This window comes from Oncorhynchus nerka, linkage group LG9a, assembly GCF_034236695.1.
Source record: "Oncorhynchus nerka isolate Pitt River linkage group LG9a, Oner_Uvic_2.0, whole genome shotgun sequence".
Lineage (NCBI taxonomy): Eukaryota > Metazoa > Chordata > Actinopteri > Salmoniformes > Salmonidae > Oncorhynchus > Oncorhynchus nerka.
The window spans coordinates 33,587,070-33,657,009 of NC_088404.1; the positions used below are offsets into that span (position 1 = coordinate 33,587,070).

Sequence of the window (69,940 nt, forward strand, 5' to 3'; positions counted from 1 at the left end):
AATATTGACTGTTGATATGAAGTTCCTATAATGGTAGTTCAAAAGAAACCTCTCTGGATTTGAGAGATCTGAGCTTTCTGAGCGATAATTGATAGTTCCATTATTCCATTATTACAATGTTAAATGGTGTGAGGGGTAAATTAATGTACAGTATGTAGCTTTTCTATGGTCGACTCAGTCTCCCCTGAGACTGCCTCTGTTCTGACGAACCATACTCACTGAGAGTTACTGACGTTATACTGATGACAACTTCTATGTTGTGTTATACTGATGAAAACTTTAGATGTTGTGTGCACTTAACTCTCACACACTCTAACCACTTTTCTCTCGCTCTCTTTCTCATCTCTCCTCTTTTTGATCTCTAAATGTAATAATATTACTGTAGTAACAGTAATAACTATGATAATATCGAATGCTTTAAAACACAACCCAAAGACAATAACACTGTAACCATCGATGCATAAATCCCACAAAAAACAACTTCAAAAGTTGACTTGATAATGTAACATTGATTGTTGGGAAGAAAGAGTGACTGTATCAGAACTGCTGTATCTGTCTTCACCAGGCCACTGGTGAGTGTATACTGTAACCACCAGATAAACCAAAACCTGTTATTATACTAGGATGGAGGAGCACTTCTCAAAGCCCCCCCCCCAGCTACTAGTGCACTCAGTAGGCGTGTACTCAGTAGGGAACCAAACCCCAGCCCCTAGTGTACCATACTCAGTAGGGAACTACTTCAGAGCCATTGCAGTGTGTAGAGTGGTTGAAATGTTTTCCTCCTCAATGTCAATGTCTTTTTAACCAGATGGAAGAATCCATCTCAGTCTTTGAGGATGTCCAGTTGGCTGCTAACGTATTTTTAAAATACTTGAATAACAACAAACTGTTATAACACACATGACGCTGTTCATAACCTGACCTTTTATTCTGATGTTAACAAAGAGATACTTGGGGCGGCAGTATTTACTCAGTAATGTATTACTATGTGGACAGTGGTTTCTGAACAAAGATACAAAGAAGTTACAATGACACTATAAAGATAAGATACTTCTATACTTAAGATCCTGCATAGCTATTCTATGGCAGGTTGGATTGTATCTAGCCCAAACCTTCCACAGGTCTGTGTACCAGTATGTTTCTGATCTTGTGTCGCTGGCTTGTTTAGCCATGTTTGTTTCTGCTTTAGGCCAACAATGTAGCCTTGTAGCCATGCTTGTCTCTGCTATAGGCCAGGCAACAATGTAGCCATGTAGCTATGTAGCCATGCTTGTCTCTGCTATAGGCCAGGCAACAATGTAGCCATGCTTGTCTCTGCTATAGGCCAGGCAACAATGTAGCCATGTAGCTATGTAGCCATGCTTGTCTCTGCTATAGGCCAGGCAACAATGTAGCCATGTAGCTATGTAGCCATGCTTGTCTCTGCTATAGGCCAGGCAACAATGTAGCCATGTAGTGACATAGACACGTATCCCATGTACCTGGGTAGTCATGTAGCCACACAGATTGTAGCCATGCAGTGATACTGAACACAGAAACAGTCTGTCATCCAGGCTAACCTTCCAAAGGATTCTAACTCTGTTTACCCATAGCTCTATATCTGACCAATGTTTACCACAATACCAATGATCTTTCTTCTGTACTGAAATTCCAAATACTGTACCACTTGGCAGTTGTTATGTACATATTGTTGTTCTATTCCTTTTGCTTATTTTCTGAATAACTGTAAGATGTAAATATTGTGTCGTTCCTGGAAGCTGTTGCCGTAGTGATAACCAAAAGATACCTGTGTTGTGCACCTGTCCCAGTCTCTTGCTCCAGTGGTTAACTTTGTTCCTTCTCCCCAGTTTTCGAATGGATGTGTGTTTTCTCCCCCTCCCCTTTCCATAGCCACTGAGGTAAATAAAGTCTGGTTTGGTGGACATATTTGCCCAATGTCTTGTGTGTGTGTGTTGTGGGTCGATCCCTGGACCCAGAGGTCAGTTCATTAATTACGTCAGTGACATCCAGCCAGATTACTTTCCTTTGTGACAAAATGATATGATGAATATTAATAACCTGGCATGAATTATACTGCTGCTGCTGTTGATGATGCTGGAAGTGGGGCTGGGGGAGGGGGGTTGAAGGAAGGGGAGGGTGTATGTGTGAGTAGGGGATATAATGCTATTGCCTACTCGTGTACATATTTTTAATGCTGTTGGGGGGACAGGGGTACAGGGGAGGTTACTTTAAGGAGGGATAGTGGGTTGTAATGTCATACACTAGAGCATCAGTGGGGGGGGGGGGGGCGGCAGAAGGGTTATAATGTCATTGGTATTGGTGTGTATGTAGGCTCATTTAGATTTAGATTGGTTCTGTGTGAGCAGAGGAACAAGTTAATGTTTATTCATGAGTCCTTCAGCGCAGCCACCAGTTAAAGAGACAGGACTCTGTTTTCACTGATAACACCCCCACCCCAGCCTCAACCCCTCCTCTGGCAGATGCTTTTCCATGATTTCTCTCAGTGTGTGTCTGTTTCACATTATCAGTGTATGTTTTTATTCACTACTAGTAATCCCAGTACAGACACAGTCCTGATGTGAAACTGATTGCTGGAATACTATACTGCAATAGTCATATCACTAATGGAGTACAGTATTAATAGTACACACACACACACACACACACTGTAGGGCAGTAATCAGTGAATGTCATTGAGGAGTTTGTTCAGTGGTTCATCAGGTATAGAGCGGTTTTTATTAGAAGATGTGCTCTCTATCCATCTTCTTAATGATTTTATAATGGTCGCCAGGCTGTTCTAATCAATCATATGGGAGAGAGAGCCTGGTAAAAGTCTATTTACAATGTGAATGTTCTAGAACACATTCTCCCCGCAGTATCTGAAGGCTCTATATTGCCAGAATTGTCTGCTTTTAGGAGCATCTTAAATGGGTTAGTTCACTCATAGTTCACACAAATATGTAATTTTAGACTTTTTTCTTATGTCTACATTTGATCTATCTATGCCTTTTATCAATGTTATGCCCCACCCCCAACACACATACCCGTCTCCTAGGTAGCTAGCTACTTTACATCCATTATGAGATTTGAATGCTCAACAGCAGGACAGTGAGTTCAGCACGCGTCACCGTGGCTGTTACACAGACTCACCCCGCATTATGCTAATCCTTATACACTCTGCCCACAGACAACACCACATGCTGCCCATGATAGGGGGTGGGTCATGGGGGTGTGTGTGTGTGTGTCAGGTTTGAGCAATTGTCATGCTGTCAAACTGATCTGCATGCAAAAAGATCAGCAGTCTAATTACATCGCTTATGGTAAAGAGTGTTTTACGCATAAACATACACGCACGCACACACTCACGCACGCATGCACACAAACACAGACACACTCACACACAGTGCTAACTACATTGTGGCATCATTGAGATATGACATCTGACTTCATCTGACTCTTTATGTGTGTTTCACCTCTTTCCACAGTTCAGAGAAGGGAAACTGGAAAGGCAATCGTAATGTAAACCACATACCACAGGAGGCTGCTGAGGGGAGGGCGGCTCATATTAATGGCTGGAACGGCCTTAATGGAATGGCATCAAACACATGAAAATATGTGTTTGATGTATTTGATACCATTCCACCTATTCCGCTCCTCTCATTAATACGAGCCTGTTCTCCCCAATTAAGGTGCCACCAACTTCCTGTGCCACATACAGTATACTGGATGTGTTATGGGGGAATATACTTTTATGCTCCATACACAGGTTCCTTTCCAGTATCAAATGTTCTTCCAGATTGAGATGCTGGTAATATCCTTGTTAGAATGATTGATTGTCTCTGACACATTTTGATTACAGCCAAATTAAATGGATTGGCTGGCGGACTATAAAACATTGATGTTTAATAACGAGATGCTTTTTTTCTTCATCCAACCCCATTCCTGCTGGCCGCTCCAAATGAGTCTCACCGTTTAATGATATGCAAATGAAATTCGCATGAACCCTATGATCCTGTGTGATGATTAAACTAAGATGGCGTTGGCTGCTGAGCTTCTGCAAGTATTACATATATTCCTTGTGTGCTTGAAGCAGAATAGGCCAACAGTCTGGGGAGAGCAGGTGCTTGATGGAGAGATGACACTATAGTCTTGTGTTCTGCTATAAACATGTACCAATCCTTTATCAGAACATGTTCAATGGTATTGGTGAGATCATACTGTAGGTAAAACCAGATTTGCATCCCCTCTCCATCTCTCCCTCCCCCACCTCTCCCTCCATTAGACTGTGTCTAGCTCCTCCTCTCCTGTCGTTTATTGCACTGTATTTGCATAATGAAGGCTGCGATTAATTAAGATCCCACAGGAGTCTGGAGGGAGGGAGAGATGGCGGGAGTAAAATGAGTGGTAGGGAGGGGATAGAAGGAGGGAGGAGATGAAGAGAGGGAAGAGGTTGATCCACTGCTCGTTAGTCTCCAGATAATCTCTGTGCACCCATAAATAAAATCTCAGGTAATTGGGTCAGCTGCAATGCGATTCACTTCTGTGCACATACATGTTAGAAATTAAGTTCTGGCAAAAAAAAAGTCTCCACCCTCTCAAAACGAAACTCTCAGCCAAAGCCCCCCACCCCCCCACACACACACACACGCAAACTAGCTAAGGTGAAGCAGTTTAAGCCCATCTTCAACCAATCATGATTAATCCAAATAACCAGTGAAGAAAAACCAAAAACGGAACTACTGCTGCGTGATCTCACACTGTCACACATCCCTTTTAGTCCTGGCAGATTCTCTCTGTCTACACGCACAATCTCCAGACATTAGCATATCCAGTCACGTCCAACCATGTGGCACGGTTTAGGGGTGTGAGTTGGGGTGAGGTGGTGGGAAGCAGGGTGAGGAAAATGTTGCAGAGCGATTAAATCACTAATTATGATTGGCTGTTGAAATTAGTCCGTCACTGTTCATTATCAACAGAGGAGATAACCACACACATACAGCAGCGCCTACTGCCTGGTTCTGCTTGTGTCTGTGATCTGGACTTTGGACTGCAGCAATCTGGCTGGTACGGAAATAACACACATGGTGAATCCCAAAATCCATCTTCTCATTGATTCCTCCATCCTTGTTTTCTCTGTGAACTTGAAATCCATAACAGGCCACCATATTTAAGACGATCTCATTATTCTTCTGTTGTAAATGTTCCCTCAGTCTGATGCACCATACACTCTTAGAACCTAAAAGGAAGCCTTGAACCTAAAAGGTGTCTTTGGCTGTCCCCATAGGAGAACCCTTTGAAGAATCTTATTGGTTCCAGGTAGAACCCTTTTGGTTGCAGGTGTAACCCTTTTGCGTTTCATGTAGAACCCTCTGTAGAAAGGAACTAAAAAGGATTCTCCGATGGAGACAGCCGAAGAACCCTTATGGAACCCTTTTTCTAAGAGTGTAGGAGATGCCATTTCCAACACAGGGGTTCAGTGTTTGCTGATCCCGTCTGAAGAGTTGCATTGACTTAGCGGACTAAAACGTTTGCATCCCGTCTGAAGAGTTGCATTGACTTAGCGGACTAAAACGTTTGCATCCCGTCTGAAGAGTTGCATTGACTTAGCGGACTAAAACGTTTGATCTCGTCTGAAGAGTTGCATTGACTTAGCGGACTAAAACGTTTGCATCCCGTCTGAAGAGTTGCATTGACTTAGCGGACTAAAACGTTTGCATCCCGTCTGAAGAGTTGCATTGACTTAGCGGACTAAAACGTTTGATCCCGTCTGAAGAGTTGCATTGACTTAGCGGACTAAAACGTTTGCATCCCGTCTGAAGAGTTGCATTGACTTAGCGGACTAAAACGTTTGATCTCGTCTGAAGAGTTGCATTGACTTAGCGGACTAAAACGTTTGCATCCCGTCTGAAGAGTTGCATTGACTTAGCGGACTAAAACGTTTGATCCCGTCTGAAGAGTTGCATTGACTTAGCGGACTAAAACGTTTGCATCCCGTCTGAAGAGTTGCATTGACTTAGCGGACTAAAACGTTTGCATCCCGTCTGAAGAGTTGCATTGACTTAGCGGACTAAAACGTTTGATCTCGTCTGAAGAGTTGCATTGACTTAGCGGACTAAAACGTTTGCAAAACGTTTGCATCCCGTCTGAAGAGTTGCATTGACTTAGCGGACTAAAACGTTTGATCCCGTCTGAAGAGTTGCATTGACTTAGCGGACTAAAACGTTTGAATCCCGTCTGAAGAGTTGCATTGACTTAGCGGACTAAAACGTTTGCATCCCGTCTGAAGAGTTGCATTGACTTAGCGGACTAAAACGTTTGCATCCCGTCTGAAGAGTTGCATTGACTTAGCGGACTAAAACGTTTGAATCCCGTCTGAAGAGTTGCATTGACTTAGCGGACTAAAACGTTTGAATCCCGTCTGAAGAGTTGCATTGACTTAGCGGACTAAAACGTTTGATCCCGTCTGAAGAGTTGCATTGACTTAGCGGACTAAAACGTTTGATCCCGTCTGAAGAGTTGCATTGACTTAGCGGACTAAAACGTTTGATCCCTAGGTTCGAACCCGGCGGTCACATAAGCTCTTTCTTTAGTATTTAACCAGCCTGTTAGCGGCCGTAAGCATCTGTTGTGTTGTGTTGTGTTTGGTGCAGTGCCAACGCTCTGTCTTTCTCCCTTGGTGTAGTGCCAACTCTTGGTCTGCCTCCCCCGCTGAAAGATGCCATCGCTGGGAAGCTGTCAACCATTGCCCTGGCACTCCTGGCCAGATTTGTCCAAACAATCCAACAAACAAACAAACATTGAATAGCGATGAATCCTCTCTAGTGAATCTCCTCTCTCCGAACGAGACATTTTTCTGCTGCTAGCTCCGTTGTTTTCGAGCGTGTCACAGCAGCTGGCTGGCATGTCATCCACTAGCTGGCACAGGGAGGAGAGAGCAATGGATGCAGAGAAAGAGAGGAGGATGGAGGGAGTGGAGACTGTTGATGGTATGGTGCCTGTCCTCTGAATGCCAGCTGCCATTGATGTGCCTCTCAAATCGCCCGGCAGAGTCCATGTTCTTCATCGTCCTCCTTTTCCTCCCTCCGTCCTCACCCTAATTTCTCTACTTCCTCTCCTCATCCTCCTGGATCTAGTCGTCTTGTTTCGGCTACCCTCCAGGGGTCTCAAGGGCTCTTCCTTATGTCCTCCTTCATCCTCTGCATCTCCTCTTTATCTTTTTTTAACCTTCATTTACACAGGTATGTCAATTGCGAACAATTTCTTTGCAATGACGACCTCTACATCTGAGTATCTTGTCTGTCTTTGGGCATTGGTGTAGCAATGTGAAAGAGTCTCTCTGTTCCTTATCCTGGCCCCTCTACACCACCCTCCCCATGCCAGTGTGTGGGAACCAGCCCTGAGTGGATGGCACCGTGCCAACCTCATTCGCAGCTCCTCTATCCACCGCCCTCTTTCCCTCCCTCCCTCAATATCTCCCTGCCTCTTTCTCTGTCTCTCCCTCTATATATATATATATCTGTCTCTCTGTGTCTGTCTCTCTGTCTGCCTCTCTGTTTTTCTGTCTCCATCTGTCTCTATGTCTCTCTCTTCCCAGCTCCCTGTGTGTTGAGTTCAGCTGAAGCCCTGAAGGTAGTTTGATTACCCCCTCCCTCTGGGGTATATATAACGCACAGCACACAATAAACACATGCACCAGGAATCCAGGAATGGAATCCCAGATCACACACACAGACACACACGCGCACATGCAGACACACACACACACGCGCACCCGCGCACAAAGATACCCCCACACACATACGCATGCACACACACACACACTTCCTCGTGTTGTTCCCTTCCTCATATTGTTTTTCCTTTAAACTATCCTTTATCGTCAAACAAAGCTTACTATAATAGATGGTTATTATGCTAATGAATATCATGTATGTAGTCATGTAGTGAAAGTAGTGAATATGCAAATGAAATGTGTAATTTATGCAAGGCTGGAGGGGGAGGAATTCTATCTTCTGTTCTATCCTCCAGTATTCCACACCTACATTCTCTCTCTCCTTTCCTTCAGCCTCTCTCTTTTCCAACCTCCATCCTCTCTCTCCTTTCCTTCACCCTCCATCCTCTCCCTCCTTTCCTTCATCCTCTCTCTCTTCTAATTTATCTTCTTTTCTCTCCCCTCCATTTTATCACACACACCTCCTTTACCATTCTCCTTTTCTCAAGCCTCTGTATTATCTTCATAGCCGCAGGAAGTAGTGGTGCTGAGGGTGCTGCAGCACCCCCTGACAAATTGAAAATAATAATAATAATAATGGAAAAAAATAGATGAGTCTTGTGTGAACTAGGGCTTTATTAATCCTGTTAATCCCCCCCTCCCTATCTTCCTGCAGCTATGACTATCTTCCTTTATTCTCTCTTTCTCTAATGTCCTCTTTCTCTTCCTGTCCCCTCCACCCCTTCCTTCTCTCAAAGCATCCAGAAGGGGATGGTCTCTCATATCCAACCTCTGTTCTCCTCACCTCTCCTCTATTTTAATTTCCTCTCCCTCCTCTCTTCCTCTCTCTATTTCTGCTCTCTAAACATCCCTACAGTGATCCACAAAACCAACAGCTGAGTGTTTGATCAGGCTCTGGAATATGAACCAAACCTCCACTGTGTGTTTCTGTGTGTGTACAGTATGTTAATGTTTCTGCTACTGACAGTGTGTGTACAGTATGTTAATGTTTCTGCTACTGACAGTGTGTGTACAGTATGTTAATGTTTCTGCTACTGACAGTGTGTGTACAGTATGTTAATGTTTCTGCTACTGACAGTGTGTGTACAGTATGTTAATCTTTCTGCTACTGACGGTGTGTGTACAGTATGTTAATGTTTCTGCTACTGACGGTGTGTGTACAGTATGTTAATGTTTCTGCTTCTGACGGTGTGTGTACAGTATGTTAATGTTTCTGCTACTGACGGTGTGTGTACAGTATGTTAATGTTTCTGCTACTGACAGTGTGTGTACAGTATGTTAATGTTTCTGCTTCTGACAGTGTGTGTACAGTATGTTAATGTTTCTGCTTCTGACAGTGTGTGTACAGTATGTTAATATTTCTGCTACTGACAGTGTGTGTACAGTATGTTAATGTTTCTGCTACTGACGGTGTGTGTACAGTATGTTAATGTTTCTGCTACTGACAGTGTGTGTACAGTATGTTAATGTTTCTGCTACTGACGGTGTGTGTACAGTATGTTAATGTTTCTGCTACTGACAGTGTGTGTACAGTATGTTAATGTTTCTGCTACTGACGGTGTGTGTACAGTATGTTAATGTTTCTGCTTCTGACGGTGTGTGTGTATTCCTGTAATCTTATTATGCTGTTCACGTAGATGGCAGAGTGTGTTGCTATGGCGGTTGCTATAGGGCTAGGTGGTCCCGTCGAGCATACATCACAGCTAGACTTCTTCTCTGATACCTGGCAATGAAGTGATGTGTTCTCCCCGTTTTATAGCTAGACTCCAGCTCTGATACCTGGCAATGAAGTGATGTGTTCTCCCCGTTTTATAGCTAGACTTCAGCTCTGATACCTGGCAATGAAGTGATGTGTTCTCCCCGTTTTATAGCTAGACTCCAGCTCTGATACCTGGCAATGAAGTGATGTGTTCTCCCCGTTTTATAGCTAGACTCCAGCTCTGATACCTGGCAATGAAGTGATGTGTTCTCCCCGTTTTATAGCTAGACTTCAGCTCTGATACCTGGCAATGAAGTGATGTGTTCTCCCCGTTTTATAGCTAGACTTCAGCTCTGATACCTGGCAATGAAGTGATGTGTTCTCCCCGTTTTATAGCTAGACTCCAGCTATGATACCTGGCAATGAAGTGATGTGTTCTCCCCGTTTTATAGCTAGACTCCAGCTCTGATACCTGGCAATGAAGTGATGTGTTCTCCCCGTTTTATAGCTAGACTTCAGCTATGATACCTGGCAGTGAAGTGATGTGTTCTCCCCGTTTTATAGCTAGACTTCAGCTCTGATACCTGGCAATGAAGTGATGTGTTCTCCCCGTTTTATAGCTAGACTCCAGCTATGATACCTGGCAGTGAAGTGATGTGTTCTCCCCATTTTATAGCTAGACTTCAGCTCTGATACCTGGCAATGACGATATGTGTTCTCCCTGTTTTATAGCTAGACTTCAGCTCTGATACCTGGCAATGAAGTGATGTGTTCTCCCCGTTTTATAGCTAGACTTCAGCTCTGATACCTGGCAATGAAGTGATGTGTTCTTCATGTTTCTCTTCACCTCCATTAACCCGTCAGCCTCTCTCTGTCCTCCTGCTTACCTACATTAACCCCTCAGCATCTCTCTGCCCTCCTGCTTACCTACATTAACCCCTCAGCCTCTCTCTGTTCTCCTGCTTACCTACATTAACCCCTCATCCTCTCTCTGTCCTCCTGCTTACCTACATTAACCCCTCAGCATCTCTCTGTCCTCCTGTTCTCCACCAGCTGATTCACTCAATGCTTCTAAAGAGCTATCGACCACTGTGGGAAAACAGAGGAGAGACGGAGCGATAGAGAGAGGAGAAAGGGTGAGAGAGAACAAGAGAGAGGATAGGTGAAATGGGAAAGTCTTTGCTATCATGGACCAAGTGCCGAATTGGGATGTCATGGTTCAGGTTATGTGTTTATGTACTGTAACCATGGTTATGGTTATGGTGAAGAAATACAAATATTCCTCCTGCTGTGGGAGGAGGATGCAATCGTGTGTATCTGTATGTGTGTTTGGTCCCCTCCCCTCCCCCTCGTGTTTCTACATGGCAGACCTCCCTAATGTGATAACTGTGTCTGCATGTCTGATTTACACCAAGAGAGAGTACATAGCCAGTGTTTAATTACTGTGTGTGTGTGTGTGTGTGCGCGTGCGTGCGCGCGCCTGTGTGTCAGAATGATTTATGAGTTGCAAATAGCTATTCCAGTGGCCCGTTTCTCCTCACTTAGTTTTTAATCTGTCTTTACATGAATTGTCCTGGAGATGTTATGGTGATTTTATAGGGGCGTGCACGTGTGTACCTGTGTGTTAAGGAGTCAGAGCTGTGGACATGTGCCTTGTTGGCAGGACAAAGACTTGGAGGTACAGCGCAACACTATTGTCTGCTCATTTACTCGTTATCTCTCTCCCTTCCCTCTCTCTTGCGCTCCTCTCATCTCCCGTCCTCACCTCCTCTCTTCTCCTTTCACCTTTCTCTCTGTCTCTCTCTTTGATCTCTTAGGTATGCATTCAAAACAGATCTTTATTGATAGCACGAGACAGAAGACTGAAACAGCAGGTCAATGTGTTTAGCCTGAGGGCAGATTGGTCCATTCACTGATCTGTCTGTTAGTGGGAAACTGAGAGAGAAGCCAGCTAATCTCCCCCTGTTCTCTATTGATCACACACTTAGAGACTACATACCCTGTCTAAACACTATTGATCTCTCTCTCCCACTCCCTCTCCCTCTCTCTCTCCTGCATCCTTTCAGTATAGTATGAGGATCAAGAGAATAAATGAAGGTTATGAAAGTTGGTGGGAGAGGTTGTAGGATGGCTAGACTGGACGATGATGATAATTATGATGATTTGATTTGTCTTTAGTGTGAAGAGGGGAGCTGAGGGGTGCTCCGGAGCACCATGAGCGTAGAAAATGACTCATGGCTGTCATATTTTAGACTTGTGTGCTCTCTACTGGTCAAAATATTGCATTGCATCGCATCAGATTACAAAATAGTGTTGGACTGTGTTTGTTTACCCTCCTGTTGTGTTCATTTCATGTTAATTAATTCTGTGTTCCCGGTTCAAAATGACCACCCCATTATAGCTGATTGAAAATCCACAATAATACATATATTATCACCTAATGTTGTGTTCGATTTTTATATCAACTTAAGTTTTTGTGAACATTACACGTTTTGAACTTCTATTTGCTATTTATGGCCTGTAGGCCTCATTGACCTGAGCTCATACAACTAGTTTTTGAGTAAAAAAAGCATAATGTATGGATTATTTTGACTATAACAAATATTCAGAGGAAACATATTGTGCTATTTATCACAGACTACGTTTTGTCAAAGTTTAACAAGGACTCTCTCCTCCTCACCAGTGTCATGATCAAAGATATGATCAAGAGCCTCACATACAGTATACTGTTTAGTCATTGTGCTGCCACAGAATGAATTGTGAGCAAGGCCTCAAAAAAGCTTTATATCCCAGAGCTGAGAGAAAAGTTCTATATATTAGTGGAAACAATGTTGCGATTGTTTGTGAGAATGCCAACAGGTGTGGTTCCCGTGGGGGAAAGATTCTATTGGGGAAAGTTTCCCGTGGGGGTTGCGATGGAAACCAAGAAGGGGAATGAGGTGTGTGTGTGTGTGTGTGTGTGTGTGTGTGCTCAAACACACATTTATACACTAATTGTAGTCTCACCCATTCATTTCTAATGACCAAAAGTTAAATAAAGCAACCTACATTTTATGAAAATCATCCAAATGTATTTTGTGTGTTCAGATGCCCTGTGTGGACAAAGTCATGGAACCTTATGACAATCAGATTAAATAAACTACATTTTTTCCAGAGAGAAAACTTGTAAATCGGTCCAATTAGACCGGAACACAGCAGGAGGGTTAACTAGAGATCAGCTGTTGAGTCAATCATTTATGTTTCACTAGATAGCACAGCCACAAAGTCAAATGGTCTATATCATAAAAATGAATTAAAATAGCTTTTAGATCATAATTTACGGCTGGACATAAGGTTAGTAGTGTGGTTAAGTTTATGTTTAAAATCAAATTTTAAGAAAATAAATGCAGAAATAGGCGGGGTTAGGTCTTTGTGGCTGTGGTAACTAGTGACGACCCAGCCTACTCGCTTCTCTCCTACTATCACCAGAATTGATAACTGAAAAACGTATGAAAAATTCAAAGAAATGTACATTTAAATATGTCTTTTCATGGATGATTATGACTCATTCTAGATATACACTTTGGATATTTAAAATATTATGGCAGTGACAGTTACAGTAGTTTTTTCGCTGTGGCACGTGAAAGGGGTACGCTGCCGACCCCCCAAGTTCATATGAAAACTGTCCTGGAGGGACCTGGCCTACTGGCAGCCAACACTGTTCCCTGACCTTCCTTGGGAACCACTGAGACAAGGTCAGGGCAGGGTTAACACTGATCCTCTTCCTGGTTTGTATCCAATGAAAGCAGAACACTCACTCGCTTCCTGGTTTCTGTCCAATCAGGCCCTTCGGTGGAGTTGTGAGCAGGATCATCTGAAGGCACGGCAGAGAGGCAGGACAGGTTGGGGTGGGCAACTCCAGTCCTCGTGGGCCTGATTGATTTTTCTGCATCCCTAGCAAACACAGCTGATTAATCAAATTGCATTCTAAACTGAAGCTCATGATTAGGTGATTATTGGAGTCAGGCGTGTTATTTGGGGCTGGGGAAAAACTGTGACACCAATCAGGCCCTTGATGACTGGAACTGCCCACCCCTGCGTATAGTAGACAGCTGTGGCTGATTGAATGGATGAACAACTATATGAGATGATGAACAACTATCTTTCCTCATAGTTTACCTCCATCTACCATGGCAGGAGGGATACTGCTGGTTCCAGGTGAACACACACACCAGAATATAGAGCTGTAGAGCTTTGTCTGTTTAATTCACATTTTACTGTGTGTGTAGGACACCCCGGTAGATGCTGACATGGCCAAAAATGCCGTGATGTGGCAGAATGGAGGCATGTGTGGTCTGGACCACTGGAACTTTGTCATGCATCCTGTTGACGCGGCCATGACCTGTGACCCTAACGGAAGTTACGCCAGGACGTGGTGCCCTGAGCTGGCTGCTGTGCCTGATGACTTCATACACAAACCCTGTAAGTGTCCAGCCTCCATGCTGCGCCGCACCGGTAAGACAAGAGCAATAGCCTTATCATAGCCTTATCCTAACCTATACCCTTATCTTACCAGATTTATCCTAACCTCATTGTAATAACCTGAACCTAACCTTACTGTAGTTACCATAACCCTACCATAGCCTTGCTCCTAAGTTAACTCAACTCTCATGTGTTTCTCTGTATAGAATTGTGAGTGTTACACTTCCCTTATTGCTCTACACTGACAGATCTGGAGGAAAGGAGCCTCTCTCTGCAAGACGTGAAGTTGGTGAGGAGGCATTTTGGGGAGTACGTGGACCTGGTCCCCCCCCCCCTGGTCTTGGAGGCCATGGGTGTGCATCAACTCACTGCTTCTATTATATTGTGTCTCATGAGTGGTCCTCAGTACTATTTTTCCTGTATGATTTTTTTTTTTTAATGCCTTTAGTCATTTTATAATAGTGTATTTTATGTACAAATGTCACACTGGGAATTTTGCTAAATTGATTGAGTGACAACTTCTCTCTCAGGGATTCGTAGTCAACACAGATAGGCAGTTCCTCCTGCCTGTCATCACCCGCATGGAGTTCAAACACCAATCAGACGATCCAGACCCGGACGCTGCCTCTAACCCCCATGTGAGTCGCAGGCAGGATGAGACCATCACCTTCCTGAACCAGACAGACTTCATAACCAGCGTGATGAAAGAGGGGAGGGAGAGACAGGAGAGACCAGAGAAAGATGGGGACTGGCACACCCCCATATGGCCCGGGGAAGGGTTAGGAGGACCCCTGCTGCTAAGGCCAGGTTATCCTCTGTGCCTGGGGGAGTGGCTACGTTTCACAGATGACCAAGAGGGCAGGGGTTAAAGGTCAGCCTACACTGATAGAACTGTTGCAAAACTAGGTACCACATCATGGGTTAGAGTTTAAGGGTACACCTAGTTGTACAACTACATCAGTTGTACAACTGAATGCATTCAACTGCAATGTAAAACAAACTCCTCTGAATCAGAGGTGTGGGGGGGCTGCCTTAATCGACATCCATGTCATCGGTGCGGGAACAGTGTGGTTAGTCTGTGTAACAAGGACAAACTGCTGTTTAAATGAATTGGTTTACATTTTAGTCCTTTACCAGTCATAATTCAGTAATGCAGGCTGAATCAACTGCAAGCACTGCTACTAGGTGTCATTGTGTTAAAGTGCTATATTTGTACTAAGGAATTCAAGCAAATTTAAACATGAATGAAAAATACAATCTTTAAGTGCAGTCTTTCCAAACTAGTATCAGAGGCTACACAGACATTTCAGTAAAAGTACTCAGGGGGGATGACGTGGACAGGACATGCACTAAGTAAACACACAAGGAAGTGCAAGTCAAGAGTTTTATTTTTACGTAATCTTCAGTGCCAGTACATGCTGTGCATACAGACGCACAACAACATACAGTAGAAACCAGCCTGCTCCAGATCCAAAGTGCTTTATTATTAGCCCTTCCCCCTCCCCTACCAGATGGACTGATCCAGACAGCTGTATTTGATAGTCCTCAGAATTGCACTATTTTTCCCAGTAGTGTTCAGTCTTGATGCTGCATTCATAACCAAGTGGGAAGGTGGTATTTACCACACACAACTGGGAAAAATCCACTTAAACCCCCCTACAACTCATAATCATCCCATTTCTCAATGAGTTAAAAGCATGTGAATACATCCAACTGGTATAATTAACAACTTCTCACTTAATTATGAATGCAGCAAACATTCCTCATCCCCTGTGCTTGGGGAAGGCTTTGAGTGGAAGACTGAGGATTAATCTTAAAGTATTTTCCTCAATTCTTTTGTGTCCTTAACTCCTCAAAACATAATGAAACCCTCTAATGATTTAATTAAGGAGGCGGAGAAAGGACACAAGGAATCAAGGATAAGACTTGAGATTCAGCCAGAGAATGCATCAGGACTCGTACAGTATCACTCTACATCAGCCATGTACAGTATGTCATGCCACATGTGTAAGACATTTGCTCCCAACATCCCCATTAGGTCATAGTCATTACCAGTACACTAAAGACTTAACATTCAGACCACAATAACACTGGCAAGTCAATAAGGATGAGCTCTGGTGGTTTCCCGGTGTAGTGTCACATCTGACTCCCGGCACAACTGGTGCACTTCCTCTCTAGTAGGGATTGCTAGGCAGGTGAGGGGGTGATGAGGGTTGCGTCTAGGCGATGCTAGTCTTCTATGGATCTGATGTATCTCTCATAAGCCTTCTCATCCATCAGAGCATCCAGCTCCTTAGGGTTAGCAATGGTCATCTTCATCAGCCATCCTGTCGCAGCAAGGATTAGAAGTCAGAGGTGAGCCTAGTCACAGGCCTTGTTTGAATATTATTTCTAAAATAATCACTGATATGCGTGTTTGTGTGCGTGTCAAGAATGCGTTTAGACTAGTGTATGCATATCCAATTTGTAAGTCGCTCTGGATAAGAGCGTCTGCTAAATGACTTAAATGTAAATGTAATGTAAATGTATACAGTGAGCTCAAAGTATTGGGACGGTGACAATTTTGTTTTGGCTCTGTACTCCAGCAATTTGGATTTGAAATGATACAACTACTATGAGGTTAAACTACAGACTGTCAGCTTTAATTTGAAGGTATTTTCATCCATATTGGTAGACCGTTTGGAAATTACTTAACCTTTTGTACAGTCTCTTCCCCCCCATTTTAGGGGAACAAAAGTATTGGGACAAATTCACCTGTGTGTATTAACGTAGTCCAAAGTTAAGTATTTGGTCCCATATTCACAACACGCAATGATTACATCAAGCTTGTGACTACAAATTTGTTGGATGCATTTGTTGTTTGTTTTGGTTGCGTTTCAGATTATTTTGTGCCCAATAGAAATTAATGGTAAATGAGTCATTTTGGAGTGACTTTTATTGTAAATAAGAATATATGTTTCGAAACACTTCTACATTAATGTGGATGCTACCATGATTACGGATAATCCTGAAAAATTGTGAAAAATAAGTGAGAAAGCTACAGAAGCACACATTTCTTGTATATTTGTGCGTCTAACAAATGCTGTCATTTCTAAATGGTTCACCCGATATGGATGAAAATACCCTCAAATTAAAACTGACAGTCTGCACTCTAACCTCAGTCATTGTATCACTTCAAATCCAAAGTTATGGAGTACAGAGCCAAAACAGCAAAAAAATGTGTCACTGTCCGGATACTTTTGGAGCTCACTGTATGTCTGCGGGCGGGTGCGTGTGCTCACCGTCTTTGTAGCAGGACTTGTTGACGAGGCCGGGGTTGTCTGCCAGGAGTGTGTTGACCTCTGTTACTTCTCCGGTTAGAGGAGAGTACAGTTCACTGGCTGCCTTCACACTCTCCAATGCTCCAAATTCATCTAAAAAGAGGACAGCGATAGGCCAGGTCATGCGCTCCCGCTCTCTGGTCTGTTCAACGCTGGTCCGACCAATCTGATTCCACGCTTCAAGATTGCCTCGATCACGTGGACTGGGATATGTTCAGCATTGCGTCAAACAACAACATTGACGAATACGCTGATTCGGTGAGCAAGTTCATTAGCGATGTCGTACCCACAGCAACTGTTAAAACATTCCCACACCAGAAACTGTGGATTGATGGCATCATTCGCGCGAAACTGAAAGCGCGAACCACCGCTTTTAACCAGGGCAAGGTGACCGGAAACATGACCGAATACAAACAGTGTAGCTATTCCCTCCGCAAGGCAATCAAACAAGCTAAGCGTCAGTATAAAGACAAAGTAGAGTCACAATTCAACGGCTCAGACACAAGAGGTATGTGGCAGGGTATACAGTCAATCACGGATTACAAAAAGAACACCAGCCCCGTCGCAGACCAGGATGTCTTGCTCCCAGACAGACTAAACAACTTCTTTGCTCACTTTGAGGACAATACAGTACCACTGACACGGCCCGCTACCAAAACCTGCGGACTCTCCTTCACTGCAGCCGACGTGAGTAAAACATTTAAACGTGTTAACCCTCGCAGGGCTGCAGGCCCAGACGGCATCCCCAGCCTCAGAGCATGCGCAGACCAGCTGGCTGGTGTGTTTACGGGCATATTCAATCAATCCTTATCCCAGTCTGCTGTTCCCACATGCTTCAAGAGGGCCACCATTTTTCCGGTTCCCAAGAAAGCGAAGGTAACTGAGCTAAACGACTAGCGCCCCGCCCCGTAGCACTCACTTCCGTCATCATGAAGTGCTTTGAGAGACTAGTCAAGGACCATATCACCTCCACCCTACCTGACACCCTAGACCCACTCCAATATGCTCATCGCCCCAATAGGTCCACAGACGACGCAATCACAACCACACTGCACATGGCCCTAACCCATCTGGACAAGAGGAATACCTATGTGAGAATGCTACAGCTCAGCATTTAACACCATAGTACACTCCAAACTCGTCATCAAGCTCGAGACCCTGGGTCTCGACCCCGCCCTGTGCAACTGAATACTGGACTTCCTGACGGGCCGCCCCCAGGTGGTGAGGGTAGGTAACAACATCTCCACCCCACTGATCCTCAACACTGGGGCCCCACAAGGGTGCGTTCTGAGCCCTCTCCTGTACTCCCTGTTCACCCACGACTGCGTGGCCATGCACGCCTCCAACCGAATCATTAAGTTTGCAGACGACACTACAGTGGTAGGCTTGATTACCAACAACGACGAGACGGCCTACAGGGAGGAGGTGAGGGCCCTCAGAGTGTGGTGTCAAGAAAAACCTCACACTCAACGTCAACAAAACAAAGGAGATGATTGTGGACTTCAGGAAACAGCAGAGGGAGCACCCCCCTATCCACATCGACGGGACAGTAGTGGAGAGGGTAGAAAGTTTTAAGTTCCTCGGCGTACACATCACGGACTAACTGAATTGGTCCTCCCACACACAGCGTGGTGAAGAAGGTGCAGCAGCGCCCCTTCAACCTCAGGAGGCTGAAGAAATTTGGCTTGTCACCAAAAGCTCTCACAAACTTTTAAAGATGCACAATCGAGAGCATCCTGTCGGGCTGTATCACCGCCTGGTACGGCAACTGCTCCGCCCACAACCGTAAGGCTCTCCAGAGGGTAGTGAGGTCTGCACAACGCATCACCGGGGGCAAACTACCTGCCCTCCAGGACACCTACACCAGCCGATGTCACAGGAAGGCCATAAAGATCATCAAGGACAACAACCACCCGAGCAACTGCCTTGTCACCCCGCTATCATCCAGAAGGTGAGGTCAGTACAAGTGCATCAAAGCAGGGACCGAGAGACTTTAAAACAGCTTCTATCTCAAGGCCATCAGACTGTTAAACAGCCACCACTAACATTGAGTGGCTGCTGCCATACATGTAAAAAATGTATCACTAGCCACTTTAAACAATGTTACTTAATATAATGTTTACATACCCTACATTACTCATCTCATATGTATATACTGTACTCTATACCACCAACTGCATCTTGCCTATGCCGTTCTGTACCATCACTCATTCATATATCTTTATGCACATATTCTTCACCCCTTTACACCTGTGTGTATAAGGTAGCTGTTGTGAAATTGTTAGGTTAGATTACTCGTTGGTTATTACTGTATTGTCGGAACTAGAAGCACAAGCATTTCGCTACACTCGCATTAACATCTGCTAATTTGATTTGCTGCTTACCAGTCTGTGCCAGCTGTGTGCCAACCTCTGGTAGTCCACAGTACACCACATCTCCTAGAGCCTCCTGCAGGACACAGATTTAGATTTGACCAATTAAATGAGACGTGTCAGTCCCAACAACACTGATGATCCATGATGTGTTGGAAGCGCCACAACATATACTAACAGTGGGTTGGTAAGAAAACCACAGGTCCCAATGGGGCTCTTGAAGAGATTGTCCGGTACTTTTGTATACTTTTTAGCCAGTAGTTCTGAAATTAGCACTCACAAGCCAAAAGAGGTCCACGAAATTGGCATACTAGGTCACGTATGTGCAACACATTGCTCCCCCTCTCTGCTGTGTCCACCCTGCAAACTCATTGGATATCGCTGAGAAGGCCTTTTGTTAGTTGTCACTCAAATGCGAGGGGCTGAAGAAGCTCATAGGCTACAACTCTAATTACTAGGGTATGTAGTGAAAATGGCATGGCACAGATTCAAGAAAAGTCACTTTCATGGCTAATTGAGGTAAGACTAATTTTGCATGTATGAACTACACATTGACACATCCAGCCCAAAGCAGGTTTAAATAATTTATTTGTCACTCAGGTACCGAAACATGTCTTTAAGAACTAGTGATAGCATGCCTCGAGAACAACCCACCTGAGCAAATTTGCTGATGCCAACCGTCCCTACCTCCCCCTCTACTCGTATCCATTCGTGTTTGTCTGTGAATTTAAGAGCTGTGGAATTCAGGCGAAAATTGCAATTAGTTCGAGTAGTTACACATAAGTCGACAAAACCTAAAAACAGTTATTCGTCTACTTCTAAACTACACGCTTAGCTAACTAGCTACGTTATGCCCGTGCTATGCAAAACAAGAACGTCCTTGTTATGAACTAGCTAACGTTAGCGTGTTAGCTAGCCACCTGTATTGCGAGGTCCACAACCAAGTACCTGATGAGAGTCGGGTGGTAGTGAACAGAGTCCGTAGTACATATGCCCTGGATACCAGCCGAGAGGGAGTTAGCTGTGCCGAACTGTAGAGAAAGGGCATGGCAGAGGTAAAGTTGGAAGACAAGCAACGTAGCATTACACACGTAGCCATTTTCGTCGCGTCTTTACAACTGCAGTGGCTGTCACGTTTATTAGACGTCATCATCACGGATGCCACTTGGGGCGAGTTCAGCAGGGCACAAAGTGGTGGAAGTTCGGATACAAATATACTTGTGGCGTTCCATTGTGTTATGTAAGAAAATGCATGTTTGTATTACATGTAGAATACAGATCGGCCTACATCCAGAGTAAAATACGAATACTTTTTTTTCAATATGGTCAATGGGATTAGAGGGGAGAGGCTACTGGAGAAAGAAAGAGAATGGGAGAGAAAGAGACTGTAAGTGAGTATTAAATAGGCTTTGCTGGTCCAATCCCTCAGCAACTGTCACAAGCACTAATCATCTGCAGATGATGTTCCTGAAAATGCCCCTAGCAACCCAGTCACTCTCCCCTCAGTCAATGGTTTCAGCAGAGCACAGAGTTACATTTAGGTAACCTGCCTACAAAATACAGTCTGAGACTGATAACACACACCCCTCACCATGGAGATACTGGGAAAGTATGTTTTACAGCTCTCCACCCCCAACCCTTCCCTCCACCCCTTCTCTATCACTGAACTCTCACTCCCTCCAGCCAGTTGCCCCTCCTGCTTTAATTCCTCCAATCCTCTTTGTAGGACTGACGTCTACAACTGTCACAAACAGAGCTAAGCCAGGAGAGGAGGAAAAATAGGCTGGTAGCCTCAGGAACAAACTGCTCTCACATTTCCACTAGCTCAGCTTCCAAAGCTCTCCAGGCCTTAGGGGGGCTGATCTACCCTCCCAGCTCCCTCTCCCCTTTGGGACTCACCACCCTGCCTGACCGGAGGACATCCAGGGGACACTCACTCAGCCTCACCCAGGACCTAGGATTTCAGCTCACTGCAACTGTATCCTCCTCAGAGGACTCCTGAGCCTGCAGCGTGACCCACCCTCCCTACTTCTGTCTAACGAAGAGAGAGGTAGTTCTCCATCTTTCTGTACATCAGTCTCAGGACCACCAGAGCTCCCACTTTTAGGCCTTATCTCCCATAGACTGTATCTGCAGAGAGACAGGAGAACACCCCAAAGACAGAGACAGGAGGATTTAGAGGAGGGCTATTTAATTGACACAGTTGTGAGACGGTGTGTCTGTGTGTTTCTGATAACGACTGTGGCAGTGAATGGACACAGACCACTCATGTAAGCAGTGTGTTAGAGAAAGAACACACTCTGGGGAAGTCTGTTCTAGTGGCGTTGGGTGTGCAGGTGTCCGTGATATGCCAGGTGTGTGTGAATGAGGCATTGTAATTGTAAGGCATTGAATGTGCATGTGATACTTGATAGAGGCCTCAAGTGTGTCAGAGACATTGGTTGTGTATGTGTGTGAGAGGTAAGTCAGGTTGTGTGCATGAGTGTGTGTGTGTGAAAGGGGTCAGTCAGGTCTGTGTGTGTGTGTGAAAGGGGTCAGTCAGGTCTGTGTGTGTGCGAAAGGAGTCAGTCAGGTCTGTGTGTGAGAGACGACGACCGTGGAGGCCTTAGCCCTGGATTTCTCAGAGATGGAGGGTCAAGGCTACGACCGGTTTGGTGAGCTTGAGCAAGACACCTACCAGATCGACTACCGCCGTATAGTTGGTGACACTGAGCCTGCCAGGCCGCGCCTCTCGCCCCGTGAAGGGGAACACACACACCCCAACTCCAACCCTCGTGGAGCCTACACGCACACCAACCCTCACGGCCACGGGCACGAGACGGCCGCGCAGAGATACAATGCCACACGCATCCAAGCCGGATACGAACCTGAAAGGTGAGCCAGAAACACACGCGCACACACACAGGTAACAAACAAAACTAGTCCGCCTATACCATTCGTCATCATCTAAACTCCAATTGCTCTAACCATCATTCAACAACTAGGCCCTAGCTTGGTCCCAGGTGCCAGACCCCACTGGCCTAGTGAATTACTGGCTTTCATCTACATTAATGAACTACCAAACATTGTCATTGACGTTGTCAGTGAGCTTTATAAATCCCAGTTATCTGCTATCAGGAGACAGTGACGTAACTAAAGCCTCTTACCTGCTGCTTGACCGTCACACAGAGTGAAAGACTTTCCGTTGACAGGGTTATAGAGTCTGTAGGTTCATCAACATTTCCAGATTACAGAGCCAAGCTATTTATCTAATTGAAAGGTAAACAACCACACTGAAGGTAAATTAGTGTTGTTTTGATGTTATCCCCTATCCATTCATATCATTAGGGGCTGTAGAAAGACAACTACGTACAGTACAGTCATGGACAAAAGTTTTGAGAATGACACAAATATACATTTTCACAAAGTCTGCTGCCTCAGTTTGTGTGATGGCAATTTGCATATACTCCAGAATGTTATGAAGAGTGATCAGATGAATTGCAATTAATTGCAAAGTCCCTCTTTGCCATGCAAATGAACTGAATCCCCCCAAAACATTTCCACTGCATTTCAGCTCTGCCACAAAAAGACCAGCTGACATCATGTCAGTGATTCTCTTGTTAACACAAGAGTGAGTGTTGACGAGGACAAGGCTGGAGATCACTCTGTCATGCTGATTGAGTTCGAATAACAGACTGGAAGCTTCAAAAGGAGGGTGATGGTTACCTGCAAGGAAACACGTGCCGTCGTCATTACTTTACACAAAAGGGGCTTCACAGGCAAGGATATTGCTGCCAGTAAGATTGCACCTAAATCAACCATTTATCTGATCATCAAGAACTTCAAGGAGAGCGGATCAATTGCTGTGAAGAAGGCTTCAGGGCACCCAAGAAAGTCCAGCAAGCGCCAGAACCGTCTCCTAAAGTTGATTCCGCTGCGGGATCGGGGCACCACCAGTAGAGAGCTTGCTCAGGAATGGCAGCAGGCAGGTGTGAGTGCATCTGCACGCACAGTGAGGTGAAGACTTTTGGAGGATGGCCTGGTGTCAAGAAGGGCAGCAAAGAAGCCACTTCTCTCCAGGAAAAACATCAGGGACAGACTGATATTATGCAAAAGGTACAGGGATTAGACTGCTGAGGACTGGGGTAAAGTAATTTTCTCTGATGAATCCCCTTTCTGATTGTTTGGGGAGGAGTACCAAAAAAATTATGGTCCCCAAGAACACAGTGACCTCCATCATTCTTAAATGGAAGAAGTTTGGAACCACCAAGACTCTTTATATAGCTGGTCGCCCGGCAAAACTGAGCAATCGGGAAGAGAGGGGCCTTAGTCAGGGAGGTGACCAAGGACCTGATGGTCACTCTGACAGGGCTCCAGAAGTCCTCTGTGGAGATGGTAGAACCTTCCAGAAGCTCAACCCTCTCTGCAGCACTCCACCAATCAGGACTTTATAGTAGAGTGGCCAGACGGAAGCCACTCCTCAGTAAAAGGCACATGACAGCCCGCTTGGAGTTTGCCAAAAGGCACCTAAAGGACTCTCAGACCATGAGAAACAAGGTTCTCTGGTCTGATGAAACCAAGATTGAACTCTTTGGTCTGAATGCCAAGCGTCACATCTGAAGGAAGCCTGGCACCATCCCTACAGTGACGCATGGTGGTGGCAGCATCATGCTGTGGTGATGTTTTTCAAATCAAAGTTTACTTGTCACTTGCGCCGAATACAACAGGTGTAGCCCTTACAGTGAAATTCTTACTTACAGGCTCTAACCAATATTGCGAAAAAAAAGGTGTGTGTGTGTAGGTAAGTGAAGAAAAAGAACAACAGTACAAAGACATTTGAAAATAACAGTAGCAAGGCTATATACAGACACCGGTTAGTCAGGCTTATTGAGGTAGTATGTACATGTGGGTATGGTTAAAGTGACTATGCACAATGCAGATAGCCCGTTTAGCCAATGTGCGGGAGCACTGGTTGTTCGGGCCAATTGAGGTAGTATGTACATGAATGTATAGTTAAAGTGACTATGCATATATGATAAACAGAGAGTAGCAGCAGTGTAAAATAGGGTTTGGGGAGCGGGGCCCACAATGCAAATAGTCCGGGTAACCATTTGGTTACCTGTTCAGGAGTCTTATGGCGTGTGGGTAAAAACTGTTGAGAAGCCTTTTCTGTTGCGTCGTCAGCAAACTTAATAAAGGTGTTGGAGTCGTGCCTGGCCATGCAGTCGTGGGTGAACAGGGAGCACAGGAGGGGACTGAGCATGCACCCATGGGGAGCTCCAGTGTTGAGGATCAGCATGGCAGATGTGTTGCTACCTACCCTCACCACCTGGGGGCGGCCCGTCAGGAAGTCCAGGATCCAGTTGCAGAGGGAGGTGTCAGTTGCAGACTGGCAGACTAGTCAGTATCGAGGGAAAGATGAAAGGAGCAAAGTGGTGAAAAACCTGCTCAGGACCTCTGACTGGGATGAAGGTTTACCTTCCAACAGGACAACGACCCAAAACACACAGCTAAGACAACGCAGGAGTGGCTTCGGGACAAGTCTCTGAATGTCCTTGAGTAGCCCAGCCAGAGCCCGGACTTGAACCCGATCAAACATCTGGAGAGACTTGAAAATAGTTGTGCAGCGGCAATCCTCATCCAAACTTACAGAGCTTGAGTGGGTCTGCAGAGAAGAATAGGAGAAACTCTCCAAATACAGGTGTGCCAAACTTGTAGCGTCATACCCAAGAAGACTCGAGGCTGTAATTGCTGCCAAAGGTGCTTCAACAAAGTACTGAGTAAATACTTATGTAAATGTGATTTCATTAAAAAAAAAAGGGCAATCATTTCTAAAAATGTTTTTGCTTTGTCATTATGGGGTATTGTGTGTAGATTGAGGTGAAAAAAAACTATTTCATCAATTTTAGGTAACAAAATACGGAAAAAGTCAAGGTGTCTGAATACTTCCTGAATTCACTGTGTGTGATATATAAACTCAGCAAAAAAAGAAACGTCCCTTTTTCAGGACCCTGTCTTTCAAAGATAATTCGTAAAAATGCAAATAACTTCACAGATCTTCATTGTAAAGGGTTTAAACACTGTTTCCCATGCTTGTTCAATGAACCATAAATAATGAATGAACATGCACCTGTGGAACGATTGTTAAGACACTAACAGCTTACAGACGGTAGGCAATTAAGGTCACAGTTATGAAAACTTAGGACACTAAAGAGGCCTTTCTACTGACTCTACTGAAAAACACCAAAAGAAAGATCCCCAGGGTCCCTGCTCATCTGCGTGAATGTGCCTTAGGCATGCTGCAAGGAGGCATGAGGACTGCAGATGTGACCAGGGCAATAAATGGCAATGTCCGTACTGTGAGACGCATAAGAGCGCTATAGGGAGACAGGACGGACAGCTGATCGTCCTCGCAGTGGCAGACTATGCGCAACAACACCTGCACAGCTTCGGTACATCTGAATATCACACACCTGCGGGACAGGTACAGGATGGCAACAACAACTGCCCGAGTTACACCAGGAACGCACAATCCCTGCATCAGTGCTCAGACTGTCCGCAATAGGCTGAGAGAGGCTGAACTGAGGGCTTGTAGGCCTGTTGTAAGGCAGACATCACCGGCAACAACGTCGCCTATGGACACAAACCCACCGTCGCTGGACCAGACAGGACTGGCAAAAAGTGCTCTTCACTGACGAGTCACGCTTTTGTCTCATCAGGGGTGATGGTCAGATCATTTATCATCGAAGGAATGAGCGTTACACCGAGGCCTGTACTCTGGAGAAAAATCGATTTGGAGGTGGAGGGTCCGTCATGGTCTGGGGCGGTGTGTCACAGCATCCTCGGTCTGAGCTTGTTGTCATTGCTGGCAATCTCAACGCTGTGCGTTACAGGCAAGACATCCTCCCTCATGTGGTACCCTTCCTGCAGGCTCATCCTGACATGACCCTCCAGCATGACAATGCCACCAGCCATACTGCTCGTTCTGTGCGTGATTTCCAGCAAGACAGGAATGTCAGTGTTCTGCCATGGCCAGCGAAGAGCCCGGATCTCAATCCCATTGAGCATGTCTGGGACCTGTTGGATCAGAGGGTGAGGGCTAGGGCCATTACCCCCAGAAATGTCCGCAAACTTGCAGGTTCCTTGGTGGAAGAGTGGGGTAACATCTCACAGCAAGAACTGGCAAATCTGGTGCAGTCCATGAGGAGGAGATGCACTGCAGTACTTAATGCAGCTGGTGGCCACACCAGATACTGACTATTAATTTTGACCCCCCTCCTTTGTTCAGGGACACATTATTCCATTTCTGTTTGTCACATGTCTGTGGAACTTGTTCAATTTATGTGTCAGTTGTTGAATCTTATGTTCATACAAATATTTACACATGTTAAGTTTTCTGAAAATAAACGCAGTTGACAGTGAGAGGACGTTTCTTTTTTTGCTGAGTTTATATATACACACATGTACTGTATATATACTGCGTGTGTGTGTGTTCCAGCATGGCCGACTACCTGATCAGTGGAGGGACAGGGTACGTTCCTGAAGATGGACTGACGGCTCAGCAGCTCTTCTCTATCGGGGATGGACTCACATATAAGTAAGATTTTTTTTATACATTCTACCAGACTTAGAGAGGAGCATTTCCAATGATCTTGATTGAAATTCTTGAAATGTTTCCAATTGAAAGTGTATGACAGAGAGTGACTCAGCCTGGTCTCATAGATCAGCATAGTAAACTTACAGTACATCCGGGACACTCAAATTAGTATGATATGTAGTAGGCCTAGTTCTGATACTAGTAGACATGTGCTCCTCCACCTAAATTTGAAACATTTCATAGATGGCTGAATATGTACGGATATGGCTGGTGTATTATCTTAATGACCACACTAATGTATCATAGATATAACAAATCCTCTCTCAGCAGAGACCCACTTCGACCTTTCGTTCAGTAAGACGTTATAAGTGTTAGTGTGATACTGACAGAGTAAAAACATTCATTGACTGCTGTGATGATATGGTGAGACCAGACCAGTAGAATAATCATCATTATGCAGCCTTACATAAGAGGAATATTTTATTTTCAAATTAGAATGAGTATATTAGGCTTGTGTTATCAGTACTAATGGAGATTTACACAGAGAGAACATAATATCCTCACATCCAGTACAGTGGGAGGATTAGAAAAAGGCTTTATTTCCAGTCTGTGTGAGAGTGTGTGATATGCAAAGTGGTTGAGGGTATAGGGATGTGACTCTGTGCTGGGCAGGGGTCAAGGGACTGGTGCTGGGACGCAAGGCGTGGGAAGTGTTCACACAACAGTTCCCTCACTGTTTGGCAGAATGATGTGTATCCATCCACCTTTCAGGACAACATGATATGTCAGTATTCGTAGACCACACAATATTCTCTCTGTTAATTTGTTTTTTGTCCCTCTCAGTGATTTCCTGATTCTGCCTGGTTTCATAGACTTTATTTCTGATGAAGTGGTGAGTATCCAGTGTGTTTGCTTAACCTTTTATTTGCTAATTAACAACAGAAGCTACAGTATCATAGCCATGCTACTGCTTTAGTCAACTCCATTGCTGTTTTCTGGCATATGATGTCGTACCCATACATACACAGCCCAGTATAGCCCTGTGTGTGTGTGCAGCCACTCCTCTCATGTGGTCCTCTCTTCCTCCCTGAGGAGAACAGGAGGCTGCTTTATGTTCCTCTCTGTTGAATAACGTGTGTACACACACCCACACGCACTCTCGGCTGTTACATAGCCAGCCAGACCACTTCACTCCACAACAACACTGAGAATAGCAACACCAGTCCCTCATGGCTGAGAGTCAGAGTCATGCCCGGGGTAATTGCTTTAGTAGGCTACAGGTTCTGGTGTTTTTAGCTTGTTTATTCTCTACTGGCAGAAGGGTATGTCTCCTGTTGTACATGACTGTACATACAGGACCGAGCAGGGACAGCTGATGTCCATGCTGCCACCTAATGGCAATGAGGGGGTGTTGCATGTTCAGATTGGTCTTTCCTTCCAGTCACAGGTATTTGGTGACAGGGTGTCATTATTTATGTAGTTAAGTTTTTCTTCTCAGATCACTGTAATGTGATAATGATCTATTTCCTCCTCTACTTCCTGTTTCTAGGACCTGACCTCAGCTCTGACCAGGAAGATCACCTTGAAGACTCCTATCATCTCATCTCCCATGGATACAGTCACTGAGTCCTCCATGGCCATTGCTATGGCTGTGAGTATAGAGCCACTCCTCATCTCCTCAGCCAGCCAACAGCAATAAGACAAGACCACAAATCTGTTATAAAACTTAATTTACTAGTGGTATTTTTGATTGTGGTAATGAGTTTTTATCTATTTCCATAAATAAAAATAAAATATGTCTTGTAATACATGGACTCTGGTTGACACATATTGAAGTCTGATTGGATTGTTCGGCAAACCCTGATTGGTCAGTGCTCTGTTTGTTATAGCTCATGGGCGGGATCGGGATCATGCACCATAACTGTACTCCAGAGTTCCAGGCCAACGAGGTCCGCTTGGTTAAGGTAAGATGGTGGCTAGCGGTGGGACAACATGACGATATACAGTATATTGATAGATCGTTACATCAACAGTATAAAGTCTCATGTCACAACGTCATTTGACAATGTAACAGTACATGAATACACTTAAACTTGCTGTTTTAATAAATACAAATGTACATTCGCTGAATGATGTTTTTTTATTTGTGGTCAGAAATTTGAGCAGGGTTTCATCACAGACCCAGTGGTGATGAGTCCTCGCCACACAGTGGGAGACGTATTTGAAGCAAAGGTCCGCCACGGCTTCTCTGGCATCCCTGTCACCGAGACGGGCAAGATGGGCAGCAAGCTGGTGGGCATCGTCACCTCCCGAGACATTGACTTCCTCTCAGAGAAAGACCATGACAGACCCCTGGAAGAGGTGTGTGAGGATGACATGTTTGTTTGTACACGTCCAATATTGACAATATACTATCAAAACACATTGTAAACTGGATGAGTCTATTTCTTGTATAATTGAATACTATTCCTGTGAGGTTTACATGAATGGCTGATTCTTGCAGGCTATGACAAAGAGGGAAGATTTAGTGGTTGCACCAGCTGGCGTCACACTGAAAGAGGCCAACGACATCCTGCAGCGCAGCAAGAAAGGTACTGTATGGTAGTGACACAACATTTCCTGTAGTGACACTTTAGAGAGGACATGGCAAAATATCAATCTTTGTTTGGAACTTCTGTCTCTCTCAGGTAAACTGCCCATAGTGAATGACAGTGATGAGCTAGTTGCCATCATCGCCAGGACAGACTTGAAGAAGAACCGAGACTACCCACTTGCCTCTAAAGACTCCAGGAAACAGCTGCTGTGTGGAGCGGCCATCGGAACCAGAGAGGAGGACAAATGCAGACTGGACCTGCTGATGCAGGCTGGGGTTGACGTGGTAGTGCTGGTGGGTCTGGGGAAGTTGAGTTGTTTATATTGTATTTTTGGTTACTTGTCTTATCTTTGAGTTCCGCTCCTCTCTAACCCCTGTCTGTTTACCATGTAGGACTCCTCCCAGGGGAACTCTGTCTATCAGATCAACATGATCAACTACATCAAACAGAAATACCCTGAACTACAGGTGGTGGGAGGAAACGGTGAGTCTCCTCTACCTTCTCTAGCAATGTCTCTTTCATTTTAATCTCACACATTTTCTTTCTTTCTTTCTTCCCCATTCTCAATTTACATTCTCTATGTGTATATCTGTATCTCTGTCTCTCTGTGTGTGTGTGTGTGTGTGTGTGTGTGTAGTGGTGACTGCAGCCCAGGCTAAGAATCTGATCGATGCGGGTGTGGACGCTCTGAGGGTGGGGATGGGCTGCGGCTCCATCTGCATCACCCAGGAAGGTAACGAGAGACCGGGGAGGAACAGCAAATGAGGAGGGAGGAGAGTGTACAGTTTGTACAAATGTTTAGTTAAAAAGACAAACAATTTGTTGTCAAATTGCTGACACGTTGCTGACATGTTGCTTTGTGTTATGTTTGTATTGTGTGCCAGTGATGGCGTGTGGGCGTCCCCAGGGCACATCAGTGTACAAGGTGGCAGAGTACGCCAGGCGCTTCGGTGTGCCCGTCATTGCAGACGGAGGCATCCAGACCGTTGGACATGTGGTAAAAGCTCTCGCTCTTGGGGCATCCACAGGTGTGTATTTGTGTGTGTGTGTGTGTGTGTTGAACCCACTGAGCATTATAATTAGCCTTTTCCCACAAACAGGAAAATGTACACCATACTATCAATGGTCTAACTTACACCTCCTTCCACCTCTGACTTCTATGCCTTCAGTGATGATGGGGTCATTGCTCGCAGCAACCACAGAGGCCCCGGGGGAGTATTTCTTCTCAGATGGCGTGCGGCTGAAGAAGTACCGCGGGATGGGCTCCCTGGACGCCATGGAGAAGAACAGCAGCAGCCAGAAACGCTACTTCAGGTAGAGAGAGAGACACGGTGTGTCTTGTGTATTTCCAGTAATAGGGCAAAGGCCAGAGGTGTGAGGAGGAGAAGGTGTGTGTGTGTTGTCTATTTGCAGTGATAGGGATACTGTGATTGTGTGTTTATCTCGACAGTGAGGGGGACAAGGTGAAGGTGGCTCAGGGTGTGTCAGGGTCGGTTCAGGATAAAGGTTCTATCCATAAGTTTGCCCCCTACCTCATCGCTGGCATACAACATGGCTGCCAAGACATCGGAGCCAAGAGCCTCTGCATACTGCGGTAAGTCTGAACAGATGTTAGATAGTGTTATTGTATTCCACTTTGATATGATCTGTGTCTCTCTGTTCCATTGTTGTGATATAATTGTATTGTTGTATGTTATTCCAGGTCCATGATGTACTCTGGGGAGCTGAAGTTTGAGAAGAGGACCATGTCAGCTCAGGTTGAGGGGGGAGTACACGGGCTCCACTCGTAAGTCTGCCCCTGCCTGGCTCTCGCATCGTTTACACATCCTGTCCTGTGGTATTCGTTGTAGATCCTGTGCTTACTCTCCTCTGTGATCGACTAACCTGTCCTGTTATGTCCCATGTTCTGTGTCCGATGTCCTTTATCTCTGGCCTGGGTGGTAGTGTGTGAGTGGGTGTGTTTGTTCTCACCAGTGGCGTCCATATCTCCTTTACTATATGTTGTTTAGGAGTTGCTACTTAAACCGGGGATTGGCAGTTATACCATACGAGGTCCATTGTGGGTGCAGGCTTTCGCTCCAGCCAAAGCAGTAACAGCAGATGCAAGTAATTCACTTTTGACTATGATTGGTTGATTTATTGTTGTGGATGTGTCACGGCTTTAGCTGGAGCAGAATCCTGCACCTACTCTGACCATTTGTGGATAGAATTGCCTACCCCTGAGCTAAACAGTAGCACTGAAGCAAGCAAAACATCTCAATATCTGTCTTCTCTCTTTCTCTGACTCATGCTCTCATCATAGATATTCTTTTGTGCCATGTAAGTACATTCTCCCTGTGCTCACAACTCTTTTCCTACTGCAATTTTCTCTGTTGGTCCCTTTTTGTTTTCAGGAAGACCCAAAAATCAAGGTCATTACTTTTTTTAAAGCCCTACCAATTTCTTAAAACCCTCAATGTAGTTTATGTAGTGTAATATGAGTTTCAATTAAGCTTGACTTGTATTCCTGACAGTTGTCTCTGTGTGTTGTCTTCCTGTAGTTATGAGAAGCGGCTATACTGAGGGAGGAGGGAGAGTGAGCTCACGAGCAGCACCCAGTGTACCCTCACCAGCAGCCACCAGGCACAACGGATACATCTGACCTACCTACAACCATTACTCAACCTCCACCCAAGTTACCACATCTGACCTACCTACAACCATTACTCAACCTCCACCCAAGTTATCACATCTGACCTACCTACAACCATTACTCAACCTCCACCCAAGTTATCACATCTGACCTACCTACAACCATTACTCAACCTCCACCCAAGTTACCACATCTGACCTACCTACAACCACTACTCAACCTCCACCCATGTTACCACATCTGACCTACCTACAAACACTACTCAACCTCCACCCAAGTTACCACATCTGACCTACCTACAACCATTACTCAACCTCCACCCAAGTTACCACATCTGACCTACCTACAACCACTACTCAACCTCCACCCATGTTACCACATCTGACCTACCTACAAACACTACTCAACCTCCACCCAAGTTACCACATCTGACCTACCTACAACCATTACTCAACCTCCACCCAAGTTATCACATCTGACCTACCTACAACCATTACTCAACCTCCACCCAATTTACCACATCTGACCTACCTACAACCACTACTCAACCTCCACCCATGTTACCACATCTGACCTACCTACAACCACTACTCAACCTCCACCCAAGTTACCACATGTGACCTACCTACAACCACTACTCAACCTCCACCCAAGTTACCACATCTGACCTACCTACAACCATTACTCAACCTCCACCCAAGTTACCACATCTGACCTACCTACAACCACTACTCAACCTCTCCTCTTGTCTACCTCTACCTACTCTTTCTCTGTGTTGTGTAAGGCGCTTTTGAGAGACCAAAGAGTCACCTCTGACCTATGACTTAATTGATGTTATGACATAAACCACAGGGACTAGGGACTAAGCTTCAATGGTCAGATGTATTGGGTTATGGCACAGAGCCATCGGGCTGTATAAATCAAATCAAATTGTATTAGTCACATGCGCCAAATACAACAGGTATTACAGTGAAATGCTTACATATGAGCCCCTAACCAACAGTACAGTTTCAAAAAGTACGGATAAGAGATAAAAGTAACAAGTAATTAACGAGCAGAATTAAAAATAACAATATATACAGGGGGGTGTCGGTACAGAGTCAATGTGCAGGAGCACCGGTTAGTTGAGGTAGTGTGTACATGTAGGTAGAGTTAATTAAAGTGACTATGCATAGATGACAACAGAGAGTGGCAGTTGTGTGGAGGGGGGAATGCAAATAGTCTGGGTTGCCATTTGACTAGATGTTCAGGAGTCTTCTGGCTTGGGGGTAGAAGCTGTTTAGAAGCCTCTTGGACCTAGACTTGGCGCTCCGGTAGAGAGAACAGTCTATGACTAGGGTGGCTGGAGTCTTTGACCATTTTTTATATGTACGTAGCTAATGTAGAACTGTGACTACTGTGTCCTGGGAGAGACTGTTTGAACATAATAATCCTTGTTTTATGTACCCTGTAACTCTTTAAACCAGTTCTGGTTGATCATGGTCCTAGGTCTCAGATGTGTTTGGAGCACAGTTGGCACCTTGCTTGGGGAGGACGGCCTCTTGGCAATGGCTGGAGCGGAATGGTATCAAATACATCAAACATGGTTTCCATGTGTTTGATTCTATTCGCTCTGTTCCAGTCATTATTATGAGCAGTCCTCCCCTCAGCAGCCTCCACTGGTTTGGAGATACAGTATTGTTTTTTACTGTATGGAATAGCCTAGAGGTCTGTCTTGTGGCTCTACTGTAGAGAGGACCAAAGCTAGGATAAGCTATAAGGTATGCGCTAGCCTTAAATCAGGGATAACCACAGCGCCTTAAGACTGCACATGGAGGCTATACCAGTGTTGTAGTACTAGAGTCCGGGGGGCTCATTTTATCAAATCTGTGGGTAAACAATGTGTGGGATGATTTCCATGCAAAGTGTGAGATTTATCACTATGAACTTTGCTTGAGAGTGTGCATACATTTATGCACAGCCATAACAATGCATAGGCACAGTGCAAAGTGGCGGAATAAGGGAACTGCTTGTCAAGCATAGAATGGGGAAAATATTCTGTATGTTGAAAATGTGTGAAATTGTGTGTTGAGTAATAATTAAATCATTCTTCGATTTAATTGTATTCCATTGTGAATCTTTATTTGTACAATTTTCTACATTGAAGAATAACAGTAAAGACATCAGAACTATGAAATAACACATATGGAATCATGTAGTAAGCAAAAAAGTGTTAAACAAATCAAAATACATTTTATATTCTTCAAGGTAGCCACCCTTTGCACTGATGACAGCTTTGCACACTGTTGGCATTCTCTCAACCAGCTTCATGAGGTAGTGACCTGGAATGAATTTCAATTAACGGGTGGGCCTTGTTAATTTGTGTAATTTCTTTCCTTAATGCATTTGAGACAGTCTGTTGTGTTGTGACAAGGTAGGGGTGGTATACAGAAGATGCCCTATTTGGTAAAAGACCAAGTACATATTAGGGCAAGAACAGCTAAAATAACAAAGGGAAACAGCCTTTCATTACTTTAAGACACGATGGTCTGTCAATATGGAAAATTGGGCAATCGCAAAAACCATCAAGCACTATGATGAAACTGGATTTCATGAGGACCGCCACAGGAAAGGAAGACCTCTGCTGCAGTTACTTCTGCAGGAGAGACAAGGACAAGTTCATTAGAGTTAACTGCAACTCAGATTGCAGCCCAAATCAATGCTTCACAGAGCTCAAGTAACAGACACATCTCAACATCAACTGTTCAGAGGAAACTGCGTGAATCAGGTCACCATGGTCAAATTGCTGCAAAGAAATCACTAGTAAAGGACCCCAATATGAAGAAGAGACTTGCTTGGGCCAAGAAACACGAGCAATGCACATTAGCCCGGTAGAAATCTGTCCTTTGGTCTGATGAGTCCAAATGTGAGATGTTTGCTTCCAACCGCTGTGTCTTTGTGAGACACAGAGTAGGTGAACGGATGATCTCCACGTGTGTGGTTCCCACTGTGAAGCATGGAGGAGGTGGTGTGGGGGTGCTTTGCTGGTTACACTGATTTTTTAAAACCAATATGGATACCACATTCTGCAATGATACGCCATCCCATCTGGTTTGGACTTAGTGGGACTATCATTTGTTTTTCAACAGGACAATGACCCAAACACACCCTGAACAGACAGTTAACCCACTAGGCCGTCATTGAAAATAAGAATTTGTTCTTAATAACTGACTTGCCTAGTAAAATAAAGGTAAAATAAAATAAATAAAAAAAATTTAGATCAAGGAGAGTGATAGAGTGCTGCATCAGATGACCTGGCCTCCACAATCACCAACCTCAAACAAATTGAGATGGTTTGGGATGAGTTGGACAGCAGAGTGAAGAAAAAGCAGCCAACAAGTGCTCAGCATATGTGGAAACTCCTTCAAGACTGTTGGAAAAGCATTCCTCATGATGCTGGTTGAGAGAATGCCAAGTGTGTGCAAAGCTGTCATCAGTGCAAAGGGTGGCTACTTTGGAGAATATAACATGTTTTTGATTTGTTTAACACTTTGGGTTGCTATGTGATTCCATATGTGTTATTTCATAGTTTTGATGTCTTCACTCTTATTGAACAATGTAGAAAATAGTCAAAATAAAGAAAAACCCTTGAATGAGTAGGTGTCCAAACTTTTGACTGGTACTGTATAATTGGACCATGTCAGAGCATCTGTTTATGATAATAATTCATATAAAGTAGGCTACAGTCAGGTGCAGGTGAAATACTATAAAAGACAGATGGGAAATCAAACGAGAGTTAGCTGAGCTTGCTCTTTCGGCACACGCTGCATTTTGCAGAGAGTGCATTTTTAGAGATCGGTGGGACTTTTTGCAGAAAGTACAGATTGGCTCATCAGATATCGTTTCCCAAAACCAATCTTATTGGATTTTTATTTAAGACCTGCTTTAGAAAGGCACACACACATGCTATTCCGGTGCACATGCAAGTGCTATCCACCCTCTGGTTTTTGCCAACGGGAACTTTTCAGTGTGAGCTTGCCGATCGGCATCTCACAGCCCTTGATGAGCCTAAGTTTTTGGATGCAGTCATCAGCAAAACGACCAGTTACATAAAATGTCCATACACCATCGCACAACAGGTTGAAGTCAATAGGGGTTTCTTTGCCATCAGCGTTCCCAAATATGAACGGAGTAATGGATGGCCCCCACATCGCCATAAAAGAACCATCCCAAAATGAGTTAAACTATGCAGCCTCAGCCAGCATGTGAACAGAAAAGGCTTCCACTCATCTGCAGGTGATAGGTTAAGTGATGTGCAAAATAAGTTGTTGAATGTGGTGGCAAGGTGGCCATGTGGAAAGCTCAATTCGTTCATTCTGCAGAACAGAGACGGCACAGTTGCTTGCGAAAGTATTCACCCCCCTTGGCATTTTTCCTATTGTGTTGCCTTACAACCTAGATTTAAAATATATATTTTTAGGGGTTGGTATCATTTGATTTACACAACATGCCTACCACTTTGAAGATGCAAAATATTTTTTTTATTGTGAAACAAACAGAACTTGAGCATGCATAACTATTCATCCCCCCAAAAGTCAATACTTTGTAGAACCACCTTTTGCAGCAATTACAGCTGCAAGTCTCTTGGGGTATGTCTCTACAAGCTTGGCGCATCTAGCCACTGGGATTTTTGCCCATTCTTCAAGGCATAACTGCTCCAGCTCCTTCAAGTTTGATGGGTTCTGCTGGTGTACAGAATTCTTTAAGTCATACCACAGATTCTCAATTGGATTGAGGTCTGGGCTTTGACTAGGCCATTCCAAGACATGTAAATGTTTCCCCTTAAACCATTTGAGTGTTACTTTAGTAGTATGCTTAGGGTCATTGTCCTGCTGGAAGGTGAACCTCTGTCCCAGTCTCAAATCTCTGGAAGACAGGTTTCCCTCAAGAATTTCCCAGTATTTAGTGCCATCCATCATTCCTTCAATTCTGACCAGTCTCCCAGTCCCTGACGATGAAAAATATCCCCACAGTGAAGCATGGTGGTGGCAGCATCATGCTGTGTGGATATTTTTCATGGATGGTGTTCTCAGGGTGATGAGAGGTGTTGGGTTTGCGCCAGAAATAGCGTTTTCCTTGATGGCCAAAAAGCTCAATTTTAGTCTCATCTGTCCAGAGTACCTTCTTCCATATGTTTGGGGAGTCTCCCACATACCTTTTGGCGAACACCAAACGCGTTTGCTAGTTTTTCTTTAGGCAATGGCTTTTTTTCTGGCTACTCTTCTGTAAAGCCCAGCTCTGTGGAGTGTACGGCTTAAAGTGGTCCTATGGACAGATACTCCAATCTCCACTGTGGAGCTCCTTCAGAGTTATCTTTGTCTCTTTGTCTCTTTGTTGCCTCTGATTAATGCCCTCCTTGCCTGGTCCGTATTTTTTGGTGGGCGGCACTCTCTTGGCAGGTTTGTTGTGGTGCCATATTCTTTCCATTTTTTTATAATGGATTTAATGGTGCTCCGTGGGATGTTCAAAGTTTCTGATATTTTTTTATAACCCAACCCTGATCTGCACTTCTCCACAACTTTGTTCTCCACAACTTTGGCACGCACCACTTTTCCGTATTTTTTGTTGTTGAATTTTTTTAAACAAGTAATTTTTTCCATTTCTATTCACCTATTTGAACTATTTTGTGTATGTCCATTACATTAAATCCAAATAAATATCCATTTAAATTGCAGGTTGTAATGCAACAAAATAGGAAAAATGCCAAGGGGGATGAATACTTTTGCAAGGCACTGTATATGCCTACAGGAGGGTGCTGTTGAGGATGGATGGCATATTAGTGAGTTGTCTAGCTACTCATTTGAAGTATATTTGCCATTGCTAAAGTGACTTGAATTGTCCTAATGGTCCTCTCTTTTTAGCTATGTTTTAATTTGTACAGGTAACCACAACTGAGTGAGCAAAGTAAAACATTTTGATTGTACTCAATCTCTGACACTAGGCACCTCTATTTCAGTCTCAGAAAATTATATTTTTTTCGTAGCTTTTTTTGTTTGCCCGTTGTAGGTTATATTTCATGGTATGGCTTAGTGTATTCCCCACAGGCTTTAAAGAGATTATTTTGACCGTATGTGAACCACCGGCTTGATTCGGTTCTAGTAGCAACATAAAAAAAATATTTTTACTTTTAAATTGGAATAAAGTAGAGACTCAGAGCTACTAAAGGGTATATCAGCCATACACTGCAGTTGAGGAACAATGGGAAAGTAATTCTGCTTTGAAATGTAACCCCACTTTTGAGGAAAGGGCCCTTGGATGTTTTGATACATGGTAGACCTACTGGAGAGCTCTTTGTCTACACCCATTCCGCATCATTCACACCCTCTTAAGTCTTAGCCCCACCCATCTCTTTACAATTTCCACTTTATCTACTCTTTGGCCTATATTCTAATCTGACTTTGAAAGTGTCCAGATAAAAATATTTTATAATTAGATGATGCTTACCCAGACACTTGTCTACATTGATGGGTCATGTGAAAGAAATGCTACAACCACCCCCAACCACATCTAGTTATGTGTATGGGTCACTATTGTCTATACATGTACACATGTTCCTGAAATACAATAAATGGCCATAATCAACCTCAGACACACCTGGCTAGCTTGATGGGTCAAGTAATCATTCTCTTGCTAAGTGGAGTCTTGTTTAGACGTGTAGCTATCTGGCTAAACAATAAACTATATTCCCAACCCATAGCTACAGTACAAATGGATTGTCATAGCTTGTCACTATGCATAAAATGCTAGAGTATGAATATGCAGGTAGCTAAAGCGAACAAACTAGGTTCAAAGCTAGCTAGCTAACATTGGGCTACAACTAGCAATGCAAATGGATTTCTAAGATCCTAATAATATTACCACACAGATCATACACGTTATGTTAGCTAGTGATCCAGCTAACTAACAGTACACTTTAACTTGCAATGAAAATGACTTTCTGACAAAATTAGAAATGTATAATATCTGAAAATGTAGCTAGACTCTTACCCGTGTACATGGATAAACACTTCACGGCAGCATGTCTTTTCCGTTTGCTTTGTAGCTAGGCTAGTTCACATATTCCAGAAGGCATTTCTGCCAAAAAACACATTTTGATAAAAAATGTTTTTGTTAAAATGCCTCCCCTGTGAATTAGTGACGTGCGACATACACTTAGCTTATTAAACATTCTAAATTCCCTTCGTAAGTAGTATTTTATAATAATTTCTACCGCAATATTGATAAATAAGGTCCCAGGACTTGGACTTGACTTGGACTCGAGTCACGATTTTCATGACTTATGACTTGACTCGGACTCGACCAGTGAAGACTCGATCAGTAGTGATTTTGTTGTCAGAAAATCTCTTTGTTGCATGATTTAACAAAGTAGCTACAACAGCAAATATTAGAGTGCTGTATTATGTAGATATCTTTACAATGTGCAACAATGTAACAGAATTTAGATTTTTAAATGGTTGTACCACAGCTTTTAGCACTACCAAGGAACTCTTGACTCAAGTATAAAGGACTTTAACACTAGGGACTTTGGACTCGACTCTGACTCGAGGTTTAGTGTGTTGACTACATCACCGGTCTACACTGTGGATATTGCTGTAATCAGGCTCACACTGGATTCTCATCAGTTTGGAATCAAACAAAACAGATAGAAAGTAGATACCCAAATTCTGTTTTGTCTTTGTGTAAAGTTTTGTGATGTGTTATCTGATGAGAGCATACTTGTACAGTGACTTTGGCCTAGTCTTTAGTTTATCAGTAGACTGTTAATAATATGATGTATTTGTAAATATATACTGTAGTACTTTAGTGGATTTGAGAAAAGGAATATATATGTAGCCCACAATATAATACTGTATACCGTGTAATATACCTAGGGCTGGTTTCCTGAACACAGACTAAGCCTAGGCATGGACTTAATCATGCTCAATGTAGAGTGTGTGTCCTGGAAACCACCCCTGGATGTCTTTCTATAATTATCTTGTTAACCAGGCTGCATGTACTGCTACTGCAGATGTAGGATCTTAATTTGATCACAATTTTGTTGCTCAGAATGTTCTTACACAGCAGGAAATGCAAGCTTGTAGTGTATTTGAGTTTGAAAAAGCCTTCTAAATTTTGTAATTTCCAGTTTAAAATGTCAGACTTGATTTGCCCCAACAAAAAATGTATCAACCCCTTCAAAAATGTAAATTTGAATTATAATCCACATCAGTGGAGGCTGCTGAGGGGAGGAATGGCATCAAACACATGGAAACCATGTTTGATATATTTGATACCATTCCACACATATTCTGCTCCAGCCATTACCACACCAACCTCCAGTGATCCACTTAATAATTCAACATTTCTGTTGATGCAGGATTATTTTCCTGCTATAGCAAACTGGCTCAAATGAAGATTCTACATCTGTACCTGGTGGCAGTGAGTGAAGAAATGTTGTTTATCCATCTTCCATTTCATAAATCTTCTTCCTGTAGAAGACCTGCAGCTAGTTTATAACAGTAGACCACTATCAGTTGTTAGTCAACCACCAGCAACGGCAGAACCACTCTGTCTGTTGTGTTAACCTTTGTGTGAAGTGAACCTTGGGTGCTGAAAGTTGCACAAAAGCTGATCAGATGTTTTATTAGAGTTATTTATTTTGTTCTATCCTGGTGATCTCAATCTCTGGCTTTTAATTCACTCAAGCTGTACCACCAGAATAAAGAATTTGACTAATCTACTGATCTCTTTATTTGGTGTATGTATGTTGTGTAGGCCTATCATGATCAATGAGCTGATTGACATTACATGACATCATTACATCAGTTGCTGCCCATAATGTCATCACTAACATTGCGACAGCATATTTTTTCCACACCAACAGAGGACAGTTTGGTCTTTGTTATGCTTGCTCCCTCACTCGTTCCTTTTCTCCCTTTCTCCCTTTTTCTCTTTCTCCTTATTTCACCCCTTTCTCCTCACTCCATTTTTAATTCTTATCCCAAGCCTAAGCTGTTTAATAGCAACATAAACCACACTCAAGGCTTACACTACAGATTTACATCTGTGGTAGCTAGATGAACAGACAGTGAATTCATTACTATTTCTATTTTTAACTATTGCTGCTGACTACTGAAAAAAACGTCAAACTATGTTGAATTTTCAACACCTACAGTACCAGTGAAAAGTTTGTACACACCTACTCATTCAAGGGTTTTTCTTTCATTGTAGAATAATAGTGAAGACATCAAAACTACGAAATAACTATGAAATAACCAAAAAAGTGTTCGCCAACCTTTTCTCCGATGACAGCTTTGCACACTCTTGGCATTCACTCAACCATCTTCATGAGGTAGTAACCTGGAATGCTTTTCAATTAACAGGTGTGCCTTGTTAAAAGTACATTTGTGGAATGTCTTTCCTTCTTAATGCGTTTGAGCCAATCAGTTGTGGTATACAGAAGATAGCCCTATTTGGTAAAAGACCAAGTCCATATTATGGCAAGAACAGCTCAAATTATTAAGACATGAAGGTCAGTCAATCTGGTAAATTTCAAGAACTTTGAAAGTTTCTTCAAGTGCTGTCGCAAAAAAACATCAAAAAACATAACGCTGGGTCTTCCAGGAAAGGAAGACCCAGCGTTACCTCTTCTGCGGAGGATAAGTTCATTAGGTACCATCCTCTGAAATTCAGCCCAAATAAATGCTTCACAGAGGTCAATGGAGAGTGATGGAGTACTGCATCAGATGACCTGGCCTCCAAAATCACCCAACCTCAATCCAATTGAGATGGTTTGGGATGAGTTGGACGGCAGAGTGAAGGAAAAGCAGCTAACAAGTACTCAGCATATGTGGGAACTCCTTCAAGACTGTTGTAAAAATATTCCAGGTGAAACTGTTTGGGATAGTGCCAAGAGTGTGCAAAGCTGTCATCAAGGTAAAGGGTGGAATCTAAAATCTATTTGAATTTGTTTAATACTTTTTTGGTTACTACATGTTTCCATATGTGTTAATTCATAGTTTTGATGTCGTCACTATTATTCTACAATGTAGAAATCAGTAAAAATGAAGAAAAAGAGTTGAATGAGTAGGTGTGTCCAATCTTTTGACAGGTACTGTATGTTCAACTGAAACAACTCCTTGTGATATGGCCTGAAGCTCATGACAATGTATAGAGTTGGAGAATCCCTAAAGGTCTACAGTATTATCTATAGTGTATCTGTTGTATGTCCATACACTACAAATTAATGACTTATGTTTTCAAACATCATAAACTTAATGTTTTGTTTATCATACCTTGTCTATGATACATGCCATACAGTATACATGTTTTCCATGTACATTGTATTTACAAATAAAACATTTTACACAGCCTTTAATGATGTATGTACAGTATGACACATACTCTTTGTAGAAAAAAGGTTTGAAGTCAGTGTGAATATCAGAGGATAAGCTGGTTTTCAGTTAGATTAGTTCCTGTCTGAAAAATGTTGTTAGATCTCTCAGATTGATTTGGTGTTGGTTCCATAGAAACATTTGGCACTTGGACACTCTAACACAACTCCTGGTTGATATTGCTGTTGCAACTTAAACAGATACCCTTGTGGTAGGGCACCAGTTATAAATGCTTTATAAGAACAAATGTTTGAATAAAAAAACAGATATAATGTAAGGTATGACAGCATCTGTTACACTATGTTCACTCTCCCCCAGTAAGTACCACTAAAGCATGAAGGGATCTTGCAAATGTCTATGGCTATTGTCAACACTACACTGACATTAGTGTTCTAATCTACTCCACATTGGTTGGTTCAGAAAGTTGTTTCATTTAGCACATATTGTAACTCTATAACTGTACACTTATAACTAATCAAACAGAGCTGTATCTCTTTATTTAGTTCTAATTAAGTCTAACTTATGTCTATTTTCTACATGTAGAATCCCAGAAAACTGTTATTAATAGTAATGGCTCCAAACACGTCTGATGTAGCAGTGAAAAAGCTAATTGAGCTCAATGTTAACTACTCAAACACAAACGTTAGCTTATCAGTTAAGTCCTTAGATCAATATATAATCTCTGTGCATTTTACATCATATCCTTATGTCCTTACATAACAGATAAATATATTGGTTTAGCTCTGCAGACTAACAGTGTCTTGTGGCGCATAGATGACTCATGGTTCAAACCCAGTAGTATCGACCTACAGGTCAATAGTGTCACTGCACATGCTAAGAGCATCGATCTGTCGGCACACGTTGACGAACTCCGCTTGTACGGCCAGATCCCGTTCCAGCAACCTGCTTTCACTCAGGTCCTCTCTGCCCGCCAGCCGCCCCTCCCCCTGACTGTCCTGCGAGGCGGAGCTGAGGGTGCGGTAGCGTCTGTGGTGAGAGAGGTTGGGGAGCGTCCTGGGCAGACTGCTCTGGGAGGGGAGCTGCCCTCTCGTGGAGTGGGGATGCGAATGCACCCCTCCTGCCCCCGGGCTGGAGAACAGACCCTGGGAAGACCCACTCAGGGATTCCTGGCACATGCAGCTGGAGTTACTACCTCTCCACCAGCGCTCAGGGGGAGAGATGGGATCACCGTGGCCGGGGAGGAAGCACCCTGGCTGGGGAGGCCGTGTAGGAGACATATCAACATCTCTACAGGAAGAGCTCCGGTAGAGGGAGCTGTCGGCTGAGCTGTGTCCAGGTTGTGAGGCACTCTGGCTGAGGTGGGAGCCAGGGGAGTTCAAGGAGAGGCTGGAGGATGCGTGGAGTAACCTGGGATGACTGAAGAGACTGTGGGGGAACAGGGTTTCGCTGTACAGGGCCTGGTCTATGCTCCGGGACAGGTCGATTGGAGAGGGGGGCGCAGGTACATTGTGGAGTCAGTGTCCAGAACTAGACTCGCCTGGGAAGAGCCCTGGGATGCAACCCCAGCTTGAGGCATCCATGGTGGGCTGGGAGGGTCAGGGAGGTGGGGGTGTCTTGAGGTTCTGGTCTGGCCAGGGTGGGTGTTAAGGTTAGGATGCAGGTTCAGTCCGTTTGAGGGGGGGTCCATTAGTGTATAAAGGGGGAACGCTTCGGACTGGCGCTTACTGATGACATCACACACCACCAGCTTCTCTTCCTGCCCCAGGGACCAGGGGTAGGGAGGGGGGAGGGCTGAGGAGAGGGGAAGGGGGTGGCTAGGCCCTCCTGAGGGTGAGGCACAGGGCAGCTGCACCCAGGACCCCGGACGGGGGTTGCAGTTGGGTTTAGTCCAGGGGCAGGAGTTGGAGCAACAGAAGAGGAGGGGATGAGTGCCGATGATTGACAAGGACAGACACACCCCCACCTCACAGAGCCTGCAGCCCAGCTGGTAGCCCCACCAAGGCCAGGGCTGAAACCCCGCCCCAGCACTCACCCCTCCAAACCCCATTGCATGTAACATCCCATACAGCTGGAGCCCCCCACAGCTTAACAGGCACAGAGACCCTCCTACCCCAGCCCCTGCCGCCCTGCTCCACTCCCCAGCCTCAGCGAATGGGCAGCGGGACGGCCGCCCCACCAACACCGGGGAACCTGTTACCTCTCCCTCACCATCACTCAGCCGTTGGACATGCTTGGTGTCTTGTCGTACAAAGCAGTAGAAGAGGAGGAAGGAGCAGGGGAGGAGGAGGCAGAGGAGGATGAACACTCCCTGGGGGAGTAGGAGGAGGACAGGGAGGCTGGGGAAGACATGGAAGAGAGTTATGGAGCCCAGGGAGGCCCCAAAGTGCAACAGGGAAAGGGAGAACAAGAGACAGGGCCGGGGTAGAGCTGAGAGAGGGAGGGAGAGAGAGAGGGAGAAAGGGAGGGAGAGGTGCATGCGAGAGCGGAGGGAGATGAGGAGGAAGGAGAGGGAGAAGGCAGAGGTGAGGCAGGGTAAGGGTAGCTCAGAAAGTAGGAGAGAGCCCAGAGCAGACAGGCGGTCCTGGTGACTATAAGCATCATACAGCAGAGTGAATGCTCTAGTGCCTCCAGTGGCCAGGAGGAACAGATGCAGCAGGGTGAAGTAGGGGCTTCCAGGGGGGCAGCGCAGGGGCAGGCCTAACAGGCAGAGTACAGATATCAGACCTAATGCAGCGAACACAGATCCTAGACCGTAGATGTGGACCTCCCAGGCAAAGCCCCAGGTGGCCAGAGCTGAGTTCCAATCAGAATACAGAGGCACGAAGAGAGGAGGGGTTAGAGACAGAATGGGGCGCTGGGATTTATTTGAGATGATGTCATCAGGGTAAACAGGGCTCCAGGATTGATTTGTGTTGCAGGGTGTGGCCTTGGTCTCCAGGCTGCAGTCGAGGATAGGTGTCTCATTGGTGGCTGCCTTAGGCCACACCTTCTCTGGAGACACACCTGTAAAACAGAAACAAAGATGGTTGAAACTGATGCCCAAATCAACTCCTTGCCCCTATCCCCAGATCTGAGGGCTTTCATAGGGTGAAACATCAGCGAGTGCAAAAGTACATGCTCGTAACTGGGAATCTCTAACTGGGTCAGAGAGAGACGGGGGGGGTAGTATTGACCCCATTGCTGTTCTCATTTGTGAACTATTAATAGATTGCAGAAACTGGCACACTCACTAACATTACATAATTTATAACATACTATTGTAGATGCACATACCCTTTCCATATGTCTGTCCCCTATGAATACATACCATCTGAATAATGTAGATGCTTCTATTCCCTATGTGCCTACTGCCTCTTCATAGAGAAATACAGTAAATACAGTACAGGGATAGGAGCTCTTTTTTTATTTTTTTTTAAACCTTTATTTAACTAGGCAAATCAGTTAAGAACAAATTCTTATTTTCAATGACGGCCTAGGAACAGTGGGTTAACAGAACGACAGATTTGTACCTTGTCAGCTCGGGGGTTTGAACTTGCAACCTTCCGGTTACTAGTCCAACGCTCTAACCACTAGGCTACCCTGCCACTCTGCAGCTAGCTAGTTAGCTAATAGCGTTTCAATCGGTGACGTCACTCGCTCTGAGACCTTGAAGTAGTTGTTCCCCTTGCTCTGCAAGGGCTGCAGCTTTTGTGTCGCGATGGGTAGCAATGCTTCAAGGGTGACTGTTGTATGTGTGCAGAGGGTCTCTGGTTTGAGCCCAGAGAGGGACGGAAGGTGAAACTGTTACATTGATGCTGCTCACCCGGATCACTGGTTGCTGCGGGAAAGGAGGAGGTCAAAAGGGGGTTGAGTGTAACTGATGTGAAATGGCTAGCTAGTTAGCGGTGGTGGGAGCTAATAGCGTTTCAATCGGTGACGTCACTCGCTCTGAGACCTTGAAGGAGTTGTTCCCCTTTCTCTGCAAGGGACGTGGCTTTTGTGGCATGATGGGGAATGATGCTTCGAGGGTGGCTGTTGTCTATGTGTGCAGAGTGTGTCTGGTTCGGGGCGAGGAGAGGGACGGAAGGTAAACTGTTACATGTGCATGTGTTTGTTTTATCTTTATTTTAACAGAGAAGAAAAGTTGAGATTTAGGTCTCATTTCCAAATGTGCACTGTACAATACAACACAAATATACACACTATACCCAACATACAGTTGAAGTTGTAAGTATACATACACTTACATACACTCATTAAAACTTGTTTTTTAACCACTCCACAAATTTCTTGTTAACAAACTATAGTTTTGGTTAGGTCGGTTAGGACATCTACTTTGTGCATGACACAAGTAATTTTTCCAACAATTGCTTACAGATTATTTTACTTAAAATTCACTGTATCACAATTCCAGTGTGATAGAAGTTTACATACACAAAGTTGACTGGGCCTTTAAACAGCTGTCATGACTTTAGAAACTTCTGATAGGCTAATTAACTAAATTTGAGTCCATTGGAGGTGTACCTGTGGATGTATTTCAATGCCTACCTTCAAACTCACTCATGCCTCTTTGCTTGACATCATGGGAAAATCAAAAGAAATAAGACAAGACCTAAAAAAAAATGTACACCTCCACATTGACCTCCACAAGTCTGGTTCATCCTTGGGAGCAATTTCCAAACGCAATTTCCAAACGCCTGAAGGTATCACGTTCATCTGTACAAACAATAGTACGCAAGTATAAACACCAGGGGACCACGCAGCCATTATACAGCTCAGGAAGGAGACGCGTTCTGTCTCCTAGAGATTAACGTACGTTGGTGTGAAAAGTGCGACTCAATCCCAAAACAACAGCAAAGGACCTTGTGAAGATGCTGGAGGAAACCGGTACAAAGTATCTATATCCACAGTAAAACGAGTCCTATATCGACATAACCTGAAAGGCCGCTCAGCAAGGAAGAAACTACTGCTCCAAAACCACCATAAAAAAAGCCAGAATACGGGTTGCAACTGCATATGAGGACAAAGATCGTACTTTTCTGAGAAATGTCCTCTGGTCTGATGAAACAAAAATAGAACTGTTTGGCCATAATGACCATCGTTATGTTTGGAGGTAAAAAGGGGATGCTTGCAAGCCGAAGAGTACCATCCCAACTGTGAAGCACGGGGGTGGCAGCATCACATTGTGGTGGTGCTTTGCTGCAGGAGGGACTGGTGCACTTCACAAAATAGATGTTATCATGAGGATGGAAAATTATGTGGATATATTGAAGCAACATCTCAAGACATCAGTCAGGAAGTTAAAGCTTGGTCGCAAATGGGTCTTCCAAGTGTACAATGACCCCAAGCATACTTCCAAAGACATGGCAAAATGGCTTAAGGACAACAAAGTCAAGGTATTGGAGTGGCCATCACAAAGCCCTGACCTTAATCCTATAGAACATTTGTGGGCAGAACTGAAAAAGCGTGTGCGAGCAAGGAGGCCAACAAACCTGACTCAGTTACACCAGCTCTGTCAGGAGGAATGGGCCAAAATTCACCCAACTTATTGTGGGAAGCTTGTGGAAGGCTACCCAAAATGTTTGACCCAAGTTAAACAATTTAAAGGCAATGCTATGAAATACTAATTGAGTGTATGTAAACTTCTGACCCACTGGGAATGTGATGATAGAAATAAAAGTACAAATAAATCATCCTCTCTACTATTATTCTGACATTTCACATTCTTAAAATAAAGTGGTGATCCTAACTGACCTAAGACAGGGAATTTGTAATAGGATTAAATGTCAGGAATTGTGAAAAACTGAGTTTAAATGTATTTGGCTAAGTGTATGTAAACTTCCGACTTCAAATGTATATACGCACGCACACACACACACACACACACACACACACACACACACACACACACACACACACACACACACACACACATATATATATGTGTGTGTGTGTGCGTATGTATATACATATATATATAGACATACTACTACACATACTATATATATATATATATATATATATATACACATACTACAGTTCAAAAGTTTGTGGTCACTTAGAAATGTCCTTATTTGTTCATTAAATTAAAATAACATCAAATTGATCAGAAATACAGGGTGGACATTGTTAATGTTGTAAATTAGTATTGTAGCTGGAAACGGATGATTTTTTATGGAATATCTACATAGGTGTACAGACCATTATCAGCAACCATCACTCCAAAGGCACGTTGTGTTAGCTAATCCAAGTTTATAATTTTAAAAGGCTAATTGATCATTAGAAAACCCTTTTGCAATTATGATAGCACAGTTAAAAACTGTTGTTCTGATTAAAGAAGCAATACAACTGTCCTTCTTTAGACTAGTTAAGTATCTGATCTCATACAACGCTGTGTACTACTCCCTTCACAAAACAGCGCAAACTGGCCCTAACCAGAATAGAAAGAGGAGTGGGAGGCCCGGTGCACAACTGAGCAAGAGGACAAGTACATTACAGTGTCTAGTTTGAGAAACAGATGAGAAAGAAAGACTCACAAGTCCTCAACTGGCAGCTTCAATAAATAGTACTCGCAAAACACCAGTCTCAACGTCAACAGTGAAGAGGCGACTCCGGGATGTCCGACAACCACCAGTCCTGCTATGTTTTGCCATTCATCTCATTTACTTTTATTCACATGGAATTAATTCACAGTCTCCCTCAGTTTAGCTGTTAAAGAAGACAGGACAGCAGGGGAGGGAGATAGTGTGTCTGTGACAGAGGAGAGAGAGGGAGTGGTAGAGATGAATGGGAGATGAAGGGGGGATTGAGAGAGGGGAGAAGAGAACGGGGATTGAAGGAGTGGGAGATGAGGAGGCGTGGAGTAAGCTGCCCTGTAAAACAACCGTGTTTGCTGGCAGAATGCTTAACACACACACACACTGTGGCACAGAGAAGACAGAGCAGACAAGTCCCATTCCTTTCCAACACACACTTACTTCCGGCACCGACAGAGAAGGCCGCCTCGCTTCGCGTTCCTAGGAAACTATGCAGTATTTTGTTTTTTTAAGTGTTATTTCTTACATTGGTAACCCAGGTAATCTTAGGTTTTATTACATACAGTCGGGAGGAACTACTGGATATAAGAGCCACGTCAACTCAACATCATTACAACCAGGAATACGACTATCCCGAAGCGGATCCTGTGTTTTGCCCACCACCCAGGACAATGGATCGGATCCCAGCAGGCAAACCAAAACAACAATGCTGTAAAAGGGGCAGACGAAGCGGTCATCTGGTCAGGCTCCGGAGACGGGCACATCGCACACCGCTCCCGAGCATACTACTCGCCAATGTCCAGTCTCTTGACAACAAGGTTGATGAAATCCAAGCAAGGGTAGCATTCCAGAGAGACATCAGAGACTGTAACGTTCTTTGCTTCACGGAAACATGGCTCAATCGAGAACGCTATCGGAGTTGGTACAGCCAGCTGGTTTCTTCACACATTGAAACAAGAAACAGAAACAAGCATCTTTCTGGTAAGAAGAGGGGCGGGGGGGTATGCCTTATGATTAACGAGACGTGGTGTGATCATAACAACATACAGTAACTCAAGTCTTTCTGTTCACCTGACTTAGAATTCCTCACAATCAAATGTCGACCGCATTATCTACCAAGGGAATTCTCTTCGATCATAATCACAGCCGCATATATTCTCCCCCAAGCAGACACACCGATGGCCCTGAATGAACTTTATTTGACTCTATGTAAACTGGAAACCACATATCCTGAGGCTGGGGATTTTAACAAGGCTAATCTGAAAACAAGACTCACCTAATTCTATCAGCATATCGATTGTGCTACCAGGGCTGGTAAAAACCTGGATCATTGTTATTCTAACTTCCGCGACGCATATAAGGCCATCCCCCGCCCTCCTTTCGGAAAAGCTGACCACGACTCCATTTTGTTGCTTCCAGCCTATAGACAGATACTAAAACACGAAGCTCCCTCGCTCAGGTCTGTTCAAAGCTGGTCCGACCAATCTGATTCCACGCTTCAAGATTGCTTTGATCACGTGGATTGGGATATGTTGCGCATTGCATCAAACAACAACATTGACGAATACGCTGATTCGGTGAGCGAGTTTATTAGCAAGTGCATCGGCGTTGTCGTATCCACAGCAACTATTAAAACATTCCCAAATCAGAAACCATGGATTGATGGCATCATTCGCGCGAAACTGAAAGTACGAACCACTGCTTTTAACCAGGGCAAGGAGACCGGAAACATGACCGAATACAAACAGTGTAGCTATTCCCTCCGCAGGGAAATCAAACAAGCTAAGCGTCAGTATAGAGACAAAGTCGAGTCACAATTCAACGGCGCAGACACAAGAGGTATGTGGCAGGGTCTACAGTCAATCATGGATTACAAAAAGAAAACCAGCCCAATGGCGGACCAGGATGTCTTGCTCCCAGACAGACTAAACAACTTCTTTGATCGCTTTGAGGACAATACAGTGCCACTGACTCGGCCCGCTACCAAAACCTGCGGACTCTCCTTCACTGCAGCCAACGTGAGTAAAACATTTATACATGTTAACCTTCGCAAGGCTGCAGGCCTAAACGGCATCCCCAGCCGCGTCCTCAGGGCATGCGCAGACCAGTTGGCTGGTGTGTTTATGTTAGGAAAATTATGATTAAATGACTGAACAAATCATTTGAAATGGAACTGTAACTAAGTAAACTTATACTCTGTTTTATTATATCTGATTAACAATATGAGTTCATAAGAAGGGATTGTGTGACACGGACAAGGAGTAATTAAAGTTAATGAACACCATTCCAACTGGGAAGAAAGGAATGGGTTGTGGATTAAGTAAACAGATAAGGTAGTTAACCTATGGTTGAACTGACGAAACTGAGCTCTGGGGTGTTTTAGATAAGGCTGTGAGTGCATTCCTAGGTTTTCTGTTAATTAGAACTGTCAGCTAAGTGGTGATCGATAATGGTGAGGAGTCAAAAGTTAATTCAGCTGTGTTGTGTGTCCTGTGTATGTGCTAGGGGGTCAGAATGAACACAGAATGAACTTTTAAAGTTCCATTTGATCCGGTCTGGAGGAGGAGATTCATTTTAGGAGCAATGAAGTGATGTCATGTTATTGTATATAAACTGTTGCTCGTGGAAACGTGGCAGCGCGCTCCGAGAATAAATGATGTTACCTATTATTGAAAAGTCTGGTCTCCGTCTATTTTATGCAAACAATAATCTTACAAATTCTCATAAAATAGATTAAGGGAATTCAATTAATGAAAACATATTGGAATAACTAAATTACAGTAACAGTTTACGGACATATTCAATCAATCCTTATCCCAGTCTGCTGTTCCCACATGCTTCAAGAGGGCCACCATTGTTCCTGTTCCCAAGAAAGCTAAGGTAACTGAGCTAAACGACTACCGCCCCGTAGCACTCACTTCCGTCATCATGAAGTGCTTTGAGAGACTAGTCAAGGACCATATCACCTCCACCCTACCTGACACCCTAGACCCACTCCAATTTGCTTACCGCCCCAATAGGTCCACAGACGACGCAATCGTAACTACACTGCACACGGCCCTAACCCATCTGGACAAGAGGAATACCTACGTATGTGAGAATGCTGTTCATCGACTACAGCTCAGCATTTAACACCATAGTACCCTCCAATCTCGTCATCAAGCTCGAGACCCTGGGTCTAGACCCCACCCTGTGCAACTGGGTACTGGACTTCCTGACGGGCCGCCCCCAGGTGGTGAGGGTAGGTAACAACATCTCCATCCCGCTGATTCTCAACACTGGGGCCCCACAAGGGTGCGTTCTGAGCCCTCTCCTGTACTCCCTGTTCACCCACGACTGTGTGGCCATGCACACCTCCAACTCAATCATCAAGTTTGCAGACGACACTACAGTGGTAGGCTTGATTACCAACAACGACGAGACGGCCTACAGGGAGGAGGTGAGGGCAGTCGGAGTGTGGTGTCAGGAAAATAACTTCACACTCAACGTCAACAAAACAAAGGAGATGATTGTGGACAGGAAACAGCAGAGGGAGCACCCCCCTATCCACATCGATGGGACAGTAGTGGAGAGGGTAGTAAGTTTTAAGTTCCTCGGCGTACACATCACGGACAAACTGAATTGGTCAACCCACACAGACAGCGTGGTGAAGAAGGCACAGCAGCGCCTCTTCAACCTCAGGAGGCTGAAGAAATTTGGCTTGTCACCAAAAGCACTCACAAACCTTTACAGATGCACAATCGAGAGCATCCTGTCGGGCTGTATCACCGCCTGGTACGGCAACTGCTCCGCCCACAACCGTAAGGCTCTCCAGAGGGTAGTGAGGTCTGCACAACGCATCACCGGGGGCAAACTACCTGCCCTCCAGGACACCTACACCACCCGATGTCACAGGAAGGCCATAAATATCATCAAGGACAACAACCACCCGAGCCACTGCCTGTTCACCCCGCTATCATCCAGAAGTCGAGGTCAGTACAGGTGCATCAAAGCAGGGACCGAGAGACTGAAAAACAGCTTCTATCTCAAGGCCATCAGACTGTTAAACAGCCACCACTAACATTGAGTGGCTGCTGCCAACATACTGACTCAACTCCAGCCACTTTAATAATGGAAAAATGTATGTAATAAATGTTTCACTAGCCACTTTAAACAATGCCACTGTACATATTCTAGTTGTTGTGAAATTGTTAGGTTAGATTACACGTTGGTTATTACTGCATTGTCGGAACTAGAAGCACAACCATTTCGCTACACTCGCATTAACATCTGCTAACCATGTGTATGTGACAATAAGATTTGATTTGATTTGACTTCAACAGAAAACATACTACCACTAACTACTATGTACTGCTACAGAGGTATGGAAACATAAAATACACATTTCCTGACATCAGAGGTAGGATGTCATGAAGGGACATAAGGGGATACATAAGGGGATACTCATCACACTTCCACAGTAAATCAGTTAATTCACCACCAGTGTTACACAAAATAGAAAAATAGGACAATTATTTCTTGATCAATATCCTATTCTTTCTTACTAACATCCTGAGGGTATTGTAAAAGCGGACATATAACTACAAGACGGGAATGGGGGTTGGATTTGAGAAGTTTGTCTTACCTGTGTCTGTTCCTGAATCTGTGAGGTTTTCTGTGTCGTTCTCCAATTCTGAGAAGTCTCCAGTCTCCATCACGATATCTCCTTCCATCATGTCTCTGTGTGGGGTGGCTGGTTGGTCCAGAGATAGCAACCCTTTGTCTGTGGCCAAGGCTATGGGTTGGTCTTGGTCCGGGTCAGGAGTGGAGCCTAGCTGTGCTGTCTCTGGGGTTGGTAAAGTAGGCCTAGTGAGTGGATTAAAGCCTGGGGTCTCTGTATAGTCAGAGCGAAAGAGAAGGGTGGGTGTTGGTCTACCAATACTATCTCCATTCTGTGGGAGTGACAGATGTATCAGAGGAGTCTGTCCATCCTGTAAAGTTGTAAGTGGGGATCCAGCCTTCTCCCTGGTGTTGCTCTCTTTCAGCTCGTTTTCAGGATCTCCATCCTGGATCCTGTCTGGTAGTCCATTCCTAAATAAGGTCCCAGTTGGGGGTTTGATTTCCATCCATGCAGTGACACTGTCTGCCTCTGTGAATCTGAATGTCTCCAGCCCTGTTTGTCTGGGGACAGTTTTAGGTGACTGCTCAGGGCTTTCTAGCAAATCATGGTATTCACCAATAGTTCCTTGAAACTCGTCTGTGTAGTCCTGTTTCTCAGTTTCCTCAGGTTCCAGTATGGGGCCCCTCAGCCCTGGAAACCAACCCAGAGAGTCGGCCATTCTGGCTCCAGCATTGAGGCCTACCAGAGCCCAGGATGCCCCTAAAGGGCTGTGTGAAACCTGTACATCTATCTGTGTGTCTGTGTGTGGGTGAGGTGGTGCCTCTGTCGCCAGGGGGAAGGCATGCAGATGGAGGGGAGGAGTGAGGGAGAGGAAGAGGAGGAGCAGGAAGAGGAAGAGAGAGATACACATCACAACAGCCATAATGGAGACCCTATAGTATAATCTTCTCTGTGAAGTCACATGATGCAGGTAAACATCGCTGTCCAATCACATGATTCCCAGCGAACTCCTCTTTCACCTCGACCCCACACACCTTAGTATCAGCTCACCTGCAGAACACAGACAACACACACCTCAAAGTCAGAATACAAAAAACTGGAGCCATATCCCTCTTCACTCTTCCACTAGAAAACAACATACCCTTCAATGTATACACACATACCCCGTTAGATTTTTCCATGCCTCTCTCTGCCAATGCTCTCAGGAAGTAGCACAGCAGTCACCATATATATTCCTACATACCCAGCTAGCACATTTGGTTCTTTGGAAGTTGTGGGAACCTACGTCTTTGGTTTCCCATTGGTTCTGGGAACGAAGTCATACGTTTCCTGACCAGTAAAACTTAACGTTTTTTAAACATGTTCTGGGAACGTTCATTTTTAGGTTGTCGGGAGGTTCTGAGAACATTTTACTATGGGTTCCTGAAAGTTTTCCTGGGAGGTTTTGTTAATGTTCTGAGAACAGAAATGAGAGGTTATTTAGAGTTTTTTTGTATAACTTCCATTAAAAAGACTGCTAGCTTAGGTTAACAGTTTTGAACTCCAGGTACAGATAGGACACATGGAAATTAATTTGCTTAGGAATTAATCATTTGTGGCACAGCATCAGTGAGATTTGAACCTATGATCTTTTATTCTCTAGCCATGGAACTAGTCCACTGTGCCACCAGGATGGAGCTAGTATTTTTTTTTACTCGTACAAAACTGTTCATTTTGGTCTATTCAAACGGACCCCATTTCAGAGGAAACTCATTAAAATCAGGTGTGGCCAATTAGTGGGCTCGACCAACACACCTGAACACACTTAACAAGACATAGGATAGAGAGAGTTTTGTTGATGCAGAAGACGGAATGTATAGGATTTTCAATATAATAATTAAAAAGTTATTTGAACATTACTAATATTTTCGTGTCGTTTTTATGGAACGTTTTCATAATGTTCTGAGAACATGCCTTTAAATAGAACCACAAGGAAACCTGAAGAATGTTGTTTCTCAACGTTGTTAAAACATTTTTTTGAACATTACTTAAAATAGAACCATGAGGAAATCTGTTGGAAACGTTTTGCTGAAGTATTGAAATTCCAACAGAAGAACGTTGTTTCTTCATATTCTCTGAACTAATTGAGAAAATGCTCAATGTCAAACCAGTAGGAGAACAATCCTAGAACATGACAAAATATATATATTAAATGTTACCATGTTTGAACTTTTAGGAAATGTTCTGTTAAAGTAATGAAATACCAAGAAAATAACGTTATTTTGTCAAGTTCCTTAAATGTCCTGAGAAATGTTCCAAAGCCAAGCAACTATCCTGCACCATTCCCAGAACATTGTGGGAAGGTTGTATGCAAAATAACCATAGGTCAACCCCGCCTTCACCAAGTGCTAAGAAATATATGCTGTGTGCTAGCTGGGCACACAGCAACACCAACTATTTCAATCTCTTCCTCTTGATCATTGTCTCTCTTCCTTAGCCCTTCACAACTCCCCAAACCCTACCTCAATCTATATCTTCTGGATGCACACACACGCACGCACGCACACACACACACACACACACACACACACACACACACACACACACACACACACACACACACACACACACACACACACACACACACACACACACACACACACACAGCCTGTAGTACTCACTGTGCTGCGTCCCTCTGCTCTCCATCAGACAGACAGGAGAGGGAGAGGTCCCAGCTCAGCCAGACAACATCCCTCTCTGTCCCACACCACGCTCCTGCTGCTTCCGATGCTACTGTAAAGATCCCTCTGTCTGTCTGTGTGTGTTAGACTGAGTTACAGGTTCACTCTGCTCACTCCTCTTCTCAGTATCACTCACACACTCAGTATGCTCCTTCTTTCTATCCCTCCCTCCCTCGTTCAAGGGTGTGTGTGTGTCTCTCTCTCTATGATGTGTGTCAGGAATGCGTGGTTCCCGTGGATACACCTCACTGGGCAAATAATTCATCAGTGCGGTCTGGTCGTATTATGGGATGGGAGCCAGTGGGGGACAAAAAGGGTTGGCGCACACACACACACTGCAGATAAATATGCCTGTAAGAACGAATCGTTAACAGGAGGGTGGTAGTGTGCATGGAACTAACTATCAGATCAATATAGTGTATTGGATGTCATTTGCAGCTGGAGTTGAAACCAACCCTTCTGTCATGATTAACATAAAAGCAATAGTCAGTGTGAGAGTGAAGCCAGTACATCACAAATTATAGAACAAACATCACAAGGAATTTGGAACTTCTTTGTAAGCTAAGAATGCACAACTTGTGATTTTGTTATCTGTTATCACACCATCTCTCTCTCATGTCTTATATACATACCCACTTCTCGCTCTGTCTTTAATGATCATTATCTCTCTCCTACTCAACATGTTGATGTCATCAGACTCTGATAGATATAGTACTTTATCTCCCTGCGGGGTAAAGTCCATGCTCCTGTCCTCATTTAATTCCTCTCTGGATACTTTAAAATAGACACTGATCCACATACTGTGTCTTGTTAATCTGTGTAAATCTTCAATCTGCACTCGATGACTGTCCAGAGTGGAATAGGACTCCACATATGGGCCATTTTGCTGTATCTATATTATAGATCAGCTCTGCTAGTATACGACTGACTGGGGTTTGGATTATGGGTGAGCATAATTGATTACAATAGTGCATTCACAGGACATGAACCAATACATCTAGCCTCTGTCTATTCAATATCATACATAGATAGAGCAATAACAAACATGCTTTGGTATACAGTATTCCAGTATCTTGAACTTACATTAGTACTGACCAAATATCAATTGGATTTAGAGCAATGAAGAATGGATCATCTTCAGCATCAACATCTCCTCTGTCCCTCCTGTCTGTTGGTCAGACAATCAGGCAGGTTTATGATAAATAAAGCTCTTATTTATCCCTGGCTGTAGCAGATACAGTAGAGCACTCTGTCCCACCTTTACTTACCCCAGGGAAATATAAGACAGGCAGACAGACGGGCAGACACACAGATGGTTTCATGTGATCTTATGTGAAGTTAATGTCACAACATGTAAAGCAACATGTGATAACATGAAACTACACGTGAAGATGCGATCACATGTGAAGTGTTCCAAAAACACATGTTTTCACTTGATTTCACATGGGAAATTTCTGGGGAAATCATGTGATTTTCCACATGTGAAATCAAGTGTTTTTTCTGAAAGGCCAGTGCAAAATTAGATAGAGTTTGGTCTCAGGGTTGTAGCATTATCTGTCCCTGTGGATCAGCAAAATCTTCGATCCATAACCAGAGAGAGGACCAACAATTGATCAATGATGGATAAATAACAGTCACTAGGACCTGCTCACAATAGGTCAGACTGGAGGTGAAGGGTCACAGAGTATTGGATAGTTAGCTGGGGTAAAATACTAACCGAGCATTCAACCAGGGGTGTTCTGTACCACATTTAAAACTGTTAGTCCACTGAGCTAAAGCTCCGAGACTCAACACAATCCTTCCGGTTTCCGACAACAGGTGGCCAAATGTACTGTAGTGGGTTAGGAAAGCCACACCAGAGCCGACTGACACCCGGTGTGATGACCGCACAGGAAGGCACCAACCAGCCAGAACTAAAGGGGTCCGGAGTGGAACAATGACTGACCAAACACATGATCTCAGCGTTGGGCATGGCAAACCAGTATTGGGCACGCCTCACACTGGCTATACAAACCCCCTACACACACTTAAACACAGGAGGATATACACACACAGACTTGCACAGGATCACCGACACTCGGGAACACAAAAACAACATACTCACATACACGCACACACACCATGTACGCACACGCACGCACGCAGACACACACACATTGTCTGCCTGTATGGTTGCTGAGTCAGGTTTGACAGGGGATGACTTGTCCAAACAGTGGGGCAGTGTCCAAATGTGTGTGTGTGTGTGTGTGTGTGTGTGTGTGTGTCATAAAGGCAGAAACCCATTTGCATGCACAAGAGATACTACGATTCAGATCATACCTGATAACGAGGATTGTGCCCTCTGCAGCAAAGCGCACTGTAGCAGCCATATGAATGAATAAAATACTCTTAAAACACATCACTGTAGCAGCCATATGAATGAATAAAATACTCTTAAAACACATCGCTGTTTCAACTATGCGAAAACAACACGTTGAGAATGATCGAGGATAAAAACGTAATAAAGAACTAGAAAAAAGTCATTTTCTGAAGTAAATTTGGGTGCTTGCTAGTTTTGAAGTATTTATGGTTGTGAAATAGTAGTAGTAGTGGTAGTGATGGCAGTAGTAATGGTAGTAGTAGTAGTAGTAGTAGTAATAGGGTTTTCATAGGCTACGGGCTAGTTAAGGTATAGTGACCTATTCTGGGATGGTTTGTAGGTGTGGAAATATTATAGTGTGTACTATAGCATCATAAGCCATAGAATGTGTTTACGCTCTCAAAATGCTATAGTTTGAACAATCTTTTCACGCCCTGATCTGTTTCACCTGTCCTTGTGCTTGTCTCCACTCCCTCCAGGTGTTGTTTATTTTCCCCGGTGTATTTATCCCTGTGTTTCCTGTCTCTCTGTGCCAGTTCGTCTTGTTTGTCAAGTCAACCAGCATTTTTGTTCCTCAGCTCCTGCTTTCCCAGTCTGTCTTTTCTCGCGCTCCTGGTTTTGACCCTTGTCTGTCCTGACTCTGAGCCCGCCTGCCTGACCATCTGCCTCCTGTGTCTGTATTTGGGTCTCGTCTTGTGCCCTTATAGTACGAACTGGCCATGACAGACCCAGCTTGGACCAGCTCCGTCACGCTGTCTCACTGCAGGGAGCCACCATTGGGAGGCATGAGGAGCTACTTCGGGACCTTTTGGAAGGGTTTCGTTCCCTGACGGAACACGACGACCAAGGGTTTAAGGTGATGATGGAGCAAATCCGTGAAGTAGCTCACAGGCAGCACGCCACATTTGAAACCTCCCAACCACCCAGTAACCTTTCTAATAGTTATGGATTGGTTCAAACTACCCCGGCTCCACAAGAACCCCGCTTACCTCCTCCGGAGTGTTATGCAGGTGATCCTGGTACCTGCCGGGCATTCCTTTCCCAGTGCTTCCTCATTTTCGTACTCCAGCCCTATTTGTTCCTGTCGAACCGGTCGAAGATAGCGTATTTAATCACGCTAATGTCTGTAAGGGTGCTCTCCTGGGCAACAGCTGTGTGGGAGCAGCAATCCGCGGTGTGCCATAGCCTGGAGGAATTTATGGCAGAGGTGAGGAAGGTTTTTGATTCTCCGGTGCCCAGGAGGGAGGCGGCTCAAACTACTGCAGGTACATCAGAACTCCAGTAGTGTGGCAGACTAGGCAGTAGATTTTCGCACTTTGACCTCCGAGAGTTCCTGGAATCGGGAGCCTCTGTCGGAGGGGATAAAGGACGAGCTCGCAGCTCGGGAAATACTTCTGAACCTCGATTCCCTCATCGCCTTTCGATTAGGATTGATGGGCGCCTATGAGAACGCCGGTGTGAGAGGAGGTCGGGCCTCGGGAACATTCGTTCATCGGTTGATGCTGGCGCATGCCCTAAGGAATCCAGAAATCCCCGAAGTGTGTATTTCTGAGGAGAGCCTCGAGATTCATTGGCGACGGGTGAGTTGGATACTCCAGAGCCCATGCAACTGGGAAGAGCTAGTTTATCGGTTGGGGAACGCTCACACTGGCTGAGTTCTAACTGTTGTCTGTAATGTGGGGATGCGGGACATTATATAGCCACCTGCCTTGTCAAGAAACCCTTTTCTCTAGTGGGTACAAGTACTCTGGTGAGCCAGACTGTGAGTTCCCTAATTCCCATCACCCGTACACCCTTTTTTGTGATTCTGCTGTGGCGAGACCAGTCTAAGTCTCTCTGGGTGCTGATTGACTCTGGGGCTGATGAAAGTTTTATGGATGCTACCATGGTTTCTGAATTAGGTATTCCCACTCAACCTCTCTCAGTCCCCATGGATTCAAGGGCACCGGACGGCTGCTCAATTGGATCAGTCACCGATAGCACAGTGCCCATTCAGACACGGGTTTCAGGAAACCACAGTGAGAACATACAGTTCCTTCTCATCGATTCACCCCATGTTCCTGTTGTTCTGGAATTTTCTTGGCTCCAAAAACACAACCCTGTTATTGACTGGACCACGAGCTCCATCCTGAGTTGGAGACCATTTTGTCATTCCCACTGCCTTAAAGCGGCACAGCCGTCCCCGAGACGTCCTCCTCAGTGCGTAGGCAAAGCCTCGGATGTCTCTGCCGTTCCCACTGAGTACCATGACCTCCTGGAGGTATTCAGTAAGGCACGTGCTACTTCTCTTCACCGCACAGTCCTCATGATTGTGCCATTGAGCTCTTCCCTGGCACCACACCACCTCATGGTCGGCTATATTCTCTATCCGGGCAGGAGACCAAGGCCATGGAGGAGTTCATAGAGGAGTCTCTAGAGGCATCCATCCTTCTGCATCTCCTACCAGCACAGAGTTTTTCTTTGGAGAAGGACAATACCATGCGTCCGTGCATTGACTACCGGAGTCTAAATGATATAACAATCAATAATCGTTACTGCCTACCACTCCTCTCCTCGGCTTTCGAACTTCTCCAGGGGGCCACCATTTTTTTTCCAAGCTGGACCTTCGGAATGCCTACCACCTGGTTCAGATATGCAAAGGAGATGAGTGGAAAACAGCATTTAACACAGCCAGCGGACATTATGAGTACTAGGTCATGCTGTTTGGACTCAACAATGCCACCACTGTCTTCCAGGCCTTGGTAAACAATGTGCACGTGAAATCGTTTTGTGTTTGTCTACCTTGAAGACATCCTGGTCCTTCAGCGCATCTTGGAGAACCAATTGTTTGTGAAAGCTGAATAGTGTGAGTTCCACCGCTCTACAATCTCCTTTCTGGGATATGTCATCGCTGATGGAAATGTTCAAATGGATCCTGAAAAGGTGAAAGTAGTGGTAGTTTGGCCTCAACCTAAGTCCAGGGTGCAGTTACAACGTTTCCTGGGGTTCGCTAACTTCTGGCGCCATTTCATTTGGGGCTACAGCACGCTGGTGGCCCCCCACTCTGCACTCACCTCTCCCAAAGTACTGTTCACATGGTCTCCAGCTGTTGACAGAGCCTTTATGGACCGGAAGCATCGGTTCACCACAGCATCCATCCTCATCCATCCGGACCCGTCTCATCAATTTGTGGTAGAGGTCGATGCCTCTGATGTTGGAGTGGGGGCCATCCTGTCCCAGCGATCTGCCCAGGACCAAAAGCCCCATCCCTGTGTCTTCCTATCCCATTGTCTCAATCCGGCAGAAAGGAACTACGACGTAGGCAACCAAGAACCTCTGGCGGTCAAGATGGTGCTGGAAGAGTGGAGGCACTGGCTGGAAGGAGCAGAACAGCAATTTTTGGTTTGGACCGACCATAAAAATGTGGAATATCTCCGTACAGTCAAGCGCCTTAACTCCAGGCATGCCCGGTGGGCTTTGTTATTTTCAAGATTCAACTTCACCATTTCTTAACGCCCAGAGTCCAAAAATGTGAAGCCTGACGCCTTCTCCCACCTATACAGTTCCTTTGCCACACCTTCGGTCTCCAAGACCATTCTCCCTACCTGGGTTGGGGTATTAAAACCCTTGTTCGCAAGGCACAACGTTCCCAGCCTGAACCTGAAGGGGACCCGGCTGAATGGTTGTTTGTCCCAAACTCAGTCCGGTCCCAGGTCCTGGAATGGGCTCATTCCTCCAGGCTGACCTGTCATCCAGGTTCCTGTCGAACCCGAGCTTTCCTACGACAACGTTTCTGGTGGCCCACAATGGTTCCTGACGTCTCTGCCTTCGTCGCTGCGTGCACTGTGTGTGCTCAGAGCAAGACTCCACGGCAAGCTCCTTCTGGCCTCCTTCAGCCACTACCTCTCCCTCATCATCCCTGGTCCCATATCTCTCTGGACCTTGTCACTGGGCTCCCTCCATCTGATGGCAACACCGTCATTCTGACGGTAGTGGATCGGTTCTCCAAAGCTGCCCATTTCCATCCATCTCCCCAAACGACCCTCTGCCAAGGAGACGGCCCAGCTCATTGTGCAGCACGTCTTCCGGATTCATGGACTCCCGGTGGACATGGACTCTGACCGGGGTCCTCAGTTCTTTTCTCAGTTCTGGAAGGCGTTCTGCACTCTTATTTGGTCGTCGGCCAGCCCATCCTCCGGATTCCATCCCCAATCCAACGGCCAGTCGGAACGAGCTAACCAGGACCTGGAAACCACCCTACAATGCCTGGTCTCAACCAACCCCACTACCTGGAGCCGGTAACTGGTCTGGGTGGAGTATGCCCGGAACACCCTTCACTGTTCAGCCACAGGACTCTCCCCTTTGGAGTGCTCCATGGGGTATCCGCCTCCGATCTTCCCAGAACAAGAGCAGGAAGTCAACGTACCCTCGGCCCAGATGTTCGTCCTTCACTGTCGACATACCTGGAGAAGAACTCGGGCGACACTTCTCAAGACCAACTCCAGGTATCATCAACTAAAGGATTGCCGCCGGACTCCAGCTCCCCGCTACCGTATTGGGCAGAGGGTATAGCTTTCCACACGGGACCTGCCCCTTCAGGTGGAGTCCCGCAAACTGTCCCCCCCATTTCATTGGTCCTTTTTCCCATCTCTAGAGTCCTTAGTTCCACTGCTGTTCGTCTCTTGTTACCCCGTACCCTCTGTTTTCACCCTACTTTCCATGTGTCTAGGATTAAGCCCGTGTCTCACAACCCTTTGTCATCTGTCTCCAGGCCCACCCCTCCTCTCCGTGTCATCGATGGCCATCCGGCATACACGGTAAAACGCCTCCTGGGTGTTCGACCACGGGGCAGGGGTTTCCAGTACCTGGTTGACTGGGAAGGTTACGGCCTGGAGGAGAGGTGCTGGGTTCCCATTAGAGACATTCTGGATACAGCCCTCATCGCAGACTTCCACCATCAATACCCCGGTCAACCAGATACACGCCCAGGTAGGACGCCAGGCGCCCCTAGGGGGGATGGTTACTGTCACGCCCTGATCTGTTTCACCTGTCCTTGTGCTTATCTCCACCCCCTCCAGGTGTTGCTTATTTTCCCTGGTGTGTTTATCCCTGTGTCCTGTCTCTCTGTGCCAGTTTGTCTTGTTTGTCAAGTCAACCAGCTTTTTTATTTCTCAGTTCCTGCTTTCCCAGTCTCTTTTTTCTCGCCCTCCTGATTTTGACCCTTGCCTGTCCTGACTCTGAGCCCACCTGCCTGACCATCTGCCTCCTATGTCTGCATTTGGGTCTCGCCTTATGCCCTTATTTTCTGTACAGCACTTTGAGATATCAGCTGATGTACGAAGGGCTATATAAATACATTTGATTTGATTTGATTTATAAATCTTAAAGTTTTGGGCTGTGATTTCAGTTTAGAATGTTGAAGCCTGCATTCCGCCATTGAAATGAATGGGGATACAACAAGCTTTAAAGTTCATGAATTTTGAATGGTGGAAAAAAGCTGTGTTGATGCCATCTAAGTTGAGACATTCTGCACATTTGGGTTGGTGTTTGTAGTTGAAACAGATCAAGAGCAGTGGCAAATAAATGTTTTACCTTTAGTCTATGGAGCTTTAATACAAATATAAAACAGTTATAGTTAAAAAAGTACAAAAGTAACTACAATCTTTTTTACAAGCAATCTAAGTTGAGTTCGTCGGTACATGTCAATGTTGGTTTGGTGTTTGTAGCTTTAATGGTTCAAGAGCAGTGGCGGATCCAAATATTTTCCATTCAAGCCTATGGAGCTTTAATGAAGATTTAAAATGGTTATAGTTCAAAGAGTATGTGGTATCAAAAGGCTATATACTGTACAAGCAACCTATGCCAAGCAACCTGCATGTTTTAAAGTTTGAATGACATTTCTAGCTTAAATAATTGAAGACTAGTATGTGTACCAGTTGTTTTAGCTAACATTCCACTCCTTGTCACTCCTGTCATTTGCCAAAGAGACTGGCCTTTCGGCAGTCTCAACGCTAAGTATGCAGCCAGCGCAGTAGCCCATTGGTAGTTGGAAACAACATTAATATTTTCCATGACAACTGGTCAGGAGTTGTGCTCAGTTGTTATGCTCTCTCATTGTGTTGTTGTGTGGTCAGTAGTTGGTTAGGTGTGGTCAATAGTTATGTGGATGTGGTCAGTAATTGTAGTTGTGTGGTTCAGTAGCTGTGTGGTTAGTTGGTTGTGGTTCAGTAGTTGTGTGGTTCAGTAGTTGTGTGGATGTGGTCAGTAATTGTAGTTGTGTGGTTCAGTAGTTGTGTTTCAGTAGGGTTGTGGTCAGGAGTTGTGGTCAGTAGTTGTGTGGTTGTGGTCAGTAGTAGCCTGTGGTTGTGGTCAGTAGTTGTGTGGTTGTGGTTCAGTAGTGGTGGTCAGTAGTTTTGTGGTTGTGATCAGGATTTGTGGTAAGTAGTTATGGTCTCTAGTTGTAGTTGTGGTGTGGTCAGTAGTTTTAATTAATATGTACGTGTTTGGTTCAGTTGTGTGGTCAGTAGTTGTGTAGTTGTGGTCATTAGTTGTGTGGCTCAGGAGTTGTGAGGTCAGTAGTTGTGGTATTATGGGCAGTAGTCTTGGTCAGTAGTTGTGTAGTTGTGGTCAGTAGTCAGTTGTTTTGGTAAGAATGTGTATGGTTCAGTAGTTGTGTGGTTGCAGTCAGGAGTTGTGTTCAGTAGTTGTAGTTGTGTAGTTTTGGTCATTACTTGTGTGGTTCGGTAGTTGTGTGGTTGTGGTCAGTAGTTGTGTGGTTGCAGTCAGTAGTTGTGGTTCAGTAGCTGCGGTTGCGGCCAGGAGTTGTATTCAGTATTTGTGGTCAGTATGTTTGGTCTCTAGTTGTTGTTGTGCGGTTGTGATCGGTAGTAGACAGTAGTTTTGTGGTCAGTGGTTGTGGTCAGTAATTGTGATTAGTAGTTGTGGTCTGTGGTGTTGTTGTGGCCAGTAGTTTTGTGGTCATTAGTTGTGAGGTTCTGGTCAGTAGTTGTGTGGTTCAGTAGTTATGTTGTGAATAATTGTCTGGCTGTTGTCAGTAGTTGTGTTCAGTAGTTTTAAGTATGTGTATGGGTCAGTAGTTATGGTCAGTGGTTGTATTGTTTTTGTCAGTAGTTGTGGTCAATAGTTGCAGGCAGTAGTGTTCAGGAGTTGTGTGGTTGCGGTCAGGAGTTATGGTCTGTAGTTGTGGAGTTGTGGTCAGTAGTTGTGGAGTTTTGGTCATGAGTTGTGTGGCTCGGTAGTTGTGTGGTTGTGGTCAGGAGTTGTGTTAAATAGTTGTGATTAGTTGTTGTGGTCATTATTCATGGTCTGTAGTTGTGTTGTTATGGTTAGTGGTTGTGGTCAGCAGTTGTGTGGTTCAGTAGTTATGTTGTAAATAATTGTCTGATTGTGTTCAGTAGTTGTGTGCACTCTTAGAAAACAAGTTTCTGGAAAGAACCAAAAAGGGTTATATGCTTGCTTCATTTAAGGCACCTCTTAGGGTTCAGAAATTGGTTCCATATAGAACCCTATATGACCTCTGCCTGCCCCTGAGTGAGCCTGCCTGCCTGCCGCACTGTACCTTTGCCCCACCTCTGGATTACTGACCTCTGCCTGACCTCTGAGCCTGCCTGCCTGCCGTAATGTACTTTTGCCCCACCTCTGGATTACTGACCTGAGCCTGCCTGCCTGCCGTACTGTACCTTTGCCCCACCTCTGGATTACTGACCTCTGCCTGACCCCTGAGCCTGCCTGCCTGCCGTACCTTTGCCCCACCTCTGGATTACTGACCTCTGCCTGACCTCTGAGCCTGCCTGCCTGCCGTACTGTACCTTTGCCCCACCTCTGGATTACTGACCTCTGCCTGACCTGAGCCTGCCAGCCTGCCGTAATGTACCTTTGCCCCACCTCTGGATTACTGACCTCTGCCTGACCTCTGAGCCTGCCTGCCTGCCGTAATGTACCTTTGCCCCACCTCTGGATTACTGACCTCTGCCTGACCTGAGCCTGCCTGCCGTACTGTACCTTTGCCCCACCTCTGGATTACTGACCTCTGCCTGACCTGAGCCTGCCTGCCTGCCGTAATGTACCTTTGCCCCACCTCTGGATTACTGACCTCTGCCTGACCTGAGCCTGCCTGCCTGCCGTACTGTACCTTTGCCCCACCTCTGGATTACTGACCTCTGCCTGACCTGAGCCTGCCTGCCTGCCGTACTGTACCTTTGCCCCACCTCTGGATTACTGACCTCTGCCTGACCTGAGCCTGCCAGCCTGCCGTAATGTACCTTTGCCCCACCTCTGGATTACTGACCTCTGCCTGACCTGAGCCTGCCTGCCTGCCGTAATGTACCTTTGCCCCACCTCTGGATTACTGACCTCTGCCTGACCTGAGCCTGCCAGCCTGCCGTAATGTACCTTTGCCCCACCTCTGGATTACTGACCTCTGCCTGACCTGAGCCTGCCTGCCTGCCGTAATGTACCTTTGCCCCACCTCTGGATTACTGACCTCTGCCTGACCTGAGCCTGCCAGCCTGCCGTAATGTACCTTTGCCCCACCTCTGGATTACTGACCTGAGCCTGCCTGCCTGCCGTAATGTACCTTTGCCCATGTTGCTGTAATAAACATTGTTACTTTGACACGGTCTGCATCTGGGTCTTACCTTGGTCCCCGATAAAGCAGGCAAAATAACCCTTTTTGGTTCTATCCAGAACCTTTTCTTCTAAGAGTGTGGTTGTGGTCAGAGTCTAAAATACAATTGTTGCGTGTGAAAAACTTCTCATCTCACTTTCAGTTCCGGGTGAATTATGAAGCAAGTGAACGGAGACAGCTTTGCTCTATCCAATCAGAGTAGCAGGATCAACCTTCGATTCCAGACAGGCAAACTAGCCAGTTGAATTATTTAGAGCACAGAGCACGATCCTGAGAAGGAGGATGACACTAGTGAGCTTTAGAAATATTTTCTGTATCATTCCAGTTCGTCCAGACTGGGGAAGCATTTGAAATCTTAGCTCTAGCTGTTCAGTCTGAAACAAATATTTAAAGAAAGGATTCGATGGGTTACTAAAACAGCTCTACCTATTGATTGGTAGAAGCTATTCCTAATCCGCTTTCATATTTGATAAACAGAGAAGAAGAGGAAGATTGCAAATGCTCTAAGTTTTTGTCTGATTTGTTGTGAGAATGCTCAAAATGGCAGTTGTTCATGCAGTTACTAAAAGTAAACTTTTTATCGGCAAGATATATTTTTGTTCAGCCGCCAGATTTGAATAGTAAAGAAGTAGACAAACATGTTGGCGTCCCCCAAGGGTTCATTCCGTGGGAGAGATCTTTGTGGGCTATACTCAGCCTTGTCTCAGGGTAGTAAGTTGGTGGTTCGAAGATATCCCTCTAGTGGTGTGAGGGCTGTGCTTTGGCAAAGTGGGTGGGGTTATATCCTTCCTGGTTGGTCCTGTCTGGGGTTATCGTCGGACGGTGCACAGTGTCTCCCGAACCCTCCTGTCTCAGCCTCCAGTATTCATGCTGCAATAGTTTGTCAGGGGGCTAGGATCAGTCTGTTACATCTGAAGTATTTCTCCTGTCTTATCCGGTGTCCTGTGTGAATTTAAGTATGCTCTCGCTCTCTCCCCCAGAGTACCTGAGCCCTGGGACCATACCTCAGGACTACCTGACCTGATGACTCCTTGCTGTCCACGTGGTCATGCTGCAGCTCCAGTTTTAACTGTTCTGCCTGCGTCTATGGAACCCTGACCTGTTCACCGGACGTGCTACCTTGTCCCATTAGAGGAAATGTCTTTGACATGGGTAGTTAAACAGCTGTATTGTTTGATTGGTATAATATATTTTGGTTCTGAGTTCAGAGTTGAAAAGCAGAGAAGTGGATGAAGATGTCATTCACTTTTTGTCTCAGTTGTTGGCAAAGTGGTCAAAGTGAATGAAGATGGGTAAAAAGGACAAAAAGTCTAACCTTCAGTGTCGATTTTAACATGTAAATCTTGGTGGGACAAAAAAAAAAAATGGGGGATGCATGCCAGCAAAGCCACTACACTACACAACACAACACCACACTAAGCAATACATTCATTGCACTATAATGGTGCCAAACGGTGTCCAAAAACTGTTAGGGCCTACATAAAGCTGTCCCAACAGCAGAGCTTTCTTTTCAGCACCATAGAGTGAATCCTTACACCTGTCTATCAGCGGAGCCTTGTCTGGCAGCAAAACAGTTCATTCAGCCTCATTTACTGCCTTTAAAAAAAAACATAGCTGATATGGTTGACTTGCTTAAAAACAAAAGTGGTTTCTACTGACAATTGAGATTTACAAATTATGTCATAAGAGAACGACGAGCAGATAAGAGGTATTCCGTAATTTTGATTAAGACATTATTAATGAGTGAGCTAAGACGGACATAGTCAATAAAACTATTTGTTCAGCACTTTTGAATTGTACAGCGACAGAATTCCGAACATGGGCCGTTCTTACAGTAATCTCCCTGTACACCCAGCTAGAAACGTAGGATAAAGAAAGAGGGCATATACACAATGAAAGTTCTTACAATAATCAATGATTTAATTTCTCTAAAACAGGCTATAGGCTACATGTGCACCATCAAGTCAGAACAGTAGGCTAAGTTATGAGGGAGGAAATAACCAAATTATTAGGGTGAGACACATGGGCTACTAACCGCTTACTATACAACATACAGTTAGTATTACTTTCTTGTCTACAGTATACATACAGTGGGGCAAAAAATATTTAGTCAGCCACCAATTGTGCAAGTTCTCCCACTTAAAAAGATGAGAGAGGCCTGTAATTTTCATCATAGGTACACTTCAACTATGACAGACAAAATGAGAAAAAAAATCCAGAAAATCACATCGTAGGATTTTTAATGAATTTATTTGCAAATTATGGTGGAAAGTATGTATTTGGTCAATAACAAAAGTTTATCTCAATACTTTGTTATATACCCTTTGTTGGCAATGACAGAGGTCAAATGTTTTCTGTAAGTCT

At 44.7% G+C, this 69,940-nt stretch overlaps 5 protein-coding genes across 10 annotated transcripts in view; 3 read left to right on the forward strand and 2 right to left on the reverse strand.

The window, feature by feature from the left end:
* Positions 1–1,922, forward strand: part of LOC115134868 (zinc finger homeobox protein 4-like) — a 14,349-nt gene extending 12,427 nt beyond the window's left edge. Inside the window, 1 exon segment of the mRNA XM_065022502.1 lies at positions 1–1,922. This exon segment is cut by the window's left edge and continues 1,975 nt beyond it. The gene's annotated coding sequence lies outside the window, so the exon portion shown is untranslated.
* Positions 1,923–13,480: 11,558 nt separating this feature from the next.
* Positions 13,481–14,801, forward strand: LOC135573380 (uncharacterized). 4 transcript variants are annotated; one of them, XM_065022505.1, is made up of 4 exons: positions 13,482–13,625; positions 13,697–13,922; positions 14,138–14,178; positions 14,420–14,801. In XM_065022505.1, exons 2-4 carry the CDS (start codon positions 13,718–13,720, stop codon positions 14,756–14,758), a joined length of 585 nt encoding a protein of 194 aa, XP_064878577.1. In that variant the 5' UTR covers positions 13,482–13,625; positions 13,697–13,717; the 3' UTR covers positions 14,759–14,801. The 4 variants fall into 4 exon arrangements, with proteins under 4 accessions (XP_064878578.1, XP_064878577.1, XP_064878575.1 ...); XM_065022506.1 differs by having other exon boundaries at positions 13,481–13,889; XM_065022503.1 differs by having other exon boundaries at positions 13,482–13,922.
* Positions 14,802–15,259: 458 nt separating this feature from the next.
* Positions 15,260–20,746, reverse strand: LOC115134206 (glycine cleavage system H protein, mitochondrial-like). Its single transcript, XM_029667951.2, has 5 exons — positions 20,530–20,746; positions 20,236–20,315; positions 19,594–19,657; positions 17,171–17,302; positions 15,260–16,216 (listed from the first exon to the last, which is right to left on the reverse strand). Exons 1-5 carry the CDS (start codon positions 20,732–20,734, stop codon positions 16,119–16,121), a joined length of 579 nt encoding a protein of 192 aa, XP_029523811.2. The 5' UTR covers positions 20,735–20,746; the 3' UTR covers positions 15,260–16,118.
* Positions 20,747–21,291: 545 nt separating this feature from the next.
* On the forward strand, positions 21,292–41,138 carry LOC115134205 (inosine-5'-monophosphate dehydrogenase 1a). Of its 3 annotated transcripts, XM_029667947.2 has the most exons (16): positions 21,293–22,455; positions 27,059–27,157; positions 28,001–28,049; positions 28,707–28,808; positions 29,047–29,121; positions 29,312–29,518; positions 29,661–29,748; positions 29,845–30,044; positions 30,144–30,234; positions 30,389–30,484; positions 30,636–30,779; positions 30,921–31,065; positions 31,202–31,345; positions 31,454–31,537; positions 32,054–32,070; positions 32,292–41,138. In XM_029667947.2, the coding sequence occupies exons 1-16, from the start codon at positions 22,208–22,210 to the stop codon at positions 32,390–32,392; spliced, it is 1,890 nt and encodes a 629-aa protein (XP_029523807.1). In that variant the 5' UTR covers positions 21,293–22,207; the 3' UTR covers positions 32,393–41,138. The 3 variants fall into 3 exon arrangements, with proteins under 3 accessions (XP_029523808.1, XP_029523807.1, XP_029523809.1); XM_029667948.2 differs by lacking the exons at positions 32,054–32,070; positions 32,292–41,138 and adding an exon at positions 31,761–32,006 and having other exon boundaries at positions 21,292–22,455; XM_029667949.2 differs by lacking the exon at positions 32,054–32,070.
* An 890-nt stretch (positions 41,139–42,028) lies between these two features.
* Positions 42,029–56,804, reverse strand: LOC135573381 (proline-rich transmembrane protein 4-like). Its single transcript, XM_065022508.1, is given in 4 exon segments — positions 42,029–44,245; positions 44,248–45,759; positions 53,896–54,921; positions 56,532–56,804. Coding segments are annotated over 3 exon segments (3,054 nt in total). The 5' UTR covers positions 54,794–54,921; positions 56,532–56,804; the 3' UTR covers positions 42,029–43,601.
* Positions 56,805–69,940: the final 13,136 nt, after the last annotated feature.

Excerpts from the sequence above, each read along its gene's own strand:
- LOC115134206 (XM_029667951.2), bottom strand. The coding sequence starts at position 20,734 with ATGATGACGTCTAATAAACGTGACAGCCACTGCAGTTGTAAAGACGCG. Across the intron at positions 17,303-19,593 it reads CACACAGCTGGCACAGACTG|ATGAATTTGGAGCATTGGAG; the intron begins GTAAGCAGCAAA and ends TCCTCTTTTTAG. Across the intron at positions 16,217-17,170 it reads CAAGTCCTGCTACAAAGACG|GATGGCTGATGAAGATGACC; the intron begins GTGAGCACACGC and ends TTGCTGCGACAG.
- LOC135573380 (XM_065022503.1), top strand. The coding sequence starts at position 13,718 with ATGGCCAAAAATGCCGTGATGTGGCAGAATGGAGGCATGTGTGGTCTG. Across the intron at positions 13,923-14,137 it reads CTCCATGCTGCGCCGCACCG|ATCTGGAGGAAAGGAGCCTC; the intron begins GTAAGACAAGAG and ends CTACACTGACAG. Across the intron at positions 14,179-14,419 it reads CTCTGCAAGACGTGAAGTTG|GGATTCGTAGTCAACACAGA; the intron begins GTGAGGAGGCAT and ends CTTCTCTCTCAG.
- LOC115134205 (XM_029667947.2), top strand. The coding sequence starts at position 22,208 with ATGGAGGGTCAAGGCTACGACCGGTTTGGTGAGCTTGAGCAAGACACC. Across the intron at positions 29,749-29,844 it reads CCTGCAGCGCAGCAAGAAAG|GTAAACTGCCCATAGTGAAT; the intron begins GTACTGTATGGT and ends TGTCTCTCTCAG. Across the intron at positions 30,235-30,388 it reads ACAGGTGGTGGGAGGAAACG|TGGTGACTGCAGCCCAGGCT; the intron begins GTGAGTCTCCTC and ends GTGTGTGTGTAG.